General features: G+C 41.1%; 7 protein-coding genes across 7 annotated transcripts; 5 read left to right on the top strand and 2 right to left on the bottom strand.

Annotated features, from left to right (window-relative positions):
• Positions 1-4126: 4126 nt before the first annotated feature.
• Positions 4127-4972, top strand: LOC113124036 (trace amine-associated receptor 13c-like). The gene has a single exon (XM_026296498.1). The coding sequence runs from the start codon at positions 4127-4129 to the stop codon at positions 4970-4972; it is 846 nt and encodes a 281-aa protein (XP_026152283.1).
• A 7877-nt stretch (positions 4973-12849) lies between these two features.
• Positions 12850-13818, top strand: LOC113123143 (trace amine-associated receptor 13c-like). The gene has a single exon (XM_026294968.1). The coding sequence runs from the start codon at positions 12973-12975 to the stop codon at positions 13816-13818; it is 846 nt and encodes a 281-aa protein (XP_026150753.1). The 5' UTR covers positions 12850-12972.
• Positions 13819-15273: 1455 nt separating this feature from the next.
• LOC113123142 (predicted GPI-anchored protein 58) lies at positions 15274-16662 on the bottom strand. Its single transcript, XM_026294967.1, has 3 exons — positions 16643-16662; positions 16071-16170; positions 15274-15927 (listed from the first exon to the last, which is right to left on the bottom strand). The coding sequence occupies exons 1-3, from the start codon at positions 16660-16662 to the stop codon at positions 15274-15276; spliced, it is 774 nt and encodes a 257-aa protein (XP_026150752.1).
• Positions 16663-17675: 1013 nt separating this feature from the next.
• On the top strand, positions 17676-18644 carry LOC113124034 (trace amine-associated receptor 13c-like). The gene has a single exon (XM_026296497.1). The coding sequence runs from the start codon at positions 17799-17801 to the stop codon at positions 18642-18644; it is 846 nt and encodes a 281-aa protein (XP_026152282.1). The 5' UTR covers positions 17676-17798.
• A 17080-nt stretch (positions 18645-35724) lies between these two features.
• Positions 35725-36937, top strand: LOC113123731 (trace amine-associated receptor 8a-like). Its single transcript, XM_026295978.1, has 2 exons — positions 35725-35894; positions 36118-36937. The coding sequence occupies exons 1-2, from the start codon at positions 35725-35727 to the stop codon at positions 36935-36937; spliced, it is 990 nt and encodes a 329-aa protein (XP_026151763.1).
• A 7819-nt stretch (positions 36938-44756) lies between these two features.
• LOC113123141 (trace amine-associated receptor 13c-like) lies at positions 44757-46079 on the top strand. The gene is made up of 2 exons (XM_026294966.1): positions 44757-44926; positions 45254-46079. The coding sequence occupies exons 1-2, from the start codon at positions 44757-44759 to the stop codon at positions 46077-46079; spliced, it is 996 nt and encodes a 331-aa protein (XP_026150751.1).
• Positions 46080-65184: 19105 nt separating this feature from the next.
• Positions 65185-66312, bottom strand: LOC113123140 (trace amine-associated receptor 8a-like; the record flags this gene model as incomplete). The annotated part of the gene is made up of 2 exons (XM_026294964.1): positions 65185-66001; positions 66149-66312. Coding segments are annotated over 2 exons (981 nt in total), but the record flags the coding sequence as incomplete, so codon positions are not given.
• Positions 66313-71593: the final 5281 nt, after the last annotated feature.

The raw sequence follows: 71593 nt of genomic DNA, 5'->3' as shown, positions 1-71593 counted from the left end.
AGCTCCAGGACCAGGGACACCTGCAGAAGGTACAGAGAGAGAGAGAGAGAGAGAGAGAGAGGGAGGGAAAGAGCACAAACTAGGGGAGAGAGAGAGCACAAGGTTAGTAACATTCAATGGTGGAATATACATGAGGTGGGAGAGAAGGGGGGGGTTAGGGTAGGGGAGCTCAGTGCACCGATGGTCCTCGGGCAGTCTAGGCCTATAGCAGCATAACTAACTAAGGGATGGTTCAGGGTTGCCTGAAGCCAGCCCTAACTATATGCTTTGTCAAAGAGGAAGGTTTTAAGTCTAGCCTTAAAAGTACAGAGAGTGTCTGCCTCCTGAACCCAGGCTGAGAGCTGGTTCCACAGGAGAGGAGCTTGATAGCTAAAGGCTCTGCCTCCCATTCTGCTTTTGAGAACTCTGGGAACCACAAGTAGAACTACACTCTGAGAGCGAAGTGGTCTATTGGGATAATATGGTACTATGAGGTCTTTAAGGTATGAAGGAGCTTGATTATGAAGGGATTTGTATGTGAGAAGAAGGATTTTAAATTCTATTCTATATTTTACAGGGAGCCAATGAAGAGAAGCCAATATAGGAGAAATATGATCTCTCTTGCTAGTTCCTGTCAGGACTCTGGCTGCGGCATTCTGGATTAATTGGAGGCTTTTTATTAAGGTATTAGGACATCCAGATAGTAATGAGTTACAGTAATCTAGCCTTGAGGTAACAAATGCATGGACTAGTTTTTCTGCATCATTTTGAGACAGGATGTTCCTAATTTTGGAAATGTTGCGCAGGTGAAAGAATGCAGTTCTAGAGATTTGTTTTATGTGTGAGTTAAAGGACATGTCCTGGTCAAAAATAACTCCAAGGTTTTTTACAGTAGTGCTGGAGGCCAGGGCTATGCCATCTAGAGTAGCTATAATTTTAGAAAAGTTATTTCTGAGATTTTTAGGCCCAAATATAATGACTTCTGTTTTCTCCGAGTTTAAAAGTAAAAAGTTACTGGTCATCCACGCCTTTATGTCAGTTAGACAGGCTTGAAGTCTGGTTAACTGGTTTGTGTTAACAGGTTTAATAGATAGATATAACTGAGTGTCATCCGCATAGCAGTGGTAATTAATAGAGTGCTTCCTAATGATATATCCTAAAGGAAGCATGTACAGGGTGAACAGAATCGGTCCTAGCACAGAACCTTGTGGAACTCCATAACTAACTTTTGTTCGTGTGGAAGGTTCATCATGGACATGAACAAACTGGAATCTGTCTGATAAATAGGATTGGAACCACTTTAACGCTGTTCCTCTGATACCAATCACATGCTCCAGTCTCTGTAATAAGTGTTCCAATAACATGTTTAGTGAAAAACTACAATTTTTAAGTCATTGAAATAAGACCATAAAACACATAGAGAACATTGGTTCACAAGACTTTCAAGAAATGCATCTTGTAGTGTTGTTATGATGTAGATTCTGAGTTCCGGTTTTTGGTCTTTTATTTTGGTTTGTTCCAGTTTCCTTGTGTATTGTTCCTAAGTAGCTTTATGTTCATTAGGTCTGATTAGTTTCGCCTGTTGTTCAAATAGTCTTGGTTTTGTCTATATAAACTCCCTGTGTTTCTTTGTTCTATGTGGGAGCATTGTTTTACATTACATTCAAGGAAGAGAAGGTTTGTGTTGTTTTTACGCCGTGTTGTTTCTCCCTGCCTGCCCGCCGAGTGATGGAGATCTCCTGTGTTTTTTTGTGCCTGAACCCTGGACTATCCAGTGGAAATAAAGCCTGCCTGCCCTACCTCTCCTCCATCATTATTACACCACCAACACATTCTTAACAGAATGTCCCCACCCCTAATGGACCCAGCGGACGGCAAAGGGAGGACGCCAGAGGAGAGACGGAGCAGGTGGCTCCTCCAGCTGTTTGTCAGCCTTGCATTGGATTACCAGGAAGTCATGGACTCGTGCTGTCGGTTGGAACAGGAATTTCGTCACCCAATCGCCAGTGTCCCACTCCCTGGCATCCCAGCCGCCAGTGTCCCAGTCCTCGGAATTCCAATCGCCAGTGTCCCAGTCCTCGGCGTCCCAGTCGCCAGTGTCCCAGCCTCCAGTGTTCCAGTCTCCGGTGTCCCAGTTGCCAGCATCCCTCCTGGCACCCCAGCCCAGAAGACCAACATCCCTCCTGGCTTGCCAGCCCAGAGAACCAGAGTCCCTCTCCGCTGCCCAGCCCAGAGAACCAGAGTCCTTCTTCGCTGCCCAGCCAGCTTCCCTCTTCGCTGCCCAGCCAGAGTCCCTCTCCGCTGCCCAGCCAGAGTCCCTCTTCGCTGCCTAGCATCCGCCCAGCCAGCCAGTTCCAGACCCACCTTTTCCAGTCTCTCGGAGTTGCGGCAAAGGCGCCCACGCCGAGCTCCAGCCAGTTCCAGTCCCTCAGCGGCGAAGCGGGGTTCTCCGCGCCGATGTCCAGCCAGTTCCGGCCCCTCGGTGTTGCGGCAAAGGCGCCCGCACTGTGGTCGAGTCTGTTCCACTCCCTCAGTGTCGGGGTGAGGGCTCTCACGGCGAGGTCCAGTCACCATTCTCTGAGCCAAAGTTAGAGCCAGAGTGCAGCGCTGTGGAGCCAGAACCAGAGCCAGAGTCCAGCGCTGCGGAGCCAGAGTCCAGTGCTGCGGAGCCAGAGACCAGCGCTGTGGAACCAGAACCAGAATCCAGCACTGGGGAGCCAGAGTCCAGCGCTGCAAAACCAGAGCCACAGCCTAAACCCAGTGGCGTCAGTGCTACAGAGCGTGTGCAGCGCCTATTCCTCTTTCGCCTGAGAGGCTGTCTCCCCAAATGGCCGTCGACCTACGCCTGCCTGAGGGGCTGTCCACCCGAATGGTCTCGGACCTACGCCTGTCTGAGAGGCCGCCCACCCGAACGGCCTTGGAGCCACGCCTGCCTGAGAGGCCATCTCCCTGAACAACCTCGGACTTTTGCCTGCCCATCCTCCTGAACGGGCCCCTGCCTGACTTTGTAAATGCTCAGCGGTGAGGCTGGATATCCTGTGGCTGGCCATTGCGACCGAAGCTCTGCATTCACGCTATGAAGGAAAGAAATTACCCCGAACAAAGCAGACCGCAAGATAGCTTCTCACAATGTTGCCAGAACTCTTGGATGAAGTTACAGTCTCCTGGAAGAAAAATCCATAATCCAGCAAGACCCCAATTCAGAGCTCATTTTCCTTGGATTTTGATAGACATGCAATGGCTCGCTTGCCACAATGTAGCTTCTGGTTACAGCTCAACTTCATCCGAAGTTGTCGGTTGCTTCATCAAGACCACCCACATTCCCATCTAAGGCCATTCGTTTTCAGTCCACCTTGACTGGCGGCATCCTTGTCGGTGAGAGCTCTTGAGTAAACATGAACCATTGAAACTGAGGTCATGATCTTTAAACAGCACAATAACATTTGTGGTAATTTGTGGCAACCAAGAAGAATTTTAATACAGTCATGTCTGTGCCTAAACCTAACCCAGCACTATGAACGCTTTTTATATGGCACAAAATATGTAGTTTGGTCTTTAGACCTTAACCCTTTATTTTTGTTGGAGTACTCTGTTGTATCTCATACTGATAATAAGGGGTAACTTTGGTGTCCAAGAGTGAGATTTTTGAAAGTATTATCAGAGTGTGTCCTGTCCTTGTATGAGAACATGTTGACATTTTCCCAGAGTGTGTTACAACAATGTCAGACTGACAAGGAGGAGAGACATTAGTTCAGTAATTAGGAGAAGATGTCAGAGGAGGAACAAATTAGCTGGAGAGTTGTCAGAGCTCAGCAGTGTCTCCTCTCCTCTCTCTGATGGAGGAAACTGAACTCTGCTTTCCACAGCTAAACACCTCCTGTGTGAAGCCAAAGCGTCCTCTCTCTGACACTGTGCTGATTTACATGATACTGTCCTTTATCTCTCTGCTCACTGCAGCTCTCAACCTGTTGGTCATCATCTCCATCTCACACTTCAAGTAGACACATATTTCATCACTACAGTAGTCTAGTAGCTGTGCCAAAGAAATGATAGTGGAAAAATGTCTTTTTTCTCTCTATGTGCTGTTGAATTTGTTATTTGAGCTGCTTATATCTTTATCTTTAATGATAAATCAATACTACAAACAATGAGTATGTTGCTGTCTTTCCTCTCCAGGCAGCTCCACACTCCCACCAATTCCCTCATCCTCTCTCTGGCTGTCTCAGATTTCTTCGTGGGCTTCCTCCTGTTGTTTCAAATTATGTTCATAGACGGCTGCTGGTACATTGGTGACCTCATGTGTGTTGTGTATTATGGTTTAGATTATATTATAACTTCTTCAACAGTGGGAATGATGGTGCTCATATCCATTGACCGTTATGTGGCTATTTGTGACCCTCTGCATTACTCCATCAGAGTCACTCAAAAAAGAGTTCAAGTCTGTGTTTGTCTCTGTTGGATCTGTTCCCTCTTATGTTTCATTGTGTTATTGAAAGATAATCTGAAACAACCAGGCCAATATAATTCATGTGTTGGAGAGTGTGTAATCATTAGTATAATTCATGAACGAGTTGCAGATGTTATTTTGACCTTTATTCTCCCCATTACTGTTATTGTGGTTCTGTATATGAGAGTATTTCTGGTGGCTGTGTCTCAGGCTCGTGCCATGAGGTCTCACATTGTAACTGTCACAGTCCAGGGTTCAAGGAAAGTAACTGCTAAAAAATCTGAAGTCAAAGCAGCCAGGACTCTTGGTGTTGTTGTAGGCGTCTTTATCATTTGTTTCTGTCCTTACTGTTGTGTCAGTCTTGCAGATCAGGAAACTTTGCTCAGTGTTTCATCTGTTGCCTTTGTACTATGTCTGTTCTATTTTAACTCCTGTCTAAACCCTCTGATCTATGCCTCTTTCTACCCCTGGTTTAGAAAATGTATTATACTTATTGTTACACTTCAAATACTGAAGTCTGGCTCTAGTGACACCAACATACTTTAAAATGACACAGTGGAGTGACTGAAATAAGGCGTTTACTGTGCTGAGAAATTTTATTTGAACTTGTTAATGTTGAGTCAGTCACTTTAAGCACTTTCTAGACAAACCAAATTATTTTTAAAATCAGTTCACTACACACATATGATGTGGGTTAAGCTAATAAGACTGTATTTGTAAGCAGAATAATTCTTTCCTTTCAATACATGAAATATAAAAAAAGTCATTGCTGTGATTTTAGTTATACACACAGCTTCTTATACTGAATAATTTCTGAACTGCAGCTGCATATTTATTCAAAACCTACATCAGATCTAAACAGCTGCTGCTTTTCCTCAGTATACAGGGAAAATCCACCACAAAGGCAAAGCTTGTAGGAGTTTGTTCATTCTTGTTATTAATCATCTTATTACAGTGGTATACAACAACTATTACATTATAGTTCTAATTGTGTGTTGGACAGATATTAAATCTGTTCACATCAGTAAAACTTTGTCATGGTTTGTCAGAGAATTTAAAAAGAATGAATATTAAAACATCTGTTATAAAATATACAAATCTTTTAAATCAATATTTCCTTTTTCCTATTTGATTTTGTGATAGCATAAGAAATCAGCTGCAGCTGTCTGTCAGTCCACACTTTCTGTCCTTTCTTTCTCAGTGTAAATATTATTGAAATCTCAAAAATGAACATTTTAACAAAGGTGTGCAGGTGCAGGGGGACGAGTGAGTTACCATGAAGATGATCTTCCACCTGAAACTGTAAATTTCTTTTTGATCACTGCATTTAATTGAGAATGAAAAACTCCATCTTTGTTTTTTTTCAGTCACACTCAGTTCACATCCCCGTACATGTACAAACTGCAACTGCAAATACTTTGATCCATGTTGGTAAACTGTTTCCAACCAACATGTTTTTTCTGCCAAAATATCTGATTATACAACACAAAAATCAACACATCATTCTTTCCAAAGGTATGCTATATCAGAATATAATCAATGAAATATGTTCTTTATAAAATATATGTGTTTGCAGTTGAGTTGGACAGGAATGTTTTAGAAAGAGGGTTGGCTGATTGTCCTCATAAATCAAGCAAAAATTACCAAAATATTAAAGTGAAGGACCTGTCCAGGGTGGACCCCTGCCTTCCACCCAAAAGAGAGCTGGGATAGGCTCCAGCAGATCCCCGTGACCCTGGTTCAGGAAAAAGCGGGTATAGAAAATGGATGGATGGATTAAAGTGAAGTAAGACACAATGCACAAAAAATAATATTTTACCTCCAGCCCTGCACAGGGAGTTTTTCTTTCCTTCAGTTTCTAAGTGCACATTCAGTATGTGCTCTAGTCTGTGTACATTCATATCGCTGTACATGTGATCGCCACCTGCAGACATTATAGTGTAACGCATCCTGTGTTGTAGGATAAATGTCAAAGTGGCCAGTGATCGTGGCAGAAATCGACACTGTCAGCAGCTATCACTGCTGGCTCAAGCTGCCTTGTGGCCACTGACTATAATTTACCGTATCATTGAGTTTTATGGAGTTATTTGCACTAGGACTATTCAACTCGAATCAGCTCTGGTTGTTTGGTTTTTTAGTAGGGGATAGTAACTGGTAGTGGGTACTTTTTTAGTACCTGCTCGCCTGAGGTTCCAAGCGAGCTGTGCCGATACAAAAGATGTCATTAAAATGTTGACCAGTGATTGGCCAGGGAGTGACTTCACTAGAGGATTCATAAGCGTGACTTCCAACAGCAGCCAGCATAAGAATCAAACCCGCCATTTTTAAAAACCAGCTACGGCGACCATTTGTTTTTCCACTTGTACAGTTTTTATCAAGGCAAATGGCTAACACTACTTGCAAAGCAACAACATGGTCCCTCAAGGAGGCGCATTTCTGTGCTCGGTGGCGTCATGGCAGTTAAGCACCGTTATGCTATTTTTGAAATATTTTATTTTTTGCTTTTCAATTTTAGCAAACAATACACAAAAAAAATGAAATATATATACATGCACATACACATGTACATACATATTCTCAAAAAGTACCCCTCACCCACCCTGCTCAGAAAAAAAAAAAAAAAATATGTATATATATATATATATATATATATATAAATAAATAAAGGTTGCCATATTTTAACAAAGGTGTCATAGGCCTTTCTCAGGCTATAGGTTATTTTTTCCAGAGGCACACAGCTCTTCATTTCTGAATACGATCTTGTCATGGGCACAGGGGAATCAGACTTCCATATGACCGCGATACATTTTCTTGCCACTGCCAACGATACTTCAAAGAATTTAATTTGATATTTGTTTAACGATTTATCTATTTAGTAAAGTTTCCAATTAAGCAAACTTCAGGATCAAAAGGTAATGACACTTTTGTGATTTGTGATATGACATTGCAAAAGTCAAACCAGAAATTTCTCACTTTAACACATGTCCACAATGTACAATGTATGAATGAGCCCACATCAGACACACATCTGAAAAACTAATCTGAAAAATCTGGTTTGGTCTTGTGGATTTTTTCTGGAGTAAGGTATAATTGATGAAGAAAGTTATACTGTATAAGTCTATACCGGGCATTAATTGTGGCAGATAAACTGTCTTGACACAAGTCTGACCAACGAGCATCATCAATTGTAACATTTAAGTCTGATTCCCACCTCTCCTTAGATCGATACAAAGCTGGTTTGGGACATCCATTTATGAACAGTGTACATGCTTTAGAAATAAATTTATCTGATCCACCATAATACAACAATTTTTCAAACTCTGTTAACCTAGGCAGGACCAGGTCACTGCCCAAAGTGCTGGAAAGAAAGGATCGTAGTTGTAGATAACAGAAGAATGTTTTGTTAGACAGGTTATATTTTCCTTTTAGTCTTTCAAAAGTCATCAGAGAGTCTTTCTCAAAACAGTCCTGCAGAGTAAGAATTCCATTCTGATGCCAGGATTCAAGAATTTTGTTATTGACAGTCAAAGGAATAAGTTTGTTCTGTTTCAGTGGTGACTTGGGAGACAGTCCAAACCTTTGGCTGACAGTCTTGTGTATATCATACCAAATTTTAATAGGATGTAAAAGAATGGGGTTATCAGTCATTTTTGACAGCACCTTTGAGTTATATTTATAAACAAAATAAGAAAAAGCACTGTCTTTTAAGGAATTAAATACAATATCTACCCAGGATGGCGCTACATCGCTTTCAAACATAGATAAAATAAACCGCATTTGGGCTGCCAAATAGTACCTTTTGAAATTGGGTAATTGAAGCCCTCCAGACCTATAATCCCATGTTAGTATCTCCAAAGACCTTCTGGCCACCTTGCCATTCCAAATAAACCACCTTATGATTTTATGAAGGGCTTTAAAGAAGCCTTGTGGTATAGGCACGGGAAGAGATTGAAAAAGGTACTGCAATCTTGGTAAAATGTTCATTTTGATGCAGTTGATCCTACCAATCAAAGTGAGGGGTAGATTAGCCCAGTTATGGAGGTCGTCCTCTATCTTTTTCATCAACGGACTATAATTTAATTTATACAGATTTTTTAAATTGTTATCTAGATGTATGCCAAGATATTTTATGCCTGTTGGGGACCAATTAAATGAGACACCTTGAAATTGGATTGGATAATTTGTTACTACTGTTATTTGTTAATTTGTTTTGTTACTGGAAGAATTTCACTTTTATCATAATTTATCTTGTATCCTGAAATAGAGCCATATGTATCCAATAAACTTTGCAATTGAGTGAGGGATTGAGAAGGGTCTGTAACATATAACACTACATCGTCAGCAAGCAAATTGATTTTATGGGTTACATCACGAACAACGAAGCCTTTAATGTTTGGATCCTGCCTGATCACTTCTGCCAATGGCTCGATGGCCATTACAAAAAGAGCAGGAGACAGGGGACATCCCTGGTGACTTGATCTATTTAGGGGGAATGATGCAGAAGTCAGCCCATTGGTAGCAATCCTAGCCTTAGGACTATAGTAAAGAGTCCTCACCCAATCAATAAAGTAAAGTGGAAGTACATGATTGAGTCTATTTTCTAATAATTTAGAAATGAATTTATAATCTGTATTTAATAATGAAATAGGCCTATAAGAGGCACATTTCAATGGGTCCTTATTCTTGTTGTGCATTACTGTGATTATAGCTGTTGTAAAGGATTCCGGAAGAGTGCGGGTCTTGTGTGCTAAATTTGTTACATCCAGAATCAGTGGGATAAGAAGGTCTTTAAATTCTTTATAAAATTCAGGAGGGAACCCGTCCTCTCCTGGCGCCTTGTTAGATTGAAGTGAGTTTAAGGCTTTAGTTATTTCTGCCTGGGTGAAAGGAAGGTCGAGATTCTGTCCATCCTCTTCATTTATCTGAATTAAGTCAACAGTAGATAGAAAATTGTCAATATGTGATAGATCATTAGGAAGTTCAGATTTATACAACTTTGAATAGAAATTTTTAAAAGTGTCATTTATCTCCACTGGGTTATAAGAAATTGTACCATTTTCATTTTGAACCGCATTTATGGCCCTGTTACTTTCTACTGTCTTTAGTTGCCATGACAGAATTCTTTGCGTTTTCTCTCCCTGTTCGTAGTACCTCTGTTTAGTTCTTAAAATGTTCCTTTCAATCTTGTATTTAAAGTATTATATTGAATCTTTTTCTGAACTAAACTTTGACAAATATCATTAGAGACATTTCCTTGAAAATCTTTTTCTAAGTTCGTAATTTCTTTTTCCAGCTTTTCAATTTCTGCGTTGTGCTTTCTTTTCAGAACTTCAGTATGCGAGATAATTTGTCCCCTTAAATATGCTTTTAACGCATCCCAAAAAATAAAGCAATTGGGAGAGGAAGCACTATTTGTTTCACAAACAACTTAATATGATCCCTGATAAAGGAGCAAAAGTCAGTTCTCCCGAGAAGAGTGGGGTTCAAGCGCCATCTGTAGGGTTTTCTGGGTATGTCGGGGAATAAAATGGACAGGGTCAGAGGTGAATGATCAGACAATGTTTTAGGTAAATATTTAGAATCCAATGCTCTATAAAATAGATGAGTAGGTAACAAAAACAAATCATTTCTGGTATGGGAATTATGAGGACATGAATAAAACGAATAATCCCGAGTCTGGGGGTCCATCTGTCGCCAAATGTCTATTAAATTTAGGTCTTTCATAAATGTATGAGTAATTTTAGCAGCTTTTGATTTGGTGATTACCTTAGAGGATTTGTCCAAAACAGGATCCAAACAAAAATTAAAGTCTCCCCCAATCAATAGATTGTGTTGCCCTTCGTATATAGATTCAGAAGAGACCATTGTTCTGAAAATATTCTACAATTTGCAATAACATATCGTCCTGAGAGATCAATGGAGGTATCAAGTACTTCCAAGGGTATATTTTTTTTCACAAGAATGGCCACCCCTCTGGCCTTTGAATTAAACAATGAAAATAAAACCTGTCCTACCCATTCCCTTTTTAATTTCTTATGCTCTTTGGAGGTGAGGTGAGTTTCCTGGATAAAGGCAATATCTACATTTAAATTTTTCAGATATGCCAGGACTCTTTTTCTTTTTATTGGCCCATTGAACCCATTAACATTGAAACTAATAAATTTCAAAGCCCTATCCATTCAACTGTTACCTTTAGTTTTTTCTGACCTCTAAAAATGTTCCAATAAATATGGTATCTGCTATATAAAAAACATGTGGCAAAACAAAAAGAAGCATCCCTGTGAACAACAAAAATATTCCAAAAGTAAAGGGTGAGCAAAAAAAAAAACCCTGTAGTGCCAACTCCTGAACACGTGGCACAACTCCCTTCATCTGGAACGATCATGTATTCGTGAACAACTTCCAACTGCCCTAAGGGGCTCTCCGTGAAATTATAACACATAGTAATTTAAATGAAACACTCACGGGTTGAATAATTAAAGTAGGCACCTTAATGCCCAAATAGAAGAGCTTTTCCATAAATTAAGAATACTGTAACATACCGCACTGGTGTAACAGTTCTCTACCAGGATTGCTGTTTATCCAAGTGCTCTGTCCTTCAGGAACGTCGCTGCCTCTTTAGATGGTTTGAAGTATCTTCTTTTTCCATCGGAGAGCATTATTCTCAGGGTTGCAGGATGGAGTAGAGAATACTGGATGCCTCTGGTTCGCAGCTCTCTTTTCACTTGGTCAAATTCCTTTCGGCACTTCACTAGGCTGGCACTCAAGTCAGGGAAGAAGAGCAGAGGCTTATTCTCAAACATTCTCGGGACACCAAGTTCTCTTGATAGCTTTGCCGCAGCGTGGAGTATCTTCTCCCGGTCTCGGTACTTCAGCAGCCGTATCAGCACAGGTTTCAATTGAGCTAGCTGGTCCTCCGCTGCCCCAATGCGGTTCCCCGCCTCCTCAACGCGAGTGGACAGGCCGTTAAGCACATCCTTCAGTTCGGATATAGACTCATTCATCTCCGTCATCTTGTTGTCCAGTTTGTCGCTCAGGGCCTGGTTCCCATTTCGTATCTCCTGAAGTACAAGTGCGGTGTCCGCGGCTGGTGGCACATGTTCGTTGGCCATTTTGCTAACAGCTTGAGGCAAGTCCTCTTCTTCACACGGTAAGACATGCACGTTTGCAGAGTTGACTTGCTTGTTTTTTTATCTCAAGTCCATTATGCAGTTTATCATACGAAATGTCGATAGGCCAAGGTGTTTCGAGGGTTTTATGTCTGTTTAAAAGAATAAGTTGTCGGAGAGCCTCCAACTATCGTCTGTCTACCGTCGCTGAATCACGTGACCCCAAGGTCACGATGTTGATGTCAGTGTTACTGGAAAATGACCTAAACCGAGTCAAGTTGAGCTGAGTAGAGCCAAGTAGTGCTAAAACTGTGTAATGGAAAAGTGGCATTAGACAGTATGATCACCAGCATTTTACCCATGTTGTAGTGGTGCCTATGAAAACATTGGATGTGCACTCTCTGTCAGGTTAGGGTTGGAAGATTTATGACCGCATGGTGTGATACCCCCTCTTTGGGGCCACGTGACAGGGCAAGACCCAAGATAGAGAGCCTCCATAGGAATAGACAGCCCTTTCTTGGTACACTCCATCATGTATATTGATAACCATTAATGGCAAATGCCTTTTAGGAGACAGGATGCTTCAGCATTCACTTTGGTAGGCCTATTTAGATTTACATTTTTTGTGTTGTTGTACATTCACCATAACCGTTTCCTTGAATTGACAGTTTTGATTCACTGATAAACCCTTGCAAATCTGACTTGCTCAGTTTTACTTTTGGGCCCCAAATTAAAATTGGTTATCCATCCCTGATAACAATACATCAACACATGAGGGTCTTACTGCTAGAAGGGCAGTAAACGTTAAAACCGTTGGTTATTTGGTTAACTATGAATATATCTTTTGTAATTTCAGCCTGTTACAAATTATCAGACACCAATGAGGCTGTCAATGTAAAAGAAAAGCCATTAGAAATACATATGTGTTAATTCATTTTGTACATATTCAGGGTAATTACTATAGCACACTAAATGCACTCAGACATAAAGCAAAAAGACTAATTGAGATGATGTGCAGAGATGAGGGAGGAGGGACATTAGTTCAGTAATTAGGAGAAGATGTCAGAGGAGGAACAAATTAGCTGGAGAGTTGTCAGAGCTCAGCAGTGTCTCCTCTCCTCTCTCTGATGGAGGAAACTGAACTCTGCTTTCCACAGCTAAACACCTCCTGTGTGAAGCCAAAGCGTCCTCTCTCTGACACTGTGCTGATTTACATGATACTGTCCTTTATCTCTCTGCTCACTGCAGCTCTCAACCTGTTGGTCATCATCTCCATCTCACACTTCAAGTAGACACATATTTCATCACTACAGTAGTCTAGTAGCTGTGCCAAAGAAATGATAGTGGAAAAATGTCTTTTTTCTCTCTATGTGCTGTTGAATTTGTTATTTGAGCTGCTTATATCTTTATCTTTAATGATAATCAATACTACAAACAATGAGTATGTTGCTGTCTTTCCTCTCCAGGCAGCTCCACACTCCCACCAATTCCCTCATCCTCTCTCTGGCTGTCTCAGATTTCTTCGTGGGCTTCCTCCTGTTGTTTCAAATTATGTTTATAGACGGCTGCTGGTACATTGGTGACCTCATGTGTGTTCTGTATTATGGTTTAGATTACATTACAACTTTTTCATCAGTAGGAAACATGGTGCTCATATCCATTGACCGTTATGTGGCTATTTGTGACCCTCTGCATTACTCCATCAGAGTCACTCAAAAAAGAGTTCAAGTCTGTGTTTGTCTCTGTTGGATCTGTTCTCTCTTCTGTTTCATTGTGTTTTTGAAAGATAATCTGACACAACCAGGCCAATATAATTCATGTGTTGGAGAGTGTGTGATAATCCTCAACAAAAATGAACGAGTTGCAAATCTTATTTGGGGTTTTATTCTTCCCATTACTGTTATTATGGTTCTGTATATGAGAGTATTTGTGGTGGCTGTGTCTCAGGCTCGTGCCATGAGGTCTCACATTGTAACTGTCACAGTTCAGGGTTCAGTTAAAGTAACTGCTAAAAAATCTGAACTCAAAGCAGCCAGGACTCTTGGTGTTGTTGTAGGCGTCTTTATCATTTGTTTGTGCCCCTATTATTGTGTCAGTCTTGCAGATCAGGAAACTTTGCTCAATGATTCCTCTACGGCCGTTTTAATATGTCTGTTCTATTTTAACTCCTGTCTAAACCCTCTGATCTATGCCTTTTTCTACCCCTGGTTTAGAAAATGTATTATACTTATTGTTACACTTCAAATACTGAAGTCTGGCTCTAGTGACACCAAGATATTTTAAAGCAGCACAGTGGAGTGACTGAAAAAAGGTGTTTACTGTGCTGAGAAAGTAATAGTTTGAACTTGTTAATGTTTAATGTTTAATAACTTTCTAGTCAGATGAGACACCTTCTTTAAATCAATACAGATATAGTTTGGTGAAAAAGACTTATTAGTAGACAGAGCAATTGTTTCCTTATTTTGACTCTGTGAATTTTAAAATAGAAATAACAGGCAATTTTTATCAAATTGAAGAAAAATCTGTAGAAATAGTGACTGCATGATATCTGCATTACCCTCTGTCAGTAATATATGTTTATCCTCCTCTTTTGGTTAGGTCAGTGACATTTACTTCAAAGTTATATGTATTTGATGAATGATAAATATCATAAACTCATGGCTGTGATTTTAGTTATACACACAGCTTCTTATACTGAATAATTCCTGAACTGCAGCTTCATATTTGTTCAAAACCTACATCAGATCTAAGCAGCTGCTGCTTTCCCTCAGTATACAGGGAAAATCCACCACAAAGGCAAAGCTTGTAGGAGTTTGTTAATTCTTGTTATTAATCATCTGATTATTGTTGAATGAAGTAACTATAATGTTATAGGTCTAAAGTTTTATTATGGGTTGTCAGAGAAATCAGAAAGAAGGAATAAAAAGACATCTGTCATAAAATATACGAAGGATTTTACATAAATATTTTCTTTTCTCACAGTCTATGAATGAGTCATAATACTCTTCCTTTATAATAACACACAGATCTTCACTTTCTCTATGTGGTCCTATGTTTCTTTTCTTATGTTGGACTCACTGTGAATATGTTTGCACAGTTTGTCCACAGTCCAACCATGATCCTGTGTTTGTCTTGAGGTTATATAACTGTAAGTCTTGTAGATTAAATTAAAGCTTTATCATATGTTCAGATTGTGACTCCAAACTGAGGTAAACCTGGTTGTTAACAATTGTGTGATGCAAGACTGAGGCCTGCTGGGACCCACATAGCATTGTTTGGTTGCAGTGCTGTGATAGCATCAGCAGGCTAACATGAAATTAGAGGATTGTTGTCAGGCTTGAAAAAGGATTTCTCATGCCAGAATAAATGTTGTGTACTTGTAAATGCTAGCAGAGTATTTAGGTGGATATGGTAGCATGGTACTCCTGATAGGATCATGAGGACTTGGTTGACTTGTTTGGAGCGTGAGACCTTCTAGGTTTGTGTGTTTAAATAGTGTGTGGGGGGTACTGTTGAGGACTTGACATTCATTTGGTTCTGCTGGTAATTAGACTGTCCAAAGGAGCAGCAAGTCTTGAGGCAGGCTTTGGATTTTTCATGCGTTGTGTTGTGGCTGCAGGTAAAGAAAGGGTCGTTCTTTGATACTGAAATACACTGATGTTTTCTCCCTCTCTCAACAAAGCAGCATAATTGAGACAGTGTCCATCTGAAAACCCTGTAGACTTGCCTGCACTCACACTAGGGCAGGACTGAAGCCCTCTCAGGCAATTTGGATCTTGAGGCTGTTCTGGAGTATGGCCCCTTCAGTGGACTGAGATCTGGGGCCACTCTGGAGAATGACCCCTCGAGAAGGCAGGGGTTAGGCGTGGACTCTAGTGAAGGTCTAGCTATAAATTCTGTCGAATGGCTAACTGTGGACTTCGGCTGGGCAGCACTGACCACTGGCCGGAGAGCGCTGGGCTGAGGCTGGAGAGTACTGGGCTGAGCCTGGAGAATGCTGGGCTCTGGCTGAAGGGCGCTGAGTGGAGACTGGGCGGCAGCACTGGGCTCCGGTGGGCTTGCTGGCCAAGACTGGCTGGCTAAGAGCTGAGTTGAGGCACTTGCTGGAAACTCAGGTGCAAGGCTGGCTGGAGACAGAGCTAAGGGGCTTGCAGGAAACTCAGGTGAGAGGCTGGCCTGAGGCTGAGGTGAAAGGCTGGCCAGAGACTGAGGCGAAGCGCTAGCCAGAAACTCAGATGAGAAGCCAGCTGGAAACTCAGGTGAGAGGCCTGCCGGAGAGTGAGGTGAAAGGCTTGCCGAAGACTCACGTGAAGGACTGGCCAGAAACTCAGGTGAATGGCTGGCCAGAAACTGAGGTGAGAGGCAGGCCGGAGACTGTGACGTTGGGCCTGCCTGAAGAGCAGGTGGTGAGTAATTGAGAGCTGGCTTAGAGGTATGGAGCTGGGCTAGGCTCCAGCAGATCCCTGTGACCCTGGTTAAGGAATAAGCAGGTATAGATGATGGATGGATGGATGGATAGTTTCACCTGTTCATACTTTGCCTTTTGTCTCCCTCCCTATAAAGACTTCCTTCTCTCCTTTATGGAGATGGGGAAGAGGGGAGATCAACTCATCTGCGTTACGTTGTGGTGGTGTTCTGGAGATGGAGAGGCGTAGGACCCAAATGCTGGACACGAAAAAAGGCTTTATTTCCCTGGAATCACCAGGGCTCAGGAAAAATACAAGCAAAGGTAATTCTTGCATCCACTAAAACTAGTAACAAGTGGTAATACTCCCACAAACATAAAGGAGAGAAGGAAGTCTTTATAGGGAGGGAGACAAAAGGCAAAGTATGAACAGGTGAAACTATCCATCCATCCATCCATCATCTATACCTGCTTATTCCTTAACCAGGGTCACAGGGATCTGCTGGAGCCTATCCCAGCTCTCTTTTTGGGTGGAAGGTAGGGGTCCACCCTGGACAGGTCACCAGTCCATCACAGGGCCACATAGAGACAAACAACCTCACACACTCACATTCACTCCTATGGGCAATTTAGAGTCACCAATCAACCTGACATACATGTTTTTGGACTGTGGGAGGAAACCATCTCCATAGAAATGCTCACTGATTTCTTGGCACATCCATCGTGTATATTGATAACTGTTAATAGCAAATGTCTTTTAGGAGACAGGATACTCCAGCATTTAGTTCTGTCATGTATTTTTGTGTTGCTAAACATTCACAATACTCAGTTCCAAAGTGTCTCAGTACTATCAGTAAGATGTTTGAATAATAATAATAAAAAATAATGCTGCAGCTTCTTCATCAAAGTAAACATGAACCTTTGACCTGAGATCATGACCTTGTTATTTAACCACCATAAATCAACATATGAGGCAATTTTGTTTATAGGGCCCTAATTATTAGGCCCCATCAGGACAGGTCCCCATTTTCTCTTTAAAACTGTCAATGACCCCATTAACTGTGATTATATCTTCTGTATTTTCAGCCAGTTACAAATACTGACATTTTGTCAAGTACCTTTTGCCGTTCTACAAAGGTGCCCTTCAGCATCTGCATGAAACACACGAGTTTTTCAACCAAGAACAGTGTTAATACAGTCACATCTGTTCCTAAACCTAACCCACACTATGAATGCTTTTTATATGGCACAAAATATGTAGTTTGGTCCTTAGACCTTAACCCTTTATTTTTGTTGGAGTACTCTGTTGTATCTTGTACTGACAATAAGGGGTAACCTTGGTGTCCAATAGTGAGATTTTGTGAAGTATTATCAGTGTGTCCTGTCCTTGTATGAGAACATGTTTGCATCTTCCCAGAGTGTGTTACAACAATGTCAGACTGACAAGGAGGAGGGACATTAGTTCAGTAATTAAGAGAAGATGTCAGAGGAGGAACAAATTAGCTGGAGAGTTGTCAGTGCTCAGCAGTGTCTCCTCTCCTCTCTCTGATGGAGGAAAGTGAACTCTGCTTTCCACAGCTAAACACCTCCTGTGTGAAGCCAAAGCGTCCTCTCTCTGACACTGTGCTGATTTACATGATACTGTCCTTTATCTCTCTGCTCACTGCAGCTCTCAACCTGTTGGTCATCATCTCCATCTCACACTTCAAGTAGACACATATTTCATCACTACAGTAGTCTAGTAGCTGTGCCAAAGAAATGATAGTGGAAAAATGTCTTTTTTCTCTCTATGTGCTGTTGAATTTGTTATTTGAGCTGCTTATATCTTTATCTTTAATGATAATCAATACTACAAACAATGAGTATGTTGCTGTCTTTCCTCTCCAGGCAGCTCCACACTCCCACCAATTCCCTCATCCTCTCTCTGGCTGTCTCAGATTTCTTCGTGGGCTTCCTCCTGTTGTTTCAAATTATGTTCATAGACGGCTGCTGGTACATTGGTGACCTCATGTGTGTTCTGTATTATGGTTTTGATTATATTATATGTTCTACATCAGTAGGAACCATGGTGCTCATATCCATTGACCGTTATGTGGCTATTTGTGACCCTCTGCATTACTCCATCAGAGTCACTCAAAAAAGAGTTCAAGTCTGTGTTTGTCTCTGTTGGATCTGTTCTCTCTTCTGTTTCATTGTGTTATTGAAAGATAATCTGACACAACCAGGCCAATATAATTCATGTGTTGGAGAGTGTGTAATCATTAGTGAAATAAGTGAACGAGTTGCAAATCTTATTTTGATCTTCATTCTTCCCATTACTGTTATTGTGGTTCTGTATATGAGAGTATTTGTAGTGGCTGTGTCTCAGGCTCGTGCCATGAGGTCTCACATTGTAACTGTCACAGTCCAGGGTTCAGTTAAAGTAACTGCTAAAAAATCTGAACTCAAAGCAGCCAGGACTCTTGGTGTTGTTGTAGGCGTCTTTATCATTTGTTTCTGTCCTTATTTTTGTGTCAGTCTTGCAGATCAGGAAACTTTGTTCAATGCCTCATCTGTTGCCTTTGTGATATGTCTGTACTACTTTAACTCCTGTCTAAACCCTCTGATCTATGCCTTTTTCTACCCCTGGTTTAGAAAATGTATAAAAGTTATTGTTACACTTCAAATACTGAAGTCTGGCTCCAATGACACCAACATACTTTAAAATGACACAGTGGAGTGACTGAAATAAGGCGTTTACTGTGCTGAGAAAATGTATTTGAACTTGTTAATGTTGAGTCAGTCACTTTAAGCACTTTCTAGACAGACCCAATAATTTTTAAAATCAATTCACTACACACATATGATGTGGGTTAAGCTAATAAGACTGTATTTAGAAGCAGAAAAAATTCATAACTTTCAATACATGAAATATAAAAAGAGAAATAAGCAGTAATTCATATGTAACGAAGGAAAAATCTGTAGAAATAGTGACTGCATGATATCTGCATTACCCTCTGTCAGTAATATATGTTTGTCCTCCTCTTTTGGTTAGGTCAGTGACATTTACTTTAAAGTTATATGTATTTGATGAATGATAAATAATATAAACTCATGGCTGTGATTTTAGTTATACACACAGTTTCTTATACTGAATAATTTCTAAACTGCAGCTGCATATTTGTTCAAACCTACATCAGATCTAAACAGCTGCTGCTTTCCCTCAGTATACAGGGAAAATCCCCCACAAAGGCAAAGCTTGTAGGAGTTTGTCAATTCTTGTTATTAATCATCTTATTACAGTGGAATAAAACAACTATTGCATTATAGTTCTAATTGTGTGTTGGAAACATAGCAATGAAACTTTATTATGGTTTGTGAGAGAATTCAAGAACAAGAAATATTAAAACATGTTACAAATATTCAAAAGGTCTTAAATAACTAATTCCTTTCTCACAGTCTATCAATTTGCCATAACAGTCTTCTGTTATGGTACAACACTGATTTTCACTTTCTTCATGCTGTCCTATTTTTACTGTGCTTATATTGGACTCACTGTAGACATGTTTGCACAGTTTTTAAAGAGACACTTTTACACAGCCCTACCAGGATCTTGGGTTTGTTTTGGACATATTTAAGTGTAAATCTTATTGACTGAATTAAAGCTTTAGAATATGTTCAGATTGTGACTCCAATGTGAAATAAACCTGGTGGTAAACAATTACATTAGGCAGGCTTGAGTCCTGCTGAGGCCCATGTACCCATGCTGGGTAACCTCATCCCTTGTGGATATTACAATATTTACATTATACAAACAAAAACGTACATTTCTAACAAAAAAGGATTGGGGATTTGGTGAAATATAAATCAAATTAACATATCTGTTACATTAGCACATAGTGCATATGAGAGCAATCATCATAGGATGCTCATTCTATTGCAATTCAAAACTATAGCTGCGTCTCATTCGCAGCCTCCGAAATGAGACGTGGCTAATATCACTACATGTGTCTCTCTTGCCTCTGTAAAAATTAGTCAAACTTTGTTCATGGCATCCCTCGGTTCAGGGTCCCCCTACAGGCCTGGCGCACTTCTTTTGCAGTGTTTCTCTCTTGCATGTGTTTTCGCTGTTGAGGCGCGTTTGCCCTTGTCGGCCACCATAAAATTCAAGTTCAGCCATTGATCTCGTTGGAAAACCAAATGTTATGTTATGTTCATAATCTAATTCATACATGCAACAAACTGATTTTGTGCCAGCCAGAACATGAGCTCTAAAAAATATAAACAGTGAGGTGTTATTAATGTGATAATGAACCTGAGTGCCCTCGTATGATAAACGGTGTTACTGTGTTGCGCATCTGCGATCTCGATTGAGATGTACAGTGAAGTCGACTTTCTGTGTCATACACATAACGTTTGTCTTTTGCTGTGAAATCACATTTTATTGGTGCTGGTTACACTCACACATGTTCAGTTAAACAATAACAGCACTTCATATTCTGTCACGGATTTTTTTTACAGCACCACCGAATGCTTCTGTCATTTTTGATTTGATATTACATTCTAGTGACCACCACCTGTCTTTGTCCCCAAAACTCTTCACAGCAAAGTTGCACCACTGGGTGTATATATTGCTATATAACCCCCCGCACCACTAAAACCCCAACACCGGAGGTTGTTAGTGATTTGCCACTGCGGTAGTAAGAAATTGCCAGCCGAATTAGAATCCATTCGCATAAGTCAATAGTTACAGAGTTCAACAGTCCTAGTTGTAAGGCTGCACTCAGGGTTGGGCGTTACACCACTGATCGTGGCAGAAAGCAACACTCAGCAGCTACCACTGTAACTTGGGGGCTCAAGCTGTCCTGTAGCTACTGACTATAATTTACTCTACCAGTGAGCCTTATGAGGCTATTTCCACTAGCACTACTCGACTCGACTAGACTCAGCTTGTTTTTTTGTTTGTTTGTTTGTTTTCCATTAGGACAGGGTACCTGGCAGTGGGTACTTTTTTAGGACCTGCTTGGCTGAGGTTCCAAGGGAGCCGGACCAATACTAAAATGTGCAAACTGCGGGCCAGTGATTGGCCAGCGAGGGACATCACTAGAGGAGTCATGAGCACGAATTCTGACAGTGTCCGACATACCAATCAAACCTGCCATTTTTAAAAAGTGGCAACAACGAACATTTGTTTTTCACTTTTATAATCATTAGCAAGGCAACTGGCTAACACCATTTGTAAAACAACAGAGTTCTATAAGGAGGCGACTAGAGACAACTCGTATTCTGGACACACCAGGCTCGGGTACGCCACTTGGCGTCGAAACACAGGTACACTAAATAACTCTCTTCTAGACCAAAATAGTCGGGGGTTCGAATCCCGACCAGGGCATCACCAGTGTGGGTCCTTAACGCTACTAGCCTACCTCATCACAAATGAGCGATACAAATACTGGATACAAATACAAGGTCCACGTCAGGTGCTAGGGGACCAGGGCAACCTGATGAGAAATGGGCTACTGGAACAAGACACTCGAGGGCTGATAACAGAGAACTGTTGGAGTGCTACTACATGAGTAACCCCAGCAATAGGGGTTACATGAAGAGGATGTGGAAACTTCGAAACCCACCATCCACACTAGGGCCAAAGCATCTAGTAGATCAGTGTTCCAACACTCAACACAAGAGCAACTGACCTGAGAGTGAAGATCGTAGGCAAGATGGACACCTGGAACCTCCGCGGTTACCAAGACTAAGTGAAGTACTCTCTAAAAGCAGCATTACGAACAATCCCCACTGTGACCATCACCGAGACCAACAATTCAATTCAATTCAATTCAATTTTATTTGTATAGCGCCAAATCACAATACAAATCATCTCAAGGCACTTTACAAAAACTAAAACTAAGAACCCAACAATTCCCTTATGAGCAAGCACTTGGCGACAGTGGAGAGGAAAAAACTCCCTTTAACGGAAGAAAAAAAAAAAAACCTCCAGCAGAACCGGGATCAGTTTGGGCGGCCATCTGCCTCGACCGGTTGGGGTGAGTGGATAGAGCAGAGAGAAAAGAACAGCAACAATAAACAACAAATAGACACTGCAAGTTGGTGGGGCCAGTAACTGCACATCAGCGATAAACAGCTCCAGGACCAGGGACACCTGCAGAAGGTACAGAGAGAGAGAGAGAGAGGGAGAGAGAGAGCACAAACTAGGGGAGAGAGAGAGCACAAGGTTAGTAACATTCAATGGTGGAATATACATGAGGTGGGAGGGGGAGGGGGGGGGGGGGGGGGGGGGGGGGGTTAGGGTAGGGGAGCTCAGTGCACCGATGGTCCTCGGGCAGTCTAGGCCTATAGCAGCATAACTAACTAAGGGATGGTTCAGGGTTGCCTGAAGCCAGCCCTAACTATATGCTTTGTCAAAGAGGAAGGTTTTAAGTCTAGCCTTAAAAGTACAGAGAGTGTCTGCCTCCTGAACCCAGGCTGAGAGCTGGTTCCACAGGAGAGGAGCTTGATAGCTAAAGGCTCTGCCTCCCATTCTGCTTTTGAGAACTCTGGGAACCACAAGTAGAACTACACTCTGAGAGCGAAGTGGTCTATTGGGATAATATGGTACTATGAGGTCTTTAAGGTATGAAGGAGCTTGATTATGAAGGGATTTGTATGTGAGAAGAAGGATTTTAAATTCTATTCTATATTTTACAGGGAGCCAATGAAGAGAAGCCAATATAGGAGAAATATGATCTCTCTTGCTAGTTCCTGTCAGGACTCTGGCTGCGGCATTCTGCATTAATTGGAGGCTTTTTATTAAGATATTAGGACATCCAGATAGTAATGAGTTACAGTAATCTGGCCTTGAGGAAACAAATGCATGGACTAGTTTTTCTGCATCATTTTGAGACAGGATGTTCCTAATTTTGGAAATGTTGCGCAGGTGAAAGAATGCAGTTCTAGAGATTTGTTTTATGTGTGAGTTAAAGGACATGTCCTGGTCAAAAATAACTCCAAGGTTTTTTACAGTAGTGCTGGAGGCCAGGGCTATGCCATCTAGAGTAGCTATAATTTTAGAAAAGTTATTTCTGAGATTTTTAGGCCCAAATATAATGACTTCTGTTTTCTCCGAGTTTAAAAGTAAAAAGTTACTGGTCATCCAGGCCTTTATGTCAGTTAGACAGGCTTGAAGTCTGGTTAACTGGTTTGTGTTAACAGGTTTAATAGATAGATATAACTGAGTGTCATCCGCATAGCAGTGGTAATTAATAGAGTGCTTCCTAATGATATATCCTAAAGGAAGCATGTACAGGGTGAACAGAATCGGTCCTAGCACAGAACCTTGTGGAACTCCATAACTAACTTTTGTTCGTGTGGAAGGTTCATCATGGACATGAACAAACTGGAATCTGTCCGATAAATAGGATTGGAACCACTTTAACGCTGTTCCTCTGATACCAATCACATGCTCCAGTCTTTGTAATAAGATGTTGTGGTCAATGGTTTCGAATGCTGCACTAAGGTCTAGGAGGACAAGTATTGAAACAAGTCCATTATCTGAGGCTAAGAGAAGATCGTTGGTAACTTTCAACAGTGCTGTTTCTGTACTATGATGTGCTCTAAATCCTGATTGGAAATCTTCAAATAGTTCATTCCTGTGTAAGTGGTCTGATAGCTGCTTAGCAACAGCTTTTTCTAGGATTTTAGAAATAAATGTTAGGTTGGATATTGGTCTATAATTAGCCAAGACTCCTGGATCAAGACTAGGCTTTTTGAGTAAAGGTTTGATTACTGCAGTCTTAAAGGCCTGTGGTACGTAGCCTGATACTAGAGATAAATTTACCAAGTCCAATAAAGATGAGTTCATTAATGGCAGGGTGTCTTTAAGCAGTCTAGTCGGGATGGGGTCCAAGAGACACGTTGATGATTTCGATGAAGCAACTACTGATGTAAATTCAGAGAGATCTATAGGAGAGAAGCAGTCTAAACATAACTGAGGTCCTACAGATGATTCAAGAGCTACTGTAGTAAAAGATTCATTTATTGCAGGTATAGGAAGCATCTGCTGAATTTTATCTCTAATAGTTGTGATTTTATTTGTAAAGAAACTCATAAATTCATCACTGCTGAGAGCTAAGGGAACACTAGGCTCAACGGAGCTGTAACTTTTTGTCAGCCTGGCTACAGTGCTGAAAAGAAACCTGGGATTTGCTGATAAGCTGATATACACCACGGCAACAGTGATACTTGAGATGCTTGGCCACAAAATACATTCCACCACCAAGGAGCAGTACCCTGCATGGAGAAGGAGGTTAGAGGCAAAAATAAGGGCAACACGGAGAGAAGTTAGCCAACTATCAGAACTGCAGAGAAGGGGGATGAAGTTGGGTAAGAAATACAGCAGGCTGTCCATGCCAAACAACGACTCACAGCCCTGCCCACATGCCTGAAGAGGTACACCAGAGAAATAGAAGCATGGAGAATAAACAGGATGTTCTCCACCGAACCATCCAAGGTGTACTTTCAGTGGCAGGGCAGTAACACGAGAGCAGACCCACCAAGGCTGGAGACTGAACAATACTGGAAAGACGTATGGAAGAGGGAGGCATCACATAACACCAATGCCCAGTGGCTGGCAGACCTGAGAGCAGACCACAGCAACCTCCCTGAACAGGAACCAGTAACCATCGCAACGGCAGATATCTGAGAAAGGGTCTCAAACATGAAGAACTGGACAACACCAGGGCCTGACATGATCCACACCTACTGGCTAAAGAAGCTAACTGCCCTCCATGAGCGCCTGGCAGCTCAAATGAACCAGCTGCTAATGGATGGGACTCACCCAGAGTGGCTAACTGAAGGCAGGACAGTCCTGATCCTGAAGGACCCCCAAAAGGGAGCAGTCCCATCCAACTACCGTCCAATAACCTGCCTCTGCACAACATGGAAGCTCCTGTCGGGCATCATAGGGGCTAAGATGAGTAGGCACATGGCTCAATACATGAGCGGGGCCCAGAAAGGAATGGGTAACGACACCAGGGGAGCAAAACATCAACTACTGGTGGATAAAGCGGTCGCTCAAGACTGTAAGACCAGGCAGACCAACCTGTGCACTGCCTGGATTGACTACAAGAAAGCCTACGACTCAATGCCTCACACATGGATCCTGGAATGCCTGGAGCTGTACAACATCAATAGGACCCTAAGAACCTTCATAAGGAACTCAATGGGACTGTGGAAAACAACCCTAGTAGCCAACCTCAAGCCGATAGCACATGTCTCCATCAAGTGCGGCATCTACCAAGGAGATGCTCTGTCCCCGCTGCTGTTCTGCATAGGCCTGAACCCCCTCAGCCAGATCATCACTAAGACTGGCTTCGGATACCGAAATGGGCAACCATCAGCCACCTCCTGTACATGGATGACATCAAGCTGTATGCCAGGACTGAACGAGATATCGACTCACTGATCCATACCACCAGGATATACAGCAACGACTTTGGAATGTCATTCGGACTGGACAAGTGTGGTCGAATGATAACAGAGAGAGGGAAAGTTGTCAGGACTGAAGGAGTTGAACTCCCAGAAGGCAGCATAGCGGATGTTGAGGGGAGCTACAAGTACCTTAGAATCCCACAGGCAAATGGGAACCAAGAAGAAGCCGCAAGGAAAGCAGCCACAGCCAAATACCTACATAGAGTAAGGCAAGTCCTAAGAAGTCAGCTAAATGGGAAGAACAAGGTCCAAGCCATCAACACCTACGCCCTGCCGGTCATCAGATACCCCGCTGGCATAATAAGCTGGCCAAAAGAGGACATAGAAGCCACTGATGTCAAGACAAGGAAGCTCCTCACAATGCATGGAGGACTTCACCCCAAATCCAGCATCCTGAGACTGTACGCTAAGAGGAAGGAAGGAGGCCGGGGACTGGTGAGCGTCAGAGCCACCATCCAAGATGAAACGGCCAAGATCCATGAGTACATCAGGAAGATGGCCCCAAGCGATGGAATACTCAGTGAATATCTCAGGCAACAGAAGCCCGATGCAGAGGACGAAGAGCGAGAACCATCATGGCAGGACAAACCCCTGCACGGCATGTACCACCGACAGATACAAGAAGTGGCTGATATCGAAAAGTCCTACCGGTGGCTGGAAAAAGCTGGACTGAAAGACAGCACAGAGGCACTGATCGTAGCAGCACAAGAGCAGGCCCTGAGCACAGGATCGATAGAGGCCGGGATCTACCACACCAGGCAGGACCCCAGGTGCAGGCTGTGCAAAGATGCCCCTGAGACAATCCAGCACATAACAACAGGTTGTAAGATGCTAGCAGGCAGAGCGTACATGGAACGCCATAACCAAGTGGCCGGCATAGTGTACAGGAACATCTGTGCCGAGTATGGGCTGGAGGTCCCAAGGTCAAAATGGGACACACCTCCAAAGGTGAGGGAGAATGACCGAGCTAAGATCCTGTGGGACTTCCAGATACAGACCGACAAACAGGTGATGGCTAACCAACCGGACATAGTAGTGGTGGACAAACAACAGAAGAAAGCCGTAGTGGTAGATGTAGCGATCCCAAGTGACAGCAACATCAGAAAGAAGGAACACGAGAAGCTGGAGAAATACCAAGGGCTTAAAGAAGAGCTAGAAAAGATGTGGAAGGTGAAGGCAACAGTGGTCCCCGTGGTAATCGGCACCCTCGGGGCTGTGACCCCCAAACTGGGAGAGTGGCTCCAACAGATCCCAGGAACAACATCAGAGATCTCAGTCCAGAAGAGCGCAGTGCTAGGAACAGCTAAGATACTGCGAAGAACCCTCAAACTCCCAGGCCTCTGGTAGAGGACCCGAGATTGAGGAAGACACACACACCACCCATAGGGGTGAGACGGGATTTATATATATATATATATATATATATATATATATATACACACACAAAAGGTCAAGTAAACAAAGGTGAATGCTATTAGACTAATGAAACAGAAAAGCTACCTGAAAGTTAAAACAGGTGAAACAGGAAAACAAGCACCAAAATAAAACACCATATCCAGAAACAGAAATATCCCACCATAACAAGTAGAGTAGAGCTGAGTAGTGCTAAAACCGTGTAAAAGAAAAATTATTAGAAATACAGATATATTATTTAATTTTGTACATATTCAGGATAATTACCATGGCACTCTAAATGCACTCAGACATGGAGCAAAGAGACTAATTAAGATGATGTGCAGAGATTAGGGAGGAGGGACATTAGTTCAGTAATTAGGAGAAGATGTCAGAGGAGGAACAAATTAGCTGGAGAGTTGTCAGAGCTCAGCAGTGTCTCCTCTCCTCTCTCTGATGGAGGAAACTGAACTCTGCTTTCCACAGCTAAACACCTCCTGTGTGAAGCCAAAGCGTCCTCTCTCTGACACTGTGCTGATTTACATGATACTGTCCTTTATCTCTCTGCTCACTGCAGCTCTCAACCTGTTGGTCATCATCTCCATCTCACACTTCAAGTAGACACATATTTCATCACTACAGTAGTCTAGTAGCTGTGCCAAAGAAATGATAGTGGAAAAATGTCTTTTTTCTCTCTATGTGCTGTTGAATTTGTTATTTGAGCTGCTTATGTCTTTATCTTTAATGATAATCAATACTACAAACAATGAGTATGTTGCTGTCTTTCCTCTCCAGGCAGCTCCACACTCCCACCAATTCCCTCATCCTCTCTCTGGCTGTCTCAGATTTCTTCGTGGGCTTCATCCTGTTGTTTCAAATTATGTTGATAGACGGCTGCTGGTACATTGGTGACCTCATGTGTGTTCTGTATTGTGGTTTTGATTATATTATAACTTCTTCATCAGTAGGAATCATGGTGCTCATATCCATTGACCGTTATGTGGCTATTTGTGACCCTCTGCATTACTCCATCAGAGTCACTCAAAAAAGAGTTCAAGTCTGTGTTTGTCTCTGTTGGATCTGTCCTATTTTTGGTTCCATTGCGTTTTTGAAAGATAATCTAAAATATTCAGGCCATTCATGTGTTGGAGAGTGTGTGATAATCATTACATTAAGTGAACAAGTAGCAGATCTTATTTTTTACTTCATTCTTCCCATTACTGCTGTCGTGGTTCTGTATATGAGAGTATTTGTGGTGGCTGTGTCTCAGGCTCGTGCCATGAGGTCTCACATTACAACTGTCACAGTGCAGAGTTCAAGCAAAGTAACTGCTAAAAAATCTGAACTCAAAGCAGCCAGGACTCTTGGTGTTGTTGTAGTCGTCTTTATCATTTGTTTGTGCCCCTATTATTGTTTCAATATTGCAGATAAGGAAATTATCTTCAATGCCTCATCTGCTGCCTTTGTACTATGTCTGTTCTATTTTAACTCCTGTCTAAACCCTCTGATCTATGCCTTTTTCTACCCCTGGTTTAGAAAATGTATTAAAGTTATTGTTACACTTCAAATACTGAAGTCTGGCTCCAGTGACATGAAGATATTTTAAAATGACACAGTGAAGTGACTGAAATAAGGCGTTAACTGCGCTGAGAAAATAAATGTGATTGAACTTGTTCATTTTGAGTCAGACACTTCAATAATTTTCTTGTCAGACCAGATATAGTCTTTAAATCAATACAATGTGAGTTAATTGAAAAAGACTATATTTGGTTAGGTCAAATATCATGAACTCATGGCTGTGAATTTAGTTATACACACCAATGTTAATTTTGACAGCAGATTTTAATTTAGTTTTAGTCATACTCTTTTGACTAAAATGCAATTTTAGTTTTAGTCATATTTTAGTCATCTCCTTTGTTTTAGTTTTAGTCTAGTTTTAGTCGACTAAAATCTATTGGGTTTAATTTAAGTGTAATTTAGTAAAACTATTGTAATATACAAAATATTCTAAATTAAAATTAAATGAAAAACAAGTTTCATCAAATATATATGGAATATGGCCTTTCCATAAAAGACCAAAAATTAGATATGCATTGTTTATAACCTGCATATGACATTCTTCATTCTTTAAAGACCAACTCCAAAATATTTAAGAGAAAAACTGTATTTAGCAGTAATGACATTGCATCAAAGATGAAACTGACCCATATATCTTCTCTTTGTTTTCTCCAGCTGTTTCCATTTCATTATAGTTTTAGTCAGACAGAAACCCAGTGTAGGCTAGGATGATGTCGTGTACTTGCACATCCCGCGTCACTAGGTGGATCAGTTACTTTTCAAATGTGCGTGTAAGAAGATTGATTCTGATTGGATCTTTTCCAAAAATGTCCCTCACTCACATTTTCATCTCGTTTTTATTTTGTTCAACGAAATGTCAATATATTTTAATAATAGTTTTTGTCATCATCACTTCATTTTTATTTAGTTAACGTCTCGTTTTCGTCAGTGAAAACCTGTCGTTGACGAAAATTATAACGAAAATACTTCGTCAACAAAATTAACTGATACACACAGCTTCTTATACTGAATAATTCCTAAACTGCAGCTGCATATTTTTTTCAAAACCAATACACAGATTTTAAGTTAATGTCATTTTTTACTGTTATTATGTTGGACTCACTGTAGACATGTTTTTACACTGTTTTCAAAGCACCTTTACCTACTATGATTTTGTGTTTTTCTTGACGATATTTAAGTGTAAATTAAAGCTTTAGAATATGTTCAGATTGTGAATCCAAATTAAGGTGAACCTGGTTATTAACAATTGTATGAGGCAGGCCAGGCAAGTTTATTTCTATAGCTGTCATGACTTCCTGTCGGGGACCTTTATTTTGTATGGAGTTTCTGTTAGTTCTGCATTGGTCTCCGGCAGCTTTAGGATAATTTGCCACAATAGAGTTCACCTGTTGCCTATTTAGCCAGGTGTCTTTGTGTAGTCATACCTTTGTTTCTTCCCTTTGTTCTCTCCTGGAGAATTAATAGAGTTATATGGACTGTGACTCGGTAGAGAAGTGTTTTTCCCCAGTGCCTTATATGTACACAGAAGTGGCAAAAGTACTCACATTCTATACTTAAGTATTAGCACAGATACTTGCAGATACTTGCATGAAAAAAGTAGAAGTACCAACTCAACTCCTTTACTCAAGTAAAAGTAAGAACGTACAGGGTCTGAAATGTACTTAAGTAATAAAGTAAAGTAAAAATGTTTTTTGTGGTCAATGATACACAATACATCTTTTGATAACTCCACAGAACTAAAAGTGCAGATAAAACACTTTGTTGTCGTATGCAGAGCTAAAAAAGTTTTTAGCTCAGACTTAAACATTAGAGAGAGAGTTGAGAGTTGAGTCTTGTCTAACATCATTAACTATTCCAGATTGTAGCTGCATAAAACTGAAACGCTGATTCTCCATGTTTAGTCCTGACTTGAGCAGAAGGCCTGTCTCTGATGTTCTCAGAGTTTGAGATGGTTCATATGGCATCAACATGTCAGAGATGTACTGTGGTGCTGAGCCATGAAGAGACTTATACACAAGCAGTGCTGTTTTAAAGTCTATTCTCTGAGCAACAGGAAGCCAGTGCAGAGACCCGAGAACAGTAGCGTTCTGAATGTACTGCAGCTGCCTTACAGCTCGTTTTGAGAGCCCTGTGAACAGGCTGTTACAGTAATCTAACCTGCTAGAAATAAATGCATGGATGAGTCTCCCCAAGTCTGAATTAGACTTGATCCCTTTGATTCTGGAAATGTTTTTGAGATGGTAAAATGCTGACGATGTTATCGATTTAATGTGGCTGGTAAAATTCAAGTCTGAGTCCATGGTTACCCCTAGATTTCTAACTTGATTTTTAAATTTTAGAGAAAGAGACTCGACATGACTGCTGACACTTTCTCTTTGTTTCTGTGGCCCAAAGATGATTATTTCAGTTTTGTCACTGTTTATTTGGAGAAAGATGTTTTGCAGCCACACAGTGATCTGTTCAATGCAGTGACACAGTGAATCGACTGGTCCATGTTCACCAGCTGTGAGTGATATGTAAATCTGAGTGTCATCTGCATAGTTATTGTTGGACACATTATTGCTGCGTATTAACTGGCCTAAATGAAACATGTAAAGATTGAACAAAAGGGGTCCCAAGATGGACACTTGGGGGACCCCACATGTCAAGGCTATTTGGTCTGAGACACAGTTACCAACTTCAACAAAGTACTTCCTGGCTTCACAATAGGATTTAACAGGATCACATGGTCTACTCTGTCAGAAGCGGGTCGTCACGTTGCCAGAACAGGTTGACGTTATCAATGAAATGCACTTCTCTTGTCTCACAGATCTTGGACAACCATAGTTGTTTTATAGTTATGTATATGTAATGTAGTTTCATAGATTTTGTCATTTGAAAATTCTAATACTTCTAAACTTGTTACGTAGATAAAAGCAGCCCAACTTCAAGTAAGGTGGGTTTATAGATTAGATGACATTTACGTTTTTGTTTTCTATAGTTGTGTATTAAACCAATTACTGCTGTTGTCATATAAGAACTGCAACATTATGCAGAATTTAAAATGAAATGGGAAATTATTAAATCAAAGCAAATCATTGTGGTCACCAGGGTGAAATTCACAGAAGTTATATTCATATGCATGTGTTTTAATTTAGATAGTTTTTCTTCACTTTGCAAAACTTTGCTCAGATATAATCCAAACAGTCAATCAAATGTATTGTCTTATTAGGACCCCCAGTGCTCCCTGATCAACTCTGTGTGTAGCCCATTAGCTGCTGTTAATGGCCATGGACCTTTGTGGCTTTTCACACATTATTATTTGCATTATTCTCAGATGATGACACCAATTAACTCTGACAAGTTGCAGCTTCAAAATATCAAAACATGATGCAAACTTTGTCTGAGAACAAGTCATTCATCAAAGTAAACACAAACCTTTGTAGCTGAGGTTGTGACCTTTAAATCTTGTCCTTTAGCTACAATTCATTAACAGGTTATTATCAACAATTATTGTGATTTTATTTATGACGTTTTTAAAACGCTGTGTCTAAGAACCACGCTAAATTGACTAAATAATCAAAAGTGATGAGAAAGTGAGATCTTTATGACATAATAATGGAAAAGGTTTTCAAGATGTTAAACAGTTAAACAGTTTTCCAAACACAAAATAAAATTCAGTGAAGAGGCTTTTTAGGTACATCAGTCCGTTAGCTGCAACTATACCTTCAATATTTTAGAAAGTGATCAATGTAGAAAACAGCTACATCAATAGACCATGACAGAGGTATGTTTTGAACATCCATACATGTGTATCTATGTAAGAACACATTAGTATCAGTGTGGATACTAGGTTGGACTCACAAATACACAAATAACGTTCATAAACATCAATGTTTGTTTCAGTTTTAAAACTGTTTGTTCACTTTGCAAAACTTCAGTTTCCTTAGTGTAATGGCCACACACACATCTGTCTTTCAGCTGTCTTTGTGAGGACACTAACTGACATAAAGCATCACTCACACACAAACACAAACACAAACACACACTGTGTTATGAAGACTCCCACTGCTCCCAGAACAACTCTCATTAGCTGCTGGTAATTGCTGTTTACCTTTTCTCAGGCTATGAAAGTTTTCACACCTGCTTTCATTAGTGACACATGAAGACACCAAAGCAATCAGAGGTGTTACTGCCAGACAACAAGCTAACAAGCCCTAAGACTGCATGATGCAAACATTGCTAAGTTGACCAACAGTTCAAAGTTAACAGTCAAAGTTGTTTCTTAGGTGACATCATATCTGTCACGTCCTTCAAACTTTTCTCATTCAACAATCAAAGACGGTTTCAGTTTTTGCCGAAAGAATCTGATCAATTACGTATTTTATCACCTTTAGCCAGGGGCATTGTTCTTAAATATAAATGATAAAATGTAGTTATGAGAAACACAAAATACATTGTTTTCTTTGGTGAATTGATATACCAAATGAAACAATGCTGTAAGTGCAAGCACATGGCAGTTTCAGACATGTTGCAGTATTGCAGAACTATATTCATGGCAATGTATACAGAAACACAAAATAATTCAGTTATTTTGAATAAATCATTGAAGTTATCTGGGAAACATGGCTGTAGTATAATAATGATGATTAGTGAATTAGTTTCACTAATTGCATCCAAGTTTCCCTCACTTGCATCTTTTCCTTGCACCTTAGTTCAGCCCATATATGGTGCAGGGAAAAGGACAGAGGATCCAGAAAACATTATTTAAGAGATCTAAAATGAAGCGTGAAGTGTTCAGTCACAAACTGAATTATGATAAAGTGGCGTGTCAACTTGTAACAAACTTCCATGAAGGGTGCACTTGTGTATCCTCGGTTTTAGCTCCTCCAGACAGCCTCCTTGCTCTCTGGTCCATACATCCATCCATCCATCTTCTGTACCTGCTTTTTCCTGAAAGCTAAGGTCACGGGGATCTGCTGGAGCCTATCCCAGCTCTCTCTCGGGTAAACCCACGCAAGCACGGGGAGAAAATGCAAACTCCACACAGAAAGGCCGGGTTGCAAACCCACGACCTTCTTGCTGTGAGGCAACAGTGCTAACCACTCAGCCACCATGCTGCTGCTCTCTGGTCCTTGATTGATATTATGCTCATGGTACTGCCTTAGTGTACATACTGTAGATATTGCACTTGCTGCTAATTGCAATTCTGGTTAGATGCTAACAGCCTTGTACTTGTACATATGTAATGACAATAAGGTTGGATCTGGTCTATCTATCCATCCATCCATCCATCATCTATACCCGCTTATTCCTTAACCAGGGTCTCAGGGATCTGCTGGAGCCTATCCCAGCTCTCTTTGGGTGAAAGGCAGGGGTCCACCCTGGACAGGTCACCAGTCCATCACAGGGCCACATAGAGACAAACAACCTCACACACTCACACTCACTCCTATGGGCAATTTAGAGTCACCAATCAACCTGACATACATGTTTTTGGACTGTGGGAGGAAACCAGAGTACCTGGAGAAAACCCACACAAGCACAGGGAGAACATGCAAACTCCACACAGAAAGGCCCCTGATGGGTTTCAAACCTTCTTGCTATGAGGCAACAGTGCTAACCACTCATCCACCATGCTGTGAATCTAGTCTAATCTAATAATATCTTTATACACTATATATATATTGTAATGAGCAGAGTTGCTTGAAGGTGATTGGGGTAGATGGTAAAAGTCCAAAGCACACAACTTTCACACCAGAGGGCAGAGTTTTCATCAACTGACTGTAGTTGAGCTTTACTGTGGTAAGACTGTGGTTAAAAAGATGTGATGTCTCAAAAAACTGTGGACATCTAGTGTATTCAACAATAACATTGTCTGTGAACTGTTTACTAAACATCCATTATTGACACATACATAACTTGTCCAATTAACAAGATATTTTTATTACGTTAACAGAAAACAAAATCGATTCACAGTCACATTTCCCTATAAATGTGTTTGTTAGTGGTTTACAATTTTAGGAAATGGAACTGCAGTCAAAATAAACAGTTAGCATATGATGCAGAAACTGGCCTGGACCTAAATTCACCCTGTCCTTAAACCCAAATGTCACCCTAAAATTCAGTGATTTAGGTGAATCAGCATTTGGTCCCCATGAGGAGGCAAAGTCCCTGGAATATCAGTGTGTAAACAGATTTCAGTCCCCGCAATGTGGGTTATCCACACTCACACACATTCACCTGTGGGTGCTGCTGTGCACAAATAAGCAGATGGGAGATTGAAAGGAATGTGTTGCTGCTGCAAAAGAGCACCCTCTCCTCTCTGGAGAAAACTGTTGGACTCACACATTTCTTTACAGTAGTGGAATGTAACTACATAGCTTTACTTAATAGTAAAATATACTGTACATGTAGTATGTTAGTTTTGAAGTACTTGTACTTAATTTGAATATTTTCATTTTCTTCTACTTTATACCGCTAATCCATTGTATTTCAGAGAGAAATATTATAGTATGTAATCCACTGCATCTTACTCAGTTGTATATTTTTGCAGATTATTGTTCATATAAAACATGTTTTTGAGATGTAACGTATGTGGGACTTGGCATATTTTGTTTTGTTTGGTCACTGAACCTGTTAGACAGTTTTGATTATATCATATTTAAAATCACCTTAACCAACCACAATAAAATTGCTTATTTCATGTTAATGGCTTAGTGACATTAACCCAAGAATATTAATAAGACTATGAATATATACTACATTCATATACTACATTTAGGGTAAAACATTTTAGGATGCTAATTGACATCTGGCAGGGGGGCTGCCGATGAAAACTAGCCTTTTGGCTAACTCTGGTACATTTACATTTGTTGAATGTTGATTAATGTACACTGTCCCTCTCATCAAATAAATGAATTAAAATAAAAATCTACCAATTCACATAATCTACTACTGATCTACTCTGTTTTTCCAAGTTTTCTTTTAACTAATCACCTGTGACAATTAATCAGGCATAACTCCTGCTATGGACAATACATTTAAAAATGCAGGAAATGTTGGCCTTACTTTTGTCTTCATTATTCTAATTATTATTACAGTTCTGTGTGTATTAGAGTGAACTTCACTTTTACAACATAGATTTTGTTGTATGAATAAGATATTAATACAATAGTTAGTTGCTGCTCCGAGTTAAACATTTTATTTCATAGAAAGGTTAGGAGAAGAAAAGAGCATGATGTAAAGACTGAGGGAGGCACCATCAATATTCATGTAAGAGGAAACATGAGCAGCAGCATGGGGAGGGTGGGGGTTAAATGAGCTGAATGACAAAGTGTACGGAGCTCAGCAGCTTCTCGTCTCTGACAATGGAGACCTTGGAAGGAGCTGATCTTTGCTTTCCACAACTGAACTTCTCCTGCAAAAAGCCTAAAAGTCCTTACACTGAGGCCATGCTCATTTATGTTCTGTTTTCCTGCATTTCTCTGTTCACTGTGGCTCTTAATCTGCTGGTCATCATTGCCATCTCCCACTTCAGGCAGATATATAATCTAAAATGTTACAGCTTATAGAAATAACTTGACCTTAGCCATTTAAATATTTTTGATGTTGTAACACCAAAGCACTAGAGCGATATTGTGGTTGTGTGACCAGTATTTACATTTAGACACATAGCTGCATCACTGTACAGTAACTAATGACATGATTCCTTATGGCTGTATAACTACGGTGTGTTTAGTGATGATGTTCTCCCTCTGCAGGCAGCTCCACACCCCCACCAACCTGCTCCTCCTGTCTCTGGCTGTCTCAGACCTCTTTGTCGGCTTCCTGCTGATGCCAGTTGAAACCATCTATACAGAGGCATGCTGGTTTTTGGGTGATATTCTTTGCACTGTATATTATGTTATAGACTACACCATTACCTCTGCCTCAGTAGCCAATATGGTGTTCATATCAGTTGACCGCTATATTGCTATCTGTGACCCTCTACATTATCCCACTACGGTCACTAAGAGAAGAGCACAAATCTGTGTTTGTCTGTGTTGGGTTTGTTCTGTTTTCTACAGGCTTCTTATTTTAAATGATCATCTGGAACATCCAGGCATGTCTAACACCTGCTTTGGAGAGTGTGTGGTTGTCATAAATCACAATGCAGGAGTTGTTGACCTTGTTTTCACCTTTATTATACCCATTGCTATCATTATAACTCTGTATATGAGAGTGTTTGTGGTGGCTGTGTCTCAGGCCCGTGCCATGAGGTCTCATGTTGCAGCTGTAAAAAAACAACATTCAGGGACTTCAACTGTGAAGAAAGCAGAGATGAAAGCGGCCAGGACTCTTGGTATTGTTGTAGTTGTATTTTTGATTTGTTTCTGTCCTTACTATTACCCCACTCTGACAGGTGAAGACACTTCAGTTGATGCTGCATCTGTAGCCTTTGAGATCTGGCTGGCACACTTTAACTCCTGTTTGAACCCTGTCATCTACGCCTTTTTCTATCCCTGGTTCAGGAAATCTGTTAAACTCATTCTCACACTTCAGATACTGAAACCTGGTTCTTGTAACTCTAAAATATTATAGTGGCATCAATTGGTCTTTAAAATTTGTCTCAGTAAAACATAAATGTTATATTTCTTGTTTATAAACAAGATCTAAACCTGCTATTAAATGTATAATTTATATGTGTTCACACATTAAAGTAATTGATTTACATTTTTTAATCCTTTTCTCTGTGAAACATATGTTTATCAAATTTCATCAGGGAGCTATATTTCTACAGTACACACTGACATATATATTTAACACCTTGATCTTCTCTCAAGTTCAACTGATTTCAGTCTTCGGAGGAAAATTTAGGCCTCGAAGCATGAGTTCCTCATGTTTAATGTATGTGGTGTTTTTGGCTGCTCTGCTACAGCACAGGCCTGTAAGAAATGATAAAACCATTGGCTAAAGGCAGGAAGACACACACTAATATGAAACCTGATTTTCCATGATCTCATTAGCTCAATGTTTTTCAACATTTCATACATTTTCAGATGTGTTTTGTGTTTTAAAAACCGATGCCTAGTCAGGATTATTGCTATTTTCTTCTTTCCCTGGGCCATGTTTTTAAAATCATAAAGATGTTATGTGTAACAGACACTTTATACTTTCATTAGACAGCAGCTGTCTGGCAGATTCAAAACCTCAAATTTATTAGTTACATCAGCACAAGAATATTTAATGATAAATGACAGGGAAAACAGAGAGAAAGGTAAAAAGGTGATTATTGTCTCTAGTTTGAAATTAACGTGAACATCTGGAACATGCAATATTTGTAGGACTTAAAAGATGCAGCAGAATCAGGTGGAAATTGGGCCAGATAAAAGTGAACAAGCACGAAAGGTGTCAAAGTAGAAACAACTACATGTAATTAAAAAACTAAAAATGACTGGATGTTACTAATATTCTGTTACATGAATCAGCCCCTGATGATATAAATCATCTTTATAAATCTAATTTTATGTCTTCAAATGCAGCATATCATGTAACAGGATCATAAACACACATGCTGTGAATATTACTTTGTTCATTACACTATTTAAATGTTTGATTGCACCATGTAGTGCAGATGATTTACATTATGAGTTTATAAATGTGTTTATAAAAAAGGAGCTAATGTAAATGGAGCCATCTCCCTTGTACACTCTAACAGTAGTTTTACAATATGTAACTTTGTTCTTTTTCAGGCCATTAACTCTTTAAATGAACATCTAAGAAGCTTAGTGGTGTTCTATTTCATCTCTACTGACCGCCAGAGGCGGTGCTTGAAGCACTGGATGAGTATTAATTAGGTTCCAATGGCCAGTACATTGGCCATTGGTCCATACATTGGCCAATTAGGTTTAATTTAATTTTAATTAGCTTTAATTAGATATTGCACCAAAGATCGGATAAATTTGAATACAGTCTAACAAATTTTATATCTAATAAAACCTTAAAGTCTCACGATTCAAATGGTATAAAGCAATTTAGGATTGAATAATCACAGCGACTACAGTTTCTTAATATTTAACAACATTACAAATACAGTACAGTACGCTGGTTCTTACCTTTTTGTCTTGTTACTTCATACGTGTACTCAAACATCGAGTGTCGCATATCGTTTTGTTTGTTAGAATCCATAGAACAAAGTGCACCCATGTTTTAGTCCAAAAGACGTAATATTATACAGTAAATCCATAAATCCATCATCCTTCTCATGAAAAGCTATGATCCGTTTCGTTTTACGGTTGATTTCGCCGTTTATTCAATAAAGTTTGACATAACAAGCTTCTGTGAATCACATGAGGCCTCAACCAAACGTGTTTGTTACGTTTCACAGCGTAACTGACCCTAAAACCAATAGAATTCGCAATTCGCACCCTCAGAGCAAATCCCAGTCAGGGGGCATAGACTAACTTCGATTGACAGTAGAATCAGCCAGTCACATTGTTCGTCAATGATGACTGACGCATCTTGTAGCCAATGATGAGGCTTTTCCAACAGTATATGACTCGTTATGTTTGATGACGCACCAGTGGGCTTTAACGCAGCCCCCACTCCTTACTCTAAATGTTGCCTTGACAACGCTGGGCAAGCAGCGCTCGACGCAAGAGGGGGAGGGGAGTCATATTTCACATTTTACAGCGCGCCGATAGTAAACTGGGAAGCTTTTGCTTCAAACGACACCAAGGTCATCAATATAACTCTTAAAATGTAAGAACAACAACTAGTTTAATTTGGGTATGTGTTTTTCAGCCGAAAAAGGGGGGGGTGTGCCCATTTTAATGAAAACAAAGTCACCTGACACCTTCCGGTGATCCCCTGGTGACCTACTGAATCTATGAGATCATGTGACACCAGAGGCTCAGTCCTTTTTGTTCTTCTCACACGCAGGTTTGCTGAGTGCATGTGTGGTTGTGATTAGCGCCACTGCTTATTTTCATTTGCTTGTCGCCAGTAGCCTCGTGACTGTATTACAGTCGGAGCTACGGGTGCATAGGATTGCACCTGATGCTGGACTGTTGTTTACAGCAGCTGGTAAGTAATTTTCTGTTTGTATTAATACATTGGGCCAGTTAAGTGTCGTTCCCGGTTGGTGACGGGTTGTTTTCATCCCCTCTCCCAATCTGTGGTTTTTTGTTGTTTTGTGCAGCTGTGTACGGCTTGTCTAAGTTAGTTTATGTGCATTGGAAATTCCTTGCTGAGTTCGGCATTGTTTCTGTGGTATTGGCAATGACATTACTGTTCGTCTTAATTTCACTTTCTAATTATTATTACTGATTGTTTCCGAATCATCAATGGCGTTTTTGGCTCGACCTGATTCCGGAAGCGTGGAGTAGCTGTTACAGGCTGGCTTGTTTGTACTGCCAGCTGCATTTATAAAGTCGATAGTGGCGCTCCCCGCTTGACCCGACTCTTAAACAGCTTTTCCTTGAAATTGTTGCATAATACTGCGGGCCTAAAGCGTTCCGCTACAGCGGGGGCATCTATTCCAACCATGCGAACAAGGAAGAAGAACTCTGGGAAATTGTCTGCTAGGGTGGATCATCTCACTACCGAGTTGGCCCAGATGAGAGCCTTCCTCCAGACCATTCAGATGGCTGGTGACCGTGGGACCACTGTCTGTGAAGAAGATGCCATCTAACTGGTGGCATCTGGTATGCATTTTCATGAAGGTCCGGTAGACATAAGCTCTAGGACTTTGGAATCAGGCTCCCATGTCCCCCCTTTGGTGGAATATGTGAATGAATTGCATACCTGTTGGGCAGACACTAAGGCATTTTCACATCCTACATCAGATGGACGGACTTTGGTGTCGATGCAGGACGAATCCAAAATTTGGATTGGGCCATATGCCGGCAGGTGAACCAACTATAGCCGCTCTGAGGACTAAGGCCAGGTGCCCACGACCGCAATGTCGTATTACAAACGAACCTCAGCAACTGGTGGTCAGACCAGCCCATAACCGACGAGACCAGGTCAGGGCTTCGACCTTGCGCCTTCCTCGGGCAATACCAGCTGCTTGGCGTCCCCCCAGGCCCTTAAATGGCCACCGGCTTGAAATTGAAACGACTGGGCTGTTAGTCGGTTGTTTAACTCTGGAACAACACAGTTACTGGGCCATTCACACCCCAGACGCCTGGGTGCTGTCCACTTTGTCTCAGGGATACCACCTACAATTCCAATGCCGGCCCCCCATTTCTGGCCGGGTCAGGATGACAACCATCCGGCAAAGGCCCAGGCACTGAGTCAGGAAATTTCTGCCCTGCTGGCCAAGGGTGGAACCCCTGATAGATCCAGGGGGCTTTTATTCAACATATTTTCTTGTACCAAAGAAGACAAGCGATCTACGCCTCATTTTAGACCTGAGAGGTTTGAATGTGTTTTTAAAGGTGATTTCTTTCCACATGTTGAGCACAAAGGAGGTACTGCAGGCGATTTCCCCAGGCGATTGGTTCACTTCCATCAACTTTCACGTGCCAATTTCACCTCATCATTGGTGATTCCTCCGTTTTGCTTTTCAGGGGAGACACTTCCAATTCAGGGTCCTTCCATTCGGACTGTCTCTGTCCCCCAGGGTTTTCACCAGGTGTGTGGCAGCAGCCCTGTCTCCCCTGTAGGCACAAGGCTTAAAAATTTGGCCTTACCTGGAGAACTGGCTGATTTGTGCACCGACCCACAACCAGGCCCTTTAGGACACACAGACTGTGCTCGACAATATAGGCTGTTTAGGCCTACAGGTGAACCTCAACAAGAGCAACCTGATTCGGTCACAGGAAGCAACCTTTATTTGAATTGCTCTGAAAAATTCAATTCAATTCAATTCAATTTTATTTTATTTGTATAGCGCCAATATATTTGTATAACATCACAATAGAAATCATCTCAAGGCACTTTACAAAAACAAAAAAACCCAACAGATCCCTTATGAGCAAGCACTTGGCACTTGGCGACAGTGGAGAGGAAAAACTCCTTTTAACGGAAGAGAAAACCTCCAGCAGAACCAGGCTCAGTTTGGGCGGCCATCTGCCTCGACTGGTTGGGGTGAGTGGATAAAGGAGAGTGAAAAGAACAGCAACAATAAACAACAAATATACACTGCGGGTTGGTGGGGCCAGTAACTGCACATCAGCGATATACAGCTCCAGGACCGGGCACACCTGCATAAGGTACAGAGAAAGAACAGAGAGAGAGGGAGAGAGCACGAGGTTAGTGACATTCAGTGGTGGAATATACATGTGAGGGGGGAAGAGAGGAGGAGAGGGGAAAGGAAGGGAGGGGAGGGGTAGGGGAGCTCGGTGCACCGATGGTCCTCGGGCAGTCTAGGCCTATTGCAGCATAACTAAGGGATGATTCAGGGTTACCTGAAGCCAGCGCTGACTATACGCTTTGTCAAAGAGGAAGGTTTTAAGTCTAGCCTTAAAAGTCCAGAGAGTGTCTACCTCCTGAACCCAGACTGGGAGCTGGTTCCACGGGAGAGGAGCTTGATAGCTAAATTTTACAGGGAGCTAGAGGAAGAGAAGCTAATATAGGAGATCACTCTTGCTAGTTCCTGTCAGGACTCTGGCTGCAGCATTCTGGATTAACTGGAGGCTTTTTATGGAGATACTGGGACATCCAGATAGTAATGAGTTACAGTAATCTAGCCTCTAGCCTTGAGGTAAAAAATGCATGGACTAGTTTTTCTGCATCATTTTGAGACAGGATGTTGCTCATTTTGGCAGTGTTGCGCAAGTGAAAGAAGGCAGTTCTAGAGATTTGTTTTATGTGTGAGTTAAAGGACATGTCCTGGTCAAAAATAATTCCAAGGTTTTTCACAGTAGTGCTGGAGGCCAGGGCTATGCCATCTAAAAGTAGCTATAATTTTAGAAAAGTTATTTCTGAGGTTTTTAGGCCCAAACACAATAACTTCTGTTTTCTCTGAATGTAAAAGTAGAAAGTTACTGGTCATCCAGGCCTTTATGTCAGTTAGACAGGCTTGAAGTCTGGTTAACTGGTTTGTGTTAACAGGCTTCATGGATAGATACATCTGAGTGTCATCTGCATAGCAGTGGCAATTAATAGAGTTCTTCGTAATGACATAGCCTAAAGGAAGCATGTACATGGTGAACAGAATCGGTCCTAGCACAGAGCCTTGTGGAACACCATAAATAACTTTTGTGCGTGTGGAAGGTTCATTATGGACATGAACGAACTGGAATCTGTCCGATAAATAGGATTGGAACCATTTTAATGCTGTTCCTCTGATAGAAGTCACATCCTCCAGTTTCTGTAATAAGATGTTGTGGTCAATAGTGTCTAATGCAGCACTAAGGTCTAGGAGGACAAGTATAGAAACAAGTCCATTATCTGAGGCTAAGAGAAGATCGTTGGTGACTTTTACCAATGCTGTTTCTGTATTATGATGTGTTCTACATCCTGATTGAAAATCTTCAAATAATTCATTCCTGTGTAAGTGGTCTGATAGCTGCTTAGCAACAGCTTTTTCTAGGATTTTAGAAATAAATGTTAGGTTGGATATTGGTCTATAATTAGCCAAGACTCCTGGATCAAGACTAGGCTTTTTGAGTAAGGGTTTGATTACTGCAGTCTTTACAGCCTGTGGTACGTAGCCTGATACTAGAGATAAAGTTACTAAGTCTAATAAAGATGAGTTAATTAATGGCAGGGTGTCTTTAAGCAGTCTAGTCAGGATGGGGTCTGAGAGACACGTTGATGATTTAGATGAAGCAACTACTGATGTAAATTCAGAAAGATCTATGGGAGAGAAGCAGTCTAAACATAACTGAGGTCTTGCAGATGATTCAAGAGCTACTGTAGTAGAAGATTCATTTATTGCAGGTATAGGAAGCATCTGATGAATTTTATCTCTAATAGTTGTGATTTTATTTGTAAAGAAATTTGTAAAGTCATCACTGCTGAGAGCTAAGGGAACACTGGGCTCAACGGAGCTGTGACTTTTCATCAGCCCGGCTACAGTGCTGAAAAGAAACCTGGGAAACCTTATTTTCCTCTATTAGTGATGAATAGTATGCAATTCTGGCTTTACAGAGAGCTTTTTGTATGTTAATAAACTGATTTTCCAGGCTAGAAAAAATTCCTCTAAATTTGTGGAATGCCACTTCCTTTCCAGCCTTCGTGATGCCTGCTTTAAGGTATGAATATGTGAATTATACCATGGGGCTAATCTCCTCTGATTCACTAACTTCTTTTTCAGAGGGGCCACAGTATCAAGCGTTTCACTCAGTGAGGATACAGCCCTGTCAACAATATGATCAATTTGGTAGGGAGTAGGATTGAGGCAGCTGCCCTCCACTGTGTTGGCACATGGCGTAGATGTAAATAAAGATGGAATTATTTTCTTAAATTTATTAACAGCGTTGTCAGACAAACATCTGCTGTAGTGGAATTTTCTTCCAAATGCTGCATGATCCATCATTTTAAATTCATAAGTTATTAAAGAATGATCTGACAAAACAGGATTTTGGGGAGAAACTATTAGATGCTCTATTTTGATGCCATATGTCAGAACAAGATCAAGGGTGTGACTGAAGCAGTGGGTGGATTTTATTAACATTTTGAATGAAACCAATTGAACCTAAATTGAATTAAATGCAGTGCTGAGACTATTATTTTCAACATCTACATGAAGGTTAAAATCTCCCACTATAATGACTTTATCTGAACTAAGCACTAAATCAGATAGGAAGTCTGTAATTCAGTTAAAAACTTTGAGTAAGGGACAGGTGGACAGTACATGATTACAAGTAGAACTGGTTTTTGTGCTTTCCAGTTTGGATGTGAAAGGTTCAGAGTCAGGCTCTCAAATGAGTTATAATTGTTCTGAGGATGAAAGTTTAATAATAAGTTTGAGTGGAAGATTGCAGCTACTCCTCCACCTCGACCTGTGCTTCGGGGAACATGACAATTTTTATGACGGAGGGGGGTTGATTCATTTAGACTGACATATTCATCCTGCTGTAGCCAGGTTTCAGTAAGACAGAGTAAGTCAATTTGATGATCAGTTATCAAATCATTTACTAAAAGAGATTTAGATGAATGAGACCTAATATTTAATAATCCACATCTGACTGTTCTGTTTTTCTGTTCGGTTTGATGCATCCCATACCAAGCAGAAGACATAAACAAAAAGCAAATGCATCATATAGTTATTTTATAGTTTTAAGGGTTTATATTCTACTTTTCCAAAGTGCATTCAGCAACAGAAGAGTATGACGTGTCTGGCTTTGGCCTTCTGAATAGATGGAAACTGTGCATGGGAGGGGAAAAAGAAGAGGATAAATTAACTGTGAACAACGCCCTTTGACAGGAAAGCTGTCAGAACTCAGCAGACTCTCCTCTCTCTCTGATAATGGAGGACCATGAAGAAGCTGAACTCTGCTTTCCACAACTCAACACGTCCTGCAGGAAGGCAATGCGTCCTCAGTCTGAGTCCATGATGGTTTATGTTCTGCTGTCCTTCGTCACTATGATTACTGTGGTTCTTAACCTGCTGGTCATCATCTGTATCTCCCACTTCAGGCAGAGATAAACTTCTCTGCATGTCCTAACAATGTTTATTTGTTAATGTTGTTGTTTTTTTCCTTGAAGTTGGCCTTGGCCAGGCAGCAGAATGTGACATTTAGATCACTGCTTTTATCTATTGTTACATCTCCCACATGGAAAATGACAAAAATAACATTATGACACATAACTAATGTTGTTAATATTAATATATTTAGGCCTTTGATTTGTGTGAACAGATTATTTACAAATGCTTATGCAACACTGTGCTGTATTCAGGCATGTTGTTCATACTCCTAGTATTGCAACTTCAGTGCATTCAGTGTGGATAATCTCTCATTTCAGGCAGCTCCACACCACCACCAACCTTCTCGTCCTCTCTCTGGCTGTCGCAGACTTCCTTGTGGGCTTCCTGCAGATGCCAGTTGAAATCCTGCTCTACAAAGGCTGTTGGGCCCTGGGTGACTTTATTTGTGCTGTGAATTTCTTTCTAGGTTCTCACATTATCAGTGCTTCAGTCGGAAACATGGTGCTCATAGCAATTGACCGCTATATAGCCATTTGTGACCCAATGTTTTACTCCACTAGAGTCACTCTGAAAAGAGTCAAACTCTGCATTTTCCTATGTTGGATATTATCTGCTGTGCACACCAGCTGGATATTGAGAGACTTTCTCATGCAACCAGACAGATATAATTCCTGTTATGGAGAGTGTGTTGTCATAGTTAACTATGTCGAAGGAGTTGTTGACCTTGTTGTCACCTTTTTCGCTCCCATTACTGTCATCATAGTTTTGTACATCAGGGTGTTTGTGGTGGCTGTGTCTCAGGCTCGTGCAATGCGCTCCCACGTTACAGCTGTCACAGTCCAGCGTTCAGAGGCTGTCAAAGTTCAGAAATCTGAGATAAAAGCAGCCAGGACCCTTGGTGTTGTAGTTGTTGTGTTTCTTTTGTGTTCCAGTCCATATTATTGTTTCACAGTTGCAGCTGAGAGCAGTTCAATTGCTGCTTCATCTGCAGCCATTCAAATATGGCTGTTGTACTGTAACTCCTCTCTAAACCCCATCATCTATGCATTTTTTTACCCCTGGTTCAGAAAATGTATCAAACACATTGTTACACTTCAGATACTGCAGCCTCACTCCAGTGACACCAACATACTGGAGAAATGATAGAGTGAGTGAAATTATTTTATGTGGGATGGAAAATTTTGCAACACACTGACTTTACATTATTAACAATATTTTGTTCATTCAAAAGTGACTACATGTGAATTCTCTTATTGTTTTTTATTAACTGCAATAAAATGGAATCAGGTATTGATAAAGTCCTGAAAACATGAAGAAATCAGTAAGGGTGACAGTATCAGTCAAGTCTAGGTCTGAATTGGTCTTTACATTTTGTCTCAGTAAGGGATAAATGTTATATGTGTTTATTAAGCAACAGGATCTAAACCTGTTATTGTTTTTTAACTGTATGATTTATGTTTAGCACCCCCTGCCTTTTATAGCAGATTAGTAGGGAGCAGAACCTGAAACACAATTCAACTAAACGATATTTTAATGCAAAATAACTGAAACTTCAAGTTCCTAATCATTCACACAATCCAGGTGCTCTCAATCTTTGACCTTCAAGTGGAAATTTCACAAATGCCCGAACTACTCAATTGACCTCTATGTAAAATACAATTTCAGTTACTTGAGCAAACAAACCCATTTACAATTAACATACCCAGTAACTCACTTTGGGTGTCAAAGTATTACCATAAATACTCATAGGTCTGAAACACGCTGAATTACACACTGTGGCCCCACACACACACAACAAAACCCTGATTAATCAGCCATTTTTCTACACATTTTAATTAATCTGCATCGGCCCACATCACTGCACATTAGGCTGATTTATAGGCAGGCACATGTGCGACCAGCTAAGCGTTGTTTTGAAACACGTGAGGACCCCTCTTGTGACAAGCAGGCTGTTACCACCGGTGTTCAGTTAGCTGATATTCTCATCTGCTGAAAAGCATCCAAAAACGGTAAGAAAGTACTTACCTGTCGTTTGTAATTTAGCTTTATACATTTCATTAGTTAAATATGAAGCCACTTTTAGAGAGCTCAGGTGGCTTCTAAAGGCAAAGGCAAATTTATTTGTATAGCACCTTTCATACACTACGCAATTCAAAGTGCTTTACAAGGCATATATTACATTAAAAGCATTGAAAAGAGCATTTAAAAATAAAGACATTTAACATAAAATAAATTTAAATCAAGTAAAGTAAATTAAAATAAAACATAAAAGCACATTAAGAAAACAAGGATGAACAATTATTCGAAGGCAGCAGTAAACAACAGAGTTTTCAGTCCTGATTTGAATGAGCTGACAGTTTGAGCAGACCTCAGGTGTTCAGGAAGTTTGTTCCACAAGTGAGGAGCATAGTGACTGAATGCTGCTTCACTTTGTTTGGTTCTGGTTCTGGGAACACACGGTAGACCTGTCCCAGATGACCTGAGGGGTCTGGAAACCTCATAGGGAACCAATATATCTTGGATATATTTTGGTCCACAACCATTTAGTGCTTTATAAACTAGCAATAAGATTTTAAAATCTATCCTTTGACTAACGGGAAGCCAGTGTAGTGATCTAAGAACTGGTGTGATATGGTCCAGTTTCTTGGTGTTTGTAAGGACTCTGGCAGCAGCATTCTGGATTAGCTGCAGCTGCCTGATTGACTTTTTGCTAAGACCTGTAAACAAGCCATTACAATAATCTAACCTACTGAAAATAAATGCGTGAACAAGTTTTTCTGCATCTTGTTTAGACAGAAAACCTTTTATTCTAGCAATGTTTTTCAGGTGGTAATAGGAAGATTTAGTGATGGATTTTATGTGGTTGTTAAAATTCAGGTCTAAGTCAATGATTACACCAAGGTTTCTGGCTTGATATGTAGCTTTCAATGACATGGAGTCAAGGTGAGCAATGACCTTTGACCTTTCATTTTTGGGGCCAAAAACAATCACTTCTGTCTTGTTTGTATTGAGCTGGAGAAAATTCTGGCGCATCCATTCTTTGACTTGATTAATACACTCACATAATGAAATTAGAGGACTATAATCATGAGATGATACTGATATATAAAGTTGGGTGTCATCTGCATAGGTATGGTAGTCAATGTTGTAGTATTCCATAACCTGAGCAAGGGGCAGCATGTATATATTGAATAAGAGAGGACCAAGAATAGACCCCTGAGGAACCCCACATTTCATTTTTGTTCGCTCAGACTCATAGTTACCAAGTGAGACAAAATAATCTCTATTTTGTATGTAAGATTTTAGCCAATTTAACACTGAGCCAGTAACTCCCACCCACGCTTCTAGTCTATCAAGCAGCACATCATGATCAACTGTGTCAAATGCAGCCCTGAGATCCAGTAGTACTAAAACAGAGGTTTTGGATTCATCATTATTTAAATGTAAATCATTTAAAATTTTAATAAGTGCAGTCTCAGTGCTGTGGTGTGCGCGAAATCCAGACTGAAGTGCATTAAAAAGATTGTTTTGCACCATAAATCTGTGAATTTGTTGAGAAACTACTTTTTCAATTATTTTTCCCAAAAATGGAAGATTTGATATTGGCCTGTAGTTACTTACTGCTGAAGCATCTAGATTAGGCTTTTTAAGAAGAGGTTTTATAACAGCAGTTTTTAAGGCCTGGGGAAACTGCCCTGACTGAAGAGAACTATTGACAATCTGCAATACATCTGGAGCTAAGCTGTTAAAAACATTTTTAAAGAAATTTGCTGGTAAAATATCAAGGCAGCATAATGTAGATTTTAATTGTAGAAGCGTTTCTGCCAGAGCTCTGTGATCAAGGAGATCAAAATGTTCTAGATTCACTGGAGAACAAGGAGGCACAGGTGATATTGTCATGTTCCTAAGAGTGCAGCTAGATATAGTTTGTCTTATCTTTGATATTTTGTCTGTGAAAAAGGCTGCAAAATCATTGCATGATTTTTTTGGACAGCGGTTCAGAAGGAACAGAGGGTGCTGGGTTTGTGAGTCCGTCTACAACAGAAAATAATGTGCGGGCATTATTGCTGTTTCTATTGATAACCTCTGAGAAAAATGATTGCCTAGCATTTTTTAATTTTTGGTTATAGTTGTGAAGACTCTCTTTGTAGACTCCCGCAAAGCTTGTAGGAGTTTGTTAATTCTTGTTATTAATCATCTTATTATAGTGGAATGAAACATCCATAATGTTTTAGGTCTGATTGTGTGTTGGACAGATATTAAGAAGAAGAAGAAGAAGAAGTACTTTATTAATCCCCAAGGGAAATTCAATTGTTACAGCAGTTATTAAATTTGAGATTATTTAAATTATATTGATTAATAGTAATTCATAAAGTAATTAATAAAGTAATAAACTAATTAACTATTTATTTGGGGGGGGTTGTGTGTGCATGTTTATGTGTGTGTGCGTACTTGCATGTGTGTGTGTGTGTGTGTGTGTGTGTGTGTGTGTGTATGTGCGTTATTGTTTATATTGAGGAATTATAGAGTCTTATGGCCGTGGACACAAAAGACTTCCTGAATCTTTCAGTCTTGGCTTTATGGGGAATTAGTCTGTGGCTGAATGACCTTCCCATTCGCCACTGTTCCTCATGAAGTGGGTGGACAGGATTGTCCAATATGGAGTTTATTTTGTCCACCATCCTCCTCTCTGCCACAGCCTCCAGACTGTCCAGTTCCAGTCCAACAACAGATTTTGCCTTCCTGATCAACTTATTCAGTCTGTTGGCCTCACCAGCCTTGATGCCACCTCCCCAGCACACAACTGCAAAGAACAGTGCACTCGCTACTAAATCTGTTCACGTCAGTAAAACTTTATTATGTTTTGTCAGACAGTTTAGAACAAAGGAATATTAAAGCATCTGTTATAAAACTGTTCATAATTTGTCATAATCCTCTTCCTTTATAATAGGACACAGATTTTCACTTTATGTGATCCATTTTTTACTGTTATTATGTTGGACTCACTGTAGACATGTTTGTACAGTTTTTAAAGCAGCACCTTTACCTACCATGATCCTGTGCTTGTTTTGATGATATTTAAGTGTAAATCTTCAAAACTTCAGAATATGTTCAGATTGTGACTCCAAGTTTAAATCATCCTTGTTAACAATTGCATAAGGCAGGCTTGAGTCCTGCTGTGGCCCATGTAGCATTGTAGTAGACCTGTGATAGCATAAGAAATAAGCTGCAGCTGTTTTCAGTCCACACTGTACTTTCTGTCCTTTCTCACTCACTGTAAATCTTATTGAATTCTCAAAAATGAACATTTTAACAGAGGTCTGCAGGTACAGGGGGACAAGTGTGTTGCCATGTACATGGTCTTCCACCTGAATTGCAATTTTTTTTTTTAAGGACTGAATGAAAGTATGAAAAACTCCATCCTGGTTTTGTCTTGTCAAAGTCTCTTAAAAATTACATCATATATACATTGTCATTTCACTCACTTTTCTTCTCTTCTACTCATTCAGATTCCCCTTTTAAAACCAGTATCTCAACATGTGCAAATTTCAGATATGCCATCTTCAAATAGTTCTTTAATTCATGATTGCACTTTAAATTTGTTAGTCATTTTCTTCAGGAAATCATTACTGAATGCGATTTTTAATGTTACATCTCTAACATCTAAATTAGTTGATTAACAACATCAGTCAAACTCTTATATTAATCAGTTTGGTTTGAAACATGGCTTAAACCTGTTTATAATATAGGCCAACACTTACTGAAGCATCTTTGCCAAATTAGAGTCTTGCCAAAGGCCCACACACTGCCAGAACTGGTGGTGGCTTGGATGTTATATTTAGGGCAAGCAATGGCTTCACTGTATTTTCTGTTCCATCCTGGCCTTTGTTTGAAAGTTCATGCAGCAAAAATATCAATTTGATTTACAAATGCATGTCACCAATCCACGTTCTGGCTTGCTGTTTGTACAGAGCACCTGGCTCAACCCAGGCTCTTATGACTGACTGGTGATCGGCTCTCTTACCTTGTGACCAACTCTGTCTTTAGGGTTTTTTACTGCTTTTTGATCTTTTTGGTTTTGTCACAATGTTTCTGTACCCATGTATTCTTATAGTAATATGCTAAATTTAGTCTTAACACACATCATTTCTGACTCTATTCATAATTGCTCCTCTTTCATTGGTCTCAGACCACAATTCTTGATACTAAATTATCCCGTCCTGTTGCTGCTGTTGGATCTTTGACTAGTGCTCATACAATTACTCCAGGGACTATAAGTCTTATTTGTCAACAGCTGTCCCATTCACTTGCAATAAATCCAGCTGCCTGTGATTCACTGGATCTGTGAATCATTTTTATCTCACTTTATCAAATGCTCGACCAAACGTCTTCTCCCCAACTTGCTTAATTTTCCTCTTCCTCTCCAAATAAATAACATAATTGATCTATTAATGTGTGGCAAATGAGAACCTATTCTTCGAAATAGGACAGACTTGTCATGACGCTGTGACATAGTCGGCCTTTACATGCAGCCTTCAAAGTATCTAGCACTCATGTTTGCCTAAAAGCAATTTAGAGTCCTTAAATAAACTAACCTGCATGTTTTTGAACTGTGGGAAGCTAGAGTCTCTGGAGAAAATCCACACTGACAGAAAGAACAAGCAAAATCCAGACAGCAAGGCCCCAGATTCAAACTGTGACACTCCATATGCACTTAGACACTAAGCAAAGATGCTACTGGAAATGATTTGCAGAGATAATGGAGGGAAATCTGTTTACAGGTGTTGAACTTCAGTGCTCAAGGGCCACTTTCCTGATTGCTGATTACCTCAAACAGGTGTGTTCAGCCAATCAGAAGCTGCTAGGGCAGGTATAGTCAGAAAACAAACAGGACAGTAGCCACCTGAGGACAGTTTGACACCATTTGTTTAGTGATTAAATAAGGATGTTAGATGTTAAATTGATTTTTGAATAGCTTTGATCTTCTTTATTGATAGTAAATTGTCACGATTCCCCTTTGGGACTTCCTGCCGGGGACCTTTACCTTGAAAGGACTTCCTGTTTTCCCCTGCACTGGTTCCTACCTGTGTTTAATTACCTTTTGTTCCTTTCCCTATATATATGCCCTGCTTTCCTGTGTGTAGTGTGGAAGCATTGGGAGTGATACTGTGCACCTTGTGTTGTGAGAGATACCGTTAGTCGGTTATTATTTGTATTGTGCCTGAACCCTGGTAATCCCAGGAGTAAATAAAAGTCTAATTTCTTGTCCTGCATTTGGGTCCTACACCTCTCCTTCTCCAATACACCACCAACACGTAACAGAATGCTTCCACCAGATAATGACCCAGGACTCGACCAAGGAGGACCGACTGATCTCCGGGTTCCTGAAAACCCTGGCGGGCGTTATCCAGAACATCCAGGGGTACCTGGAGATATTCAACTATTTCCCGGTGTTAACAAGGCCCATTCTAGGGCTGTGAAAGTGCTTGCGTTCTGGTGAGACTAGTTCCAGACATTAGTCCCACTGCCCTGAGGCTTTAGTCAGGCTGGGAGACACATCCTGGTCCTGTTGGTCTCTGTGTGAGTGTTGTCAAGTACATTTTGCCCTTCTAGAAAGGAACACTTTAGAAATTGCATGACATACAGAAGCTTTTTAACCTAGAAGGGTGTTAAGACAGTCACATCTGTGCCTAAGCATAACCTAGCGCTTTCAGAAATGACCAAAAACATGTAGGTCCATAGATCTGAACATATTATTTTTGTAGGAGTACATTGTTGTGTCTTTGACAATAAGGTGTACTTTTGGTGTCACATTCTGACATTTTGTGGTATATTGTCAGTATGTCGTCACTTCAGATGAGAACATGTTGACATTTTCCCAGAGTGTGTTACAACAATGTCAGACTGACAAGGAGGAGGGACATTAGTTCAGTAATTAGGAGAAGATGTCAGAGGAGGAACAAATTAGCTGGAGAGTTGTCAGAGCTCAGCAGTGTCTCCTCTCCTCTCTCTGATGGAGGAAACTGAACTCTGCTTTCCACAGCTAAACACCTCCTGTGTGAAGCTAATGCGTCCTCTCTCTGACACTGTGCTGATTTACATGATACTGTCCTTTATCGCTATGCTCACTGCAGCTCTCAACCTGTTGGTCATCATCTCCATCTCACACTTCAAGTAGACACATATTTCATCACTACAGTAGTCTAGTAGCTGTGCCAAAGAAATGATAGTGGAAAAATGTCTTTTTTCTCTCTATGTGCTGTTGAATTTGTTATTTGAGCTGCTTATATCTTTATCTTTAATGCTAATCAATACTACAAACAATGAGTATGTTGCTGTCTTTCCTCTCCAGGCAGCTCCACACTCCCACCAATTCCCTCATCCTCTCTCTGGCTGTCTCAGATTTCTTCGTGGGCTTCATCCTGTTGTTTCAAAGTATGTTCATAGATGGCTGCTGGTACATTGGTGACCTCATGTGTTCTCTGTATTATGGTTTAGATTATATTATATGTTCTACATCAATAGTAAACATGGTGCTCATATCCATTGACCGTTATGTGGCTATTTGTGACCCTCTGCATTACTCCATCAGAGTCACTCAAAAAAGAGTTCAAGTCTGTGTTTGTCTCTGTTGGATCTGTTCTCTCTTCTGGTTCATTGTGTTATCAAAAGATAATCTGAAACAACCAGGCCAATATAATTCATGTGTTGGAGAGTGTGTGATAATTATAACATTAAGTGAACGAGTGGCAGGTTTCATTTTTTCCTTCATTGGTCCCATTACTGTTATTGTGGTTCTGTATATGACAGTATTTGTGGTGGCTGTGTCTCAGGCTCGTGCCATGAGGTCTCACATTACAACTGTCACAGTCCAGGGTTCAAGGAAAGTAACTGCTAAAAAATCTGAAGTCAAAGCAGCCAGGACTCTTGGTGTTGTTGTAGTCGTCTTTATCATTTGTTTCTGTCCTTATTATTGTGTCAGTCTTGCAGATCAGGAAACTTTCTTTAATGCCTCATCTGCTGCCTTTGTACTATGTCTGTTCTATTTTAACTCCTGTCTAAACCCTCTGATCTATGCCTTTTTCTACCCCTGGTTTAGAAAATGTATTATACTTATTGTTACACTTCAAATACTGACGTCAGGCTCTAGTGACACCAAGATATTTTAAAGCAGCACAGTGGAGTGACTGAAATAAGGCGTTTACTGTGCTGAGAAAATGTATTTGAACTTGTTAATGTTGAGTCAGTCACTTTAAGCACTTTCTTGTCAGAATAGATATGTTCTTTAAATGAATACAAAGGTTTGATGTGAGTTAAGTGGATAAGACTTTATTGGCAGGCAGAACAATAGTTTCCTCACTTTGATATATAATAACAGGCAATTTTCTTGTGATGGACAAGAAAGCTGTAGGAACAGTGACTGCATATCTGCATTACCATCTGTCAAGTTGATAAGTCAGTGACATTTACTTCAACATTATATGTATTTGATAAATGATAAATATCATAAACTCATGGCTGTGATTTTAGTTATACACACAGCTTCTTATACTGAATAATTCCTGAACTGCAGCTTCATATTTGTTCAAACCTACATCAGATCTAAACAGCTGCTGCTTTCCCTCAATATACAGGGAAAATCCACCACAAAGGCAAAACTTGTAGGAGTTTGTTAATTCTTGTTATTAATCATCTGATTATTGTTGAATAAAGCAACTATAATGCTATAGGTCTGAATATGCCTTGGACAGATACTATATCTGTTCATTTAAGTAAAGTTTTATTATGGTTTGTCAGAGAAATCAGAAAGAAGGAATAAATATACGAAGGATTTCAAATAAATATTTCCTTTCTCACAGTGAATAAGTCATAATACTCTTCCTTTATAATATTACACAGATCTTCACTTTCTGTATGTGGTCCTATGTTTTACTGTTCTTATGTTGGACTCACTGTGAACATGTTTGCACAGTTTGTCTTGAGGCTATATAACTGTAAGTTTTGTAGGTTAAATTAAAGCTTTATCATATGTTCAGATTGTGACTCCAAACTGAGGTAAACCTGGTTGTTAAGAATTGTGTGATGCAGGACTGAGGCCTGCTGGGACCCACATAGCATCGTTTGGTTGTATTGCTGTGATAGTATCAGCAGGCTAACATGAAATTAGAGAGGAATGTTTGCACTGAATAACTTTTTCTAATGCCAGAATAAATGTTGGTTACTTTTAAGTCTAGCAGAGTATTTAGGTGGGTATGGTAGCATGGTACTGCTGATAGGATCATGAGGACTTGGTTGACTTGTTTGGAGCATGAGGCCTTCTAGGTTTGTGTGTTGGGGGTACTGCTGAGGATTTGACATTACTTTTTTCTGCTGGTGACTGGACTGTCCAACCTGACATGTTGCAGCTTCTTCACATCAAAACATGATGCGAACATTGTCTGAGAACAAGTCATTCATCAAATAAACACAAACATTTGTGGCTGAGATCCACTTTAAACTTTGTCCTGCCACAATATATCACCCCATGAGGTAATTGTTGTTTTATAGGGCCCTACTAGGAGAGCTTCCCATTTTCCCTTTAAAACTTTAACTTGATTATTCTCAGGCCATTACAAATACTGTTGCTTTGTCAAGTACAGGTACCTTTTGCCTTCCTACTAAGGTTCCCTTTAGCATCTGGGGATGTTAAAGTTTCTTTTTAACTGTGGAGAGTGTTGACATTGTTTTGGTCTTTAGACCTAACCACATTATTTTTGTGGAATGCTCTTATACTGATGTTAAGAAACAAGTCAAGTATGGTATATGTTACAGACCCTTCTCAATCCCTCACTCGATTGCAAAGTTTATTGGATACGTATGGCTCTATTTCAGGATACAAGATAAATTATTATAAAAGTGAAATTCTTCCATTAACAAAACTCAATTATCCAATCCAATTTCAAGGTGTCTCATTTAATTGGTCCCCAACAGGCATAAAATATCTTGGCATACATCTAGATAACAATTTTAAAAATCTGTATAAAATAAATTATAGTCCGTTGATGAAAAAGATAGAGGACGACCTCCATAATTGGGCTAATCTACCCATCACTTTGATTGGTAGGATCAACTGCATCAAAATGAATATTTTACCAAGATTGCAGTACCTTTTTCAATCTCTTCCCGTGCCTATACCACAAGGCTTCTTTAAAGCCCTTCATTAAATCATAAGGTGGTTTATTCGGAATGGCAAGGTGGCCAGAAGGTCTTTGGAGATACTAACATGGGATTATAGGTCTGGAGGGCTTCAATTACCCAATTTCAAAAGGTACTATTTGGCAGCCCAAATGCGGTTTATTTTATCTATGTTTGAAAGCGATGTAGCTCCATCCTGGGTAGACATTGTATTTAATTCCTTGAAAGACAGTGCTTTTTGTGATTTTGTTTATAAATATAACTCAAAGTTGCTGTCCAAAATGACTGATAACCCCATTCTTTTACATCTTATCAGAATTTGGTATGATATACACAGGACTGTTGGCCAAAGGTTTGGACTGTCTCCCAAGTCACCACTGAAACAGAACAAACTTATTCCTTTGACTGTCAATAACAAAATTCTTGAATCCTGGCATCAGAATGGAATTCTTACTCTGGAGGACTGTTTTGAGAAAGAATCTCTGATGAAAATATAACCTGTCTAACAAAACATTCTTTTGTTATCTACAACTACGATCCTTTCTTTCCAGCACTTTGGGCAGTGACCTGGTCCTGCCTAGGTTAACAGAGTTATTATGGTGGATCAGATAAATTTATTTCTAAAGCACGTACACTGTTCATAAATGGATGTCCCAAACTAGCTTTGTATCGATCTAAGGAGAGGTGGGAATCAGACTTAAATGTTACAATTGATGATGCTCGTTGGTCAGACTTGTGTCAAGACAGTTTATCTGCTACAATTAATGCCCAGTATAGACTTATACAGTATAACTTTCTTCATCAATTATACCTTACTCCAGAAAAAATCCACAAGACCAAACCAAATTTTTCAGATTTGTGTTTCAGATGCGCGTCTGATGTGGGCTCATTCATACATTGTACGTGGACATGTGTTAAAGTGAGAAATTTCTGGTTTGACTTTTGCAATGTCATATCACAAATCACAAAAATGTCATTACCTTTTGATCCTGAAGTTTGCTTAATTGGAATCTTTACTAAATAGATAAATCGTTAAACAAATATCAAATTAAATTCTTGGAAGTATTGTTGGCAGTGGCAAGAAAATGTATCACGGTCACATGGAAGTCTGATTCCCCTGTGCCCATGACAAGATAGCATTCAGAAATGAACAGCTGTGTGTATCTGGAAAAAATAACCTATAGCCTGAGAAGGCCTATGACACCTCTGTTAAAATATGGCAACCTTATTTGGATTATATGAATGTAACCTCAACTAATCTTCGTGTATCTACTTAGATAATACATATATATAAAAAAATTTCCCTTCTCACCCCTATGGGTGGTGCGTGTGTCTTCCTCAATCTCGGGTCCTCTACCAGAGGCCTGGGAGTTTGAGGGTTCTTCGCAGTATCTTAGCTGTTCCTAGCACTGCGCTCTTCTGGACTGAGATCTCTGATGTTGTTCCTGGGATCTGTTGGAGCCACTCTCCCAGTTTGGGGGTCACAGCCCCGAGGGTGCCGATTACCACGGGGACCACTGTTGCCTTCACCTTCCACATCTTTTCTAGCTCTTCTTTAAGCCCTTGGTATTTCTCCAGCTTCTCGTGTTCCTTCTTTCTGATGTTGCTGTCACTTGGGATCGCTACATCTACCACTACGGCTTTCTTCTGTTGTTTGTCCACCACTACTATGTCCGGTTGGTTAGCCATCACCTGTTTGTCGGTCTGTATCTGGAAGTCCCACAGGATCTTAGCTCGGTCATTCTCCTTCACCTTTGAGGTCTGTCCCATTTTGACCTTGGGACCTCCAGCCCATACTCGGCACAGATGCTCCTGTACACTATGCCGGCCACTTGGTTATGGCGTTCCATGTACGCTCTGCCTGCTAGCATCTTACAACCTGCTGTTATGTGCTGGATTGTCTCAGGGGCATCTTTGCACAGCCTGCACCTGGGGTCCTGCCTGGTGCGGTAGACCCCGGCCTCTATCGATCTTGTGCTCAGGGCCTGTTCTTGTGCTGCTACGATCAGTGCCTCTGTGCTGTCCTTCAGTCCAGCTTTTTCCAGCCACCGGTAGGACTTTTCGATATCAGCCACTTCTTGTATCTGTCGGTGGTACATGCCGTGCAGGGGTTTGTCCTGCCATGACGGTTCTTGCTCTTCGTCCTCTGCATCGGGCTTCTGTTGCCTGAGATATTCACTAAGTAGTCCATCGCTTGGGGCCATCTTCCTGATGTACTCATGGATCTTGGCTGTTTCATCTTGGATGGTGGCTCTGACGCTCACCAGTCCCCGGCCTCCTTCCTTCTTCTTAGCGTACAGTCTCAGGATGCTGGATTTGGGGCGAAGTCCTCCATGCATTGTGAAGAGCTTCCTTGTCTTGACATCAGTGGCTTCTATGTCCTCTTTTGGCCAGCTTATTATGCCAGTTGTTTTATGTATCTGATGACCGGCAGGGCGTAGGTGTTGATGGCTTGGACCTTGTTCTTCCCATTTAGCTGACTTCTTAGGACTTGCCTTACTCTCTGTAGGTATTTGGCTGTGGCTGCTTTCCTTGCGGCTTCTTCTTGGTTCCCATTTGCCTGTGGGATTCCAAGGTACTTGTAGCTCCCCTCAACATCCGCTATGCTGCCTTCTGGGAGTTCAACTCCTTCAGTCCTGACAACCTTCCCTCTCTTCGCTATCATTCGACCACACTTGTCCAGTCCGAATGACATTCCAATGTCGTTGCTGTATATCCTGGTGGTGTGGATCAGTGAGTCGATGTCTCGCTCAGTCCTGGCATACAGCTTGATGTCATCCATGTACAGGAGGTGGCTGATGGTTGCCCCATTTCGCAGTCGGTATCCGAAGCCCGTCTTAGCGATGATCTGGCTGAGGGGGTTCAGGCCTATGCAGAACAGCAGCGGGGACAGAGCATCTCCTTGGTAGATGCCGCACTTGATGGAGACTTTTGTGCTATCGGCTTGAGGTTGGCTACTAGGGTTGTTTTCCACAGCCCCATTGAGTTCCTTATGAAGGTTCTTAGGGTCCTATTGATGTTGTACAGCTCCAGGCATTCCAGGATCCATGTGTGAGGCATTGAGTCGTAGGCTTTCTTGTAGTCAATCCAGGTGGTGCACAGGTTGGTCTGCCTGGTCTTACAGTCTCGAGCGACCGCTTTATCCACCAGTAGTTGGTGTTTTGCTCCCCTGGTGTCCTTACCCATTCCTTTCTGGGCCCCGCTCATGTATTGAGCCATGTGCCTACTCATCTTAGCCCCTATGATGCCCGACAGGAGCTTCCTTGTTGTGCAGAGGCAGGTTATCGGACGGTAGTTGAATGAGACTGCTCCCTTCGGGGGGTCCTTCAGGATCAGGACTGTCCTGCCTTCAGTTAGCCACTCTGGGTGAGTCCCATCCATTAGCAGCTGGTTCATTTGAGCTGCCAGGCACTAATGGAGGGCAATTAGCTTCTTTAGCCAGTAGGTGTGGATCATGTCAGGCCCCGGTGTTGTCCAGTTCTTCATGTTTGAGACCCTTTCTCGGACATCTGCCGTTGCGATGGTTACTGGTTCCTGTTCAGGGAGGTTGCTGTGGTCTGCTCTCAGGTCTGCCAGCCACTGGGCATTGGTGTTATGTGATGCCTCCCTCTCCCATATGTTTTTCCAGTATTGTTCAGTCTCCAGCCTTGGTGGGTCAGCTCTCGTGTTACTGCCCCCCCACTGAGAGTACACTTTGGATGGTTCGGTGGAGAACATCCTGTTTATTCTCCGTGCTTCTATTTCTCTGGTGTACCTCTTCAGGCGTGTGGCCAGGGCTGTGAGTTGTTGTTTGGCAGTCTCCAGGGCCTCTGGTATGGACAGCCTGCTGTATTTTTTACCCAACTTCATCCCCCTTCTCTGCAGTTCTGATAGTTGGCTAACTTCTCTTCGTGTTGCCCTTATTTTTGCCTCTAACCTCCTTCTCCATGCAGGGTACTGCTCCTTGGTGGTGGAATTTATTTTGTGGCCAAGCATCTCCAGGATCACTGTTGCCGTGGTGTATATCAGCTTGTTGGTCACAGTGGTTTGTAATGTTGCATTCACATCTTCTAGTAGACTTTCAGAGAGTACTTCACTTAGTCTTAGTAACCGGCTGCGGAGGTTCCAGGTGTCCATCTTGCCTACGATCCTCACTCTCAGGTCAGCTGCTCTTGTGTTGAGCGTGTCGGGGCTCGTCATTGGGGCTTGATACCCAATCTCAGGTGGGGGTGGTGTTGTTTCCCCCCTGACCTGGCGTCCTGGCTCCCCCTTGCCGTAGCATTTGTGTTGTATTTCTTCAATCTCCATTTGTGATAGCAGCTGCTGTTTGCGGATGTTGGAACACTGATCTACTAGATGCTTTGGCCCTAGTGTGGATGGTGGGTTTCGAAGTTTCCATAGGTCCCACATCCTCTTCATGTAGCCCCTATCGCTGGGGTTACTCATGTAGTAGCACTCCAACAGTTCTCTGTTATCAGCCCTCGTCCACGAGTGTCTTGTTCCAGTAGCCCATTTCTCATCAGGTTGCCCTGGTCCCCTAGCACCTGACGCGGACCTTGTTGACCCGGGCGACGTCCGAACCGGTATGACTCCAGTATTTCTATCACTCATTTGTACTGAGGTAGGCTAGTTGCGTTAAGGACCGTGCCTAAGTGCCCACACTGGTGATGCCCTGGTCAGGATTCGAACCCCCGACCCTTTGGTCTTCCCGCACCGATGGGTGATGGGTACTTTTTGAGAATATGTATGTACATGTGTGCATGTATATATTTTGTTTTTTTTTTGTGTATTGTTTGCTAAAATTGAAAAGCAAAGAAATAAAATACTTCAAAAAAGAAACAAGTCAAGTAAACAAACCTTTGTTGTTGAGATCATAATTTTTAAACCTGGAGTCTATAACACATCAACACATAAGGCAATTATTGTTTGAAGGGCCCCAGTTTTACCACAGCAGGGACCCATTTTAACTCTTAGGTGGTGTTCATATTTTTGTGTTTGTGGGACGGATGGACCCTCTACTTTTTTGGGTTTTAGTTCAACACAAACAGGTTTATGTCAAAATTCTAAACAGATGTTTATTTCATTCCAATTCCAATTCCAGTAATTCATCCATCCATCATCTATACCTGCTTATACCATTAATCCATTGTATTTCAGAGAGAAATATTATAGTATGTAATCCATTGGATTTTACTCAGTTGTATATTTTTGCAGATTATTGTTCATATAAAACTTGTTTTTCAGATGGAACGTATGTGGGACTTTTTGTTTGGTCACTGAACCTGTTAGACAGTTTTGACTATAACATATTTAAAATCATCTTAGCCAACCACAACTAAATTCTCATCAAATAAATGAATTAATTAAAATAAAAATCTGCCATTTCACATAATCTACTACTGATCTACTCCGTTTTTCCAAGTTTTCTTTTAACTAATCACCTGTGACAACTAAACAGGCATAACTCCTGCTATGGACAATATATTTAAAAATGCAGGAAGTGTTGACCTTGCCTTTGTCTTCATTATTCTAATTATTATTGATTCCAATCTTTGGAGAAAAATTTAGGCCTTGAAGCATGAGTTCCTCATGGTTAATGTGTGTGGAGTTTCTGGATGCTCCATTGCACCATTATTGAGAGTGTGCTAAATTGATGACTCTATAGACTTATCTGCACTCTAAACAGGGGTGGCCTGGGGATGAAAAGCTGTGCTGGATTACGATCCAACCCAGCCCGACCCAGGAACTGGTTCTTACTTCAAGAGTATTGACCAAAAATGTTTGCAGTGTCACAGCATGTTGCCCTCTGCCATCTTGAAATGTGTAGCTATCTTAAAAGAAGATGATAAGTTATAAAGAAAAATTAACATCACATGCATGACAGCCATCAGCCACACTGGACAATGAGCTGTGCCAGATGTGACCTGGGGCTTTCAAAAACATTGGATGTGCACTCTATGTTAGGTTTGGGTTGGAGAGCGGTCTTGTTGTAGAGTCCTGAAGATTTATGATGACATGGTCTGATAAATCCCTCTTTGGGGCCACATGACCTCCATAGAAATGCTCACTGATTTCTTGGCACATCCATCATGTATATTGATAACTGTTAATAGCAAATGTCTTTTAGGAGACAGGATACTCCAGCATTTAGTTCTGTCATGTATTTTTGTGTTGATAAACATTCACAATACACAGTTCCAAAGTGTTTTAGTACTATCAGTAAGATGTTTGAATTGAGTTCATTAGAAGTCATTCACAGCACGACTGGATCTGTTTCAGGGTCAAGATAACCAGAAAAAAAACAGTTCAGTTGTGTTTCTGTAAACAATATTACAGTTATTATAATTATCCATATTAGCATATGGAACGGTTACACTTTCACGTACTTGTTGAGTCTTCGTACTACTGCCTCAATTGTGCCCTTGGCCAGGAGGACGGATAACTCCTGATCCAGCGCCAGGGCTCTTACTGGGTCACTGATGATGGTCATTTTGACCTGGTTCGAAACAGGGGGCCAGTGTCAGAACTGCAACAGCTGAGGTGCTACTGGGTGAAAAACTCGACAGCCGGCCATGAAGTTTCATCCCCTGCTCCCACTGCCCTTATGGGGGGTCCTTACCAGTGCTGCTGGTAAGGACCGGTGGTAGGGTGAGTTCTAGGTGGGTCCTTGGGGCTGCTGTCAGAAGTCTCAATGTGGGTGGATGAGCCATGGGTCTACTGAGGCCCAAAGGCTGCTGTCAGGTCTCCGGAGCTCAAATGGTTCACCCCAGCACCTCCGATGCAGCCGAACCAAACAATTCTCCAGGTTCCACAGGGACACTACGGAGGATTTTGCAACACTGCTCCATCAATGCCAACTGTGCCAGCTAAACCTGACAGCGAGTCTGGACTAGAAATGACATCATCCGACCCAGCTCACATGTCAACAGGGCAGAAGCCTGCAATGCTGCATCGCTAAATGCAATAGCAGAAGCAGCAGTAGTGCTGTCCTGTAAAGAGGCCGATAAGGCAAACATAAATTGCACCTGTGAACTACCAAGATGGCCAGCACGTGCATTGGCATTATAGGCCCTTGTCAGAAGGTCGTCCATGACTTGACTTTGGGGTCGTGGGCACCGGATAGTTGGGTGCAGTGCCTCCTCAGGTGTCACAATAAGGGAGGTGATAGCTGGCTCAACTGCAGGCATGTTCGCCAAGCCAGCCTCCGCTGCATTGTGCATGGATGCCAGGACTCGACCATCGGCTGAAAGCCGTGACCGGGCTCCGGGGTTCCTCCAGCTGGCATGTAACTCCTTCAGCTATTCCCTGAAAGGGGGAACAACAAAAGGGGCCTGACCATGCCTGGAGAAGGCGCTCTGTGGGGCCGAGTCAGCCTGATGTGGGACTTCTATTTGCAAACGCTCCAGAGCCATGCACAGGAGGCATTGCATAGAATTATCACCTGTGAACTCACCAAACTCACTTCTGAAGCCCGAGAGGCCCCCCCTCAGCATCCTCCATAAGGGGAGGGTGAGGCAGCCAACTGCTGAGGTTTGGATTAACTCCTCTCGCCCTGAGAGGGGAAGATCACCCTAACTTGCCAACGACAGAAGTGCCAACCTAGCTAATCTCAGTGCACAAGGCATGTAGCTGCAGTCCATGCATGGGTTGTCGGACGGGCCTTCCCTCAAGTGATCAGGATGAAGGCAGGCAGTGCAGAGGTCGTGTCCATCATCAGGCTGAAGTGTGTCCCCACAGGTCGCACAGCAGTGAGTCCTATCCATGATGAGAGGCTCCACTGTCTGCACCAGTATCAAGCAGCAGGGACTGAACTAAACCTGCTAGCCAAGCACTGAAAAACAATGAGCGGAGGCGGCAGGTACTTCCCTGTCACTGTGACAGCACACTAAGGAGAAATCCAACTGCCGAAAACTGGGAGAACCAGCACCAGCAGAGGCTTAAGCTACTATCTACCCCTCAAAAAACGATGTGTCAAATACAAAAAGTGGGAGAGGGGAGCGCGAACATTACTGTCACCAATGAATGCTCAAGTTACTACTAAACAGAAAACAACTACGGTGTTTCAACCGCAGCGAAAAAGTGCAACACCTATCACAGAGAGCTGGGAAAGGGGGCACAATGCCACCGCTACCAGCTGATTTCCTAGGTAACATTATAGCGTGAAAGCTAAGAACATTAGCAACATAGCTGGGCAAAGAGGATGCGCACAGTGTCTAATGCAGCAAAAGTTAGAAGGGAACATTTAGTGTTTGCAGCACTGCCCTCTGGCTGTCAGGAAGGATGAAATAGAACTGTCAATGATCCCATTAACTGTGACTATATGTGTTACCCATTAACTGTGACTACATGTGTTATTATAAAGGAAGAGGATTATGATCTATTTATAGACTGTGAGAGAGGAAATATTTATTTAAAATCCTTCGTATATTTTATGACAGATGTCTTTTTATTCCTTCTTTCTGATTTCTCTGACAAACCATAATAAAACTTTACTTAAATGAACAGATATAGTATCTGTCCAAGGCATATTCAGACCTATAACATTATAGTTGCTTCATTCAACAATAATCAGATGATTAATAGCAAGAATTAACAAACTCCTACAAGTTTTGCCTTTGTGGTGGATTTTCCCTGTATACTGAGGGAAACCAGCAGCTGTTTAGATCTGATGTAGGTTTTGAATAAATATGAAGCTGCAGTTTAGGAATTACTCAGTATAAGAAGCTGTGTGTATAACTAAAATCACAGCCATGAGTTTATGATATTTATCATTCATAAAATACATATAACTTTGAAGTAAATGTCACTGACTTACCAACTTGACAGATGGTAATGCAGATATGCAGTCACTATTCTTACAGCTTTCTTGTCCATCACAAGAAAATTGCCTATTTTATATCAAAGTGAGGAAACTATTGTTCTGGCTGCCAATAAAGTCTTATCCACTTAACTCACATCAAACCTTTGTATTCATTTAAAGAACATATCTATTCTGACAAGAAAGTGCATAAAGTGACTGACTCAAGATTAACAAGTTCAAATACATTTTCTCAGCACAGTAAACGCCTTATTTCAGTCACTCCACTGTGCTGCTTTAAAATATCTTGGTGTCACTAGAGCCAGACTTCAGTATTTGAAGTGTAACAATAACTTTTGTACATTTTCTAAACCAGGGGTAGAAAAAGGCATAGATCAGAGGGTTTAGACAGGAGTTAAAATAGTACAGACATATTACATAGACAACAGATGAGGCATTGAACAAATTTTCCTGATCTGCAAGACAGACACAATAATAAGGACAAAAACAAATGATAAAGACGCCTACAACAACACCAAGAGTCCTGGCTGCTTTGACTTCAGATTTTTTAGCAGTTACTTTCCTTGAACCCTGGACTGTGACAGTTGTAATGTGAGACCTCATGGCACGAGCCTGAGACACAGCCACCACAAATACTCTCATATACAGAACCACAATAACAGTAATGGGAAGAATGAAGTAAAAAAAAACAGCTGCTACTTGTTCACTTTTGTTAAGGATTATCACACATTCTCCAACACATGAATTATATTGGCCTGGTTGTTTCAGATTATCTTTCAATAACACAAAGAAAATGAAGAAAGAACAGATCCAACAGAGACAAACACAGACTTGAACTCTTTTTTGAGTGACTCTGATGGAGTAATGCAGAGGGTCACAAATAGCCACATAACGGTCAATGGATATGAGCACCATGTTTCCCACTGCTGAAAAAGTTATAATATAATCAAAACCATAATACAGAGCACACATGAAGTCACCCATGTACCAGCAGCCGTCTATGAACATAATTTGAAACAACAGGAGGAAGCCCACGAAGAAATCTGAGACAGCCAGAGAGAGGATGAGGGAATTGGTGGGAGTGTGGAGCTGCCTGGAGAGGAAAGACAGCAACATAGATAAAGATATAAGCAGCTCAAATAACAAATTCAACAGCACATAGAGAGAAAAAAGACATTTTTCCACTATCATTTCTTTGGCACAGCTACTAGACTACTGTAGTGATGAAATATGTGTCTACTTGAAGTGTGAGATGGAGATGATGACCAACAGGTTGAGAGCTGCAGTGAGCATAGCGATAAAGGACAGTATCATGTAAATCAGCACAGTGTCAGAGAGAGGACGCTTTGGCTTCACACAGGAGGTGTTTAGCTGTGGAAAGCAGAGTTCAGTTTCCTCCATCAGAGAGAGGAGAGGAGACACTGCTGAGCTCTGACAACTCTCCAGCTAATTTGTTCCTCCTCTGACATCTTCTCCTAATTACTGAACTAATGTCCCTCCTCCTTGTCAGTCTGACATATTTGTACCACATTGGGAAAATGCAAACATGTTCTCCTACAAGGACACGACACACTGATAATACTTCACAAAATCTCACTATTGGACACCAAAGTTACCCCTTATTGTCAGTATGAGATACAACAGAGTACTCCAACAAAAATAAAGGGTTAAGATTTAAGGACCAAACTACATGTTTTGTGCCATATAAAAAGCGTTCATAGTGCTGGGTTCACAGATCTTCACTTTCTGTATGTGGTCCTATGTTACTTTTCTTATGTTGGACTCACTGTGAACATGTTTGCACAGTTTGTCCACAGTCCAACCATGATCCTGTGTTTGTCTTGAGGTTACATAACTGTAAGTCTTGGAGGTTAAATTAAACCTTTATCATATGTTCAGATTGTGACTCCAAACTGAGGTAAACCTGGTTGTTAACAATTGTGTGATGCAAGACTGAGGCCTGCTGGGACCCACATAGCATCGTTTGGTTGTATTGCTGTGATAGTATCAGCAGGCTAACATGAAATTAGAGAGGAATGTTTGTACTGAATAACTTTTTCTAATGCCAGAATAAATGTTGGTTACCTGCAAAGACTAGCAGAGTATTTAGGTGGGTATGGTAGCATGGTACTGGTGATAGGATCATGAGGACTTGGTAGCAGCAAATGTTTGGAGCATGAGGCCTTCTAGGTTTGTGTGTTGGGGGTACTGCTGAGGATTTGACATTACTTTTTTCTGCTGGTGACTGGACTGTCCAACCTGACATGTTGCAGCTTCTTCACATCAAAACATGATGCGAACATTGTCTGAGAACAAGTCATTCATCAAAGTAAACACAAACTTTTGTGGCTGAGATCCCCTTTAAACTTTGTCCTGCCACAATATATCACCCCATGAGGTAATTGTTGTTTTATAGGGCCCTACTAGGAGAGCTTTCCATTTTCCCTTTAAAACTTTAACTCTGAGTATAACTTGATTATTTTCAGCCCATTACAAATACTGTTGCTTTGTCAAGTACAGGTACCTTTTGCCTTCCTACTAAGGTTCCCTTTAGCATCTGGGGATGCTAAAGTTTCTTTTTAACCAAGAAGAGTGTTAATGTAGTTTTGGTCTTTAGACCAAACCACATTATTTTTGTAGAATCCTCTTATACTGATGTTAAGAAACAAGTCAAGTAAACAAACCTTTGTTGCTGAGATCATAATTTTTACACCTGGGGTCTATAACTCATCAACACATAAGGCAATTATTGTTTGAAGGGCCCCAGTTTTATCACAACAGGGACCCATTAGGTGGTGTTCATATTTTTGTGTTTGTGGAACGGGTGGACCCTCTACTTTTTGGGGTTCAACACAAACAAGTTTATTCCAAAATTCTTAACAGGTGTTTATTTCATCCCAGTTATAAGTAATCCATCCATCCATCATCTATACCCACTTAGTCCTAACCAGTGTCCCAGGGATCTGCCCAGCTCTCTTTGGGTGAAAGGCAGGGGTCCACCCTGGACAGGTCACCAGTCCATCACAGGGCCACATAGAGACAAACAACCTCACACACTCACACTCACTCCTATGGGCAATTTAGAGTCACCAATCAACCTGACATACATGTTTTTGGACTGTGGGAGGAAACCAGAGTACCTGGAGAAAACCTACGTAAGCACAGGGAGAACATGCAAACTCCAAACAGAGAGGCCGGTTCTGCATGAGCTGTCTCTTAATAATGTATGTTAATTCTCCTCTTTTGGTTAAATCATTTAAATTTACTACAAATGAATGTATATTTGATGAATGATAAATATCATAAACTCATGGCTGTGATTTTAGTTATACACACAGGTTCTTATACTGAATAATTCCTAAATTGCAGCTGCACGTTTTTTCAAAACCTACATCAGATCTAAACAGCTGCTGCTTTCCCTCAGTATACAGGGAAAATCCACCACAAAGGCAAAGCTTGTAGGAGTTTGTTAATTCTTGTTATTAATAGTCTTATTATAGTGGAATGGTTTGTTAGAGAATTCAGAAAAAAGAATAAAAAAGCATTCTCAACAGGAATGGTTATGTATTTTTGTGTTGTTAAACATTCACAATAAACAGTTCCATCCATCCATCCATCATCTATACCCTCTTATTCCTTAACCAGGGTCCCAGGGATCTGCTGGAGCCTATCCCAGCTGTCTTTTGGGAGAAAGACAGGGGTACACCCTGGACAGGTCACCTGTCCATCACGGGGCCAATACACAGTACCTACGTGTTTTAGTACTATCAGTAAGATGCTTGAATTCATTAGAAGTCATTCACAGCATGACTGGATATGTTTGGAGGTCAAAATAACCAGAAAATTAACAACTGTTCAGTTTGGTTTCTGTAATCAGTATTACAGTATTAGTTACATGAGAACCTGTCTGACGGTGAGAATAACGGTATTCCCCTGCAAAGGTGAAAGTCCAGTGTTGAAGTCCAAGGCTATATCGGACCAGGGTTGATGGGGTACTGGAAGTGGTTGGAGGAACCCGGGCAGTTTCTGCATGATTGATTTATACCGTGCACAAACTGGACAAGCTGTGATATATTCCGCTACTTCCACCTGGACCGATGACCACCAGAGTCATTGACCCACCATGAAGAGCATTCTGGTGACCCAGAACCCAGATCCCTGGGGAGTTGAGACTGAAGGTAGATGTTTGGGCCCATTGGATCACGTCGCCCTGTAACTCCGGCGGAACATTTAGCTGATTGGGTGGGCAACCTGCAGGAGTAGGTTGATCCCTGGTGGCCTCCTTGTCACATGACTCAACGGTCTAGGTCACTGCTCCCACAATGAACAAAGTCGGCAGGATTGGTCCCGTGTCCTCGGGTGCGCTTCCAGTGTTTTGAAGTCTGGACAGTGCATTGGGTTTGCCATTCTCCTCAATCCCAATCATCAAAGTCATTGATCATGTCCCGCAATACATCATTTACCATTATTTGGAAAATAGCTGGGGTGTTAGAGAGTCCAAATGGCGTTACTAAGTATTCTTAATATCCTGTGGGTGTGCTGAAAGCCGTCTTCCACTCATCATCGTCTGATTCATACCAAGTGATAAGCTTTATGTCGGTCTAACTTGGTAAATTTGCTGGCTCACTTGAGTTCGACCGCTGATGTTAACAGAGGAAATGGATAGGGATTTTTAACTGTGTTTGCATTAAGCCTGCGATAGTCTATACATGGGTGTAGTGTCTTGTCCATTTTCTCTACAAAGAAGACACCAGCTCCGACTGGGGAAGAAGAAGGTCTAATAATTATGGATCTTAACGAGTCTTGTATGTAGTCTTGCATCACTTGTCTTTCTTTATCTGATAGGGATTATAATCATCCCTTAGGTGGGAGACTACCAGGTATCAAGTCAGTGGCACAATTGTAGCATCTATGATGTTGTAAAAACCTCCTTCAGGTCCCTGTAACACGCAGGTACCGTAGAGAGGTTAGGGTAGGTCTCCTACTTGCCCTTAGGTATTCCCCGAAGCTCCTCAGAGGGAATACTGCTTTCTTGGTCTGATCCCCTGTTAAAATCTAATGCCAGGACTGCCGGAGTGTCGGTCTCTGGAGTGAAACAGTTCTTGGCGCAGTAATCACTCCACTGCAGGACCTGTCCTTCTGTCCAATCTATTCTAGGATTATGTAGTCAGAGCCAAGGGTATCCCAAAATGAGGGGCTGTCGTAGAGAGTTGATAAGGTGGAAACTTACTAGTTTGTGATGATGATCCTGAAATGATAATTGTACTGGCAACATATGGTGACAACATGATCATACAATAAACGAGAAACTAGAACATTAGTTTGTGACACAAGAACAGAGTTAATACAGTCATGTCTGTTCCTAACAGCAAAAGTTAAAACCGAAATATATAAACACGTACCTGAGGTCCATAAACCCACAGTTGCAGACCCTGGAGGGCGGAATTCCGCATCTCCGACCGATGGGGTCATGGATCTCCCAGCGACTGTTAAGGAGTGTGTCACATGCTACGCAAGTCGCACTGCATATGAGAGGAAAAGAGCCTCAGATGACGCCGGAATACAGTATTGTTCAAAATAATAACAAGCACTGAATGTTCCCTTCGTGCATGCGCAATTCGAGTAATTATATCAAAAAGTCACCTGTGACCCAGGATGACCCCCAGAGGTGATATATACAGTATTGTTCAAAATAATAGCAGTGTGGCATTCAATCAGTGAGGTCATCAATTTTGTGAAAAAACAGGTGTGAATTAGGTGGCTCCTATTTAAGGATGAAGCCAGCACTTGTTGAACATGCATTTGAAAGCCTGAAGAAAATGGGTCGTTCAAGACATTGTTCAGAAGAACAGCGTACTTTGATTAAAAAGTTGATTGGAGAGGGGAAAACCTATAAGGAGGTGCAAAAAATTATAGGCTGTTCAGCTAAAATGATCTCCAATGCCTTAAAATGGAGGGCAAAACTAGAGAGACGTGGAAGAAAACGGAAGACAACCAGCAAAATGGATCGAAGAATAAGCAGAATGGCAAAGGCTCAACCAATGATCAGCTCCAGGATGATCAAAGACAGTCTGGAGTTACCTGTAAGTACTGTGACAGTTAGAATCCCCCGCAAAGTCCCTCTGTTAAAAAAAAAGATGTGCAGAAGAGGTTACAATTTGCCAAAGAACACATCAACTGGCCTAAAGAGAAATGGAGGAACATTTTGTGGACTGATGAGAGTAAAATTGTTCTTTTTGGGTCCAAGGGCCATAGACAGTTTGTGAGACGACCCCCAAACTCTGAATTCAAGCCACAGTACACACAGTGAAGACAGTGAAGCATGGTGGTGCAAGCATCATAATATGGGCATGTTTCTCCTACTATGGTGTTGGGCCTTTTTATCGCATACCAGGGATCATGGATCAGTTTGCATATGTCAAAATACTTGAAGAGGTCATGTTGCCTTATGCTGAAGAGGACATGCCGTTGAAATGGTTGTTTCAACAAGACAATGACCCCAAACACATTAGTAAACGAGCATAGTCTTGGTTCCAAACCAACAAAATTAATGTTATGGAGTGGCCAGCCCGATCCCCGGAACTTAATCCAATCGAGAACTTGTGGGGTGATATCAAAAATGCTGTTTCTGAAGCAAAACCAAGAAATGTAAATGAATTGTGGAATGTTGTTAAAGAATCATGGA

The sequence above is a fragment of the Mastacembelus armatus genome, chromosome 21, assembly GCF_900324485.2.
Source record: "Mastacembelus armatus chromosome 21, fMasArm1.2, whole genome shotgun sequence".
NCBI classification, from domain to species: domain Eukaryota; kingdom Metazoa; phylum Chordata; class Actinopteri; order Synbranchiformes; family Mastacembelidae; genus Mastacembelus; species Mastacembelus armatus.
This window is presented reverse-complemented; position numbering and strand designations above follow the sequence as displayed.

Excerpts from the sequence above, each read along its gene's own strand:
- LOC113123141 (XM_026294966.1), top strand. The coding sequence starts at position 44,757 with ATGGAGGACCATGAAGAAGCTGAACTCTGCTTTCCACAACTCAACACG. Across the intron at positions 44,927-45,253 it reads ATCTGTATCTCCCACTTCAG|GCAGCTCCACACCACCACCA; the intron begins GCAGAGATAAAC and ends CTCTCATTTCAG.
- LOC113123731 (XM_026295978.1), top strand. The coding sequence starts at position 35,725 with ATGGAGACCTTGGAAGGAGCTGATCTTTGCTTTCCACAACTGAACTTC. Across the intron at positions 35,895-36,117 it reads ATTGCCATCTCCCACTTCAG|GCAGCTCCACACCCCCACCA; the intron begins GCAGATATATAA and ends CTCCCTCTGCAG.
- LOC113124036 (XM_026296498.1), top strand. The coding sequence starts at position 4,127 with ATGAGTATGTTGCTGTCTTTCCTCTCCAGGCAGCTCCACACTCCCACC.
- LOC113124034 (XM_026296497.1), top strand. The coding sequence starts at position 17,799 with ATGAGTATGTTGCTGTCTTTCCTCTCCAGGCAGCTCCACACTCCCACC.
- LOC113123142 (XM_026294967.1), bottom strand. The coding sequence starts at position 16,662 with ATGGATGTGCCAAGAAATCA. Across the intron at positions 16,171-16,642 it reads ATGGATGTGCCAAGAAATCA|AACACCACCACAACGTAACG; the intron begins GTGAGCATTTCT and ends CTCCATCTCCAG. Across the intron at positions 15,928-16,070 it reads GGAGGGAGACAAAAGGCAAA|GCAGGCCCAACGTCACAGTC; the intron begins GTATGAACAGGT and ends CCTGCTCTTCAG.
- LOC113123143 (XM_026294968.1), top strand. The coding sequence starts at position 12,973 with ATGAGTATGTTGCTGTCTTTCCTCTCCAGGCAGCTCCACACTCCCACC.